Here is a 72089-nt window from a genome sequence, read left to right on the forward strand (position 1 = left end):
TTGGGGGTCAGTGGGAAGAATGTCCCTTACATTGGGGGTCAGTGGGAAGAATGTCCCTTACATTGGGGGTCAGTGGGAAGAATGTCCCTTACATTGGGGGTCAGTGGGAAGAATGTTCCTTACATTGGGGGTCAGTGGGAAGAATGTCCCTTACATTGGGGGTCAGTGGGAAGAATGTCCCTTACATTGGGGGTCAGTGGGAAGAATGTCCCTTACATTGGTGATCAGTGGGAAGAATGCCCCTTACATTGGTGGTCAGTGGGAAGAATGCCCCTTACATTGGTGGTCAGTGGGAAGAATGTCCCTTACATTGGTGGTCAGTGGGAAGAATGTCCCTTACATTGGTGGTCAGTGGGAAGAATGTCCCTTACATTGGGGGTCAGTGGGAAGAATGTCCCTTACATTGGGGTCAGTGGGAAGAATGTCCCCCTTACAATGGTGGTCAATGCGAAGAATGTCCCTTACATTGGAGGTCAGTGGGAAGAATGTCCCTTACATTGGGGGTCAGTGGGAAGAATGTCCCTTACATTGATGGTCAGTGGGAAGAATGTCCCTTACATTGGGGGTCAGTGGGAAGATTGTCCCTCACATTGGGGGTCAGTGGGAAGGATGTCCCTCACATTGGGGGTCAGTGGGAAGAATGCTCCTTACATTGGGGGTCAGTGGGAAGAATGTCCCTTACATTGGAGGTCAGTGGGAAGAATGTCCCTTACATTGGAGGTCAGTGGGAAGAATGTCCCTTACATTGGGGGTCAGTGGGAAGAATGTCCCTTACATTGATGGTCAGTGGGAAGAATGTCCCTTACATTGGGGGTCAGTGGGAAGATTGTCCCTCACATTGGGGGTCAGTGGGAAGAATGTCCCTCACATTGGGGGTCAGTGGGAAGAATGCTCCTTACATTGGGGTCAGTGGGAAGAATGTCCCTTACATTGGTGGTCAGTGGGAAGAATGTCCCTTACATTGGGGGTCAGTGGGAAGAATGTCCCTTACATTGGGGGGTCAGTGGGAAGAATGTCCCTTACATTGGGGGTCAGTGGGAAGAATGTCCCTTACATTGGGGGTCAGTGGGAAGAATGTCCCTTACATTGGTGGTCAGTTGGAAGAATGTCCCTTACATTGGTGATCAGTGGGAAGAATGTCCCTTACATTGGTGATCAGTGGGAAGAATGTCCCTTACATTGGTGATCAGAGGGAAGAATGTCCCTTACATTGGTGGTCAGTTGGAAGAATGTCCCTTACATTGGTGGTCAGTGGGAAGAATGTCTCTTACATTGGTGGTCGGTGGGAAGAATGTCCCTTACATTGGGGGTCAGTGGGAAGAATGTCCCTTACATTGGGGGGGTCAGTGGGAAGAATGTCCCTTACATTGGTGATCAGTGGGAAGAATGTCCCTTACATTGGGGGTCAGTGGGAAGAATGTCCCTTACATTGGTGGTCAGTGGGAAGAATGTCCCTTACATTGGGGGTCAGTGGGAAGAATGTCCCTTACATTGGTGGTCAGTGGGAAGAATGTCCCTTACATTGGGGGGTCAGTGGGAAGAATGCCCCTTACGTTGGTGGTCAGTGGGAGGAATGTCCCTTACATTGGTGATCAGTGGGAAGAATGTCCCTTACATTGGGGGGTCAGTGGGAAGAATGCCCCTTACGTTGGTGGTCAGTGGGAGGAATGTCCCTTACATTGGGGGTCAGTGGGAAGAATGCTCCTTACATTGGTGGTCAGTAGGAAGAATGCCCCTTACATTGGGGGTCAGTGGGAAGAATGTCCCTTACATTGGGGTTCAGTGGGAAGAATGTCCCTTACATTGGGGGTCAGTGGGAAGAATGTCCCTTACATTTGGGTTCAGTGGGAAGAATGTCCCTTACATTGGGGGTCAGTGGGAAGAATGTCCCTTACATTGGGGTTCAGTGGGAAGAATGTCCCTTACATTGGGGGGTCAGTGGGAAGAATGTCCCTTACATTGGGGGTCAGTGGGAAGAATGTTCCTTACATTGGGGGTCAGTGGGAAGAATGCCCCTTACATTGGTGGTCAGTGGGAAGAATGTCCCTTACATTGGGGATCAGTGGGAAGAATGTCCCTTACATTGGGGGTCAGTGGGAAGAATGTTCCTTACATTGGGGGTCAGTGGGAAGAATGTCCCTTACATTGGTGGTCAGTGGGAAGAATGTCCCTTACATTGGTGGTCAGTGGGAAGAATGTCCCTTACATTGGGGGTCAGTGGGAAGAATGTCCCTTACATTGGGGGTCAGTGGGAAGAATGTCCCTTACATTGGGGGTCAGTGGGAAGAATGTCCCTTACATTGGGGGTCAGTGGGAAGAATGTCCCTTACATTGGGGGTCAGTGGGAAGAATGTCCCTTACATTGGTGATCAGTGGGAAGAATGCCCCTTACATTGGTGATCAGTGGGAAGAATGCCCCTTACATTGGTGGTCAGTGGGAAGAATGTCCCTTACATTGGTGGTCAGTGGGAAGAATGTCCCTTACATTGGGGGTCAGTGGGAAGAATGTCCCTTACATTGGGGGTCAGTGGGAAGAATGTCCCCCTTACAATGGTGGTCAATGCGAAGAATGTCCCTTACATTGGAGGTCAGTGGGAAGAATGTCCCTTACATTGGGGATCAGTGGGAAGAATGTCCCTCACATTGGGGGTCAGTGGGAAGATTGTCCCTCACATTGGGGGTCAGTGGGAAGGATGTCCCTCACATTGGGGGTCAGTGGGAAGAATGCTCCTTACATTGGGGGTCAGTGGGAAGAATGTCCCTTACATTGGTGGTCAGTGGGAAGAAGGTCCCTTACATTGGAGGTCAGTGGGAAGAATGTCCCTTACATTGGGGGTCAGTGGGAAGATTGTCCCTCACATTGGGGGTCAGTGGGAAGGATGTCCCTCACATTGGGGGTCAGTGGGAAGAATGCTCCCTACATTGGGGGTCAGTGGGAAGAATGTCCCTTACATTGGAGGTCAGTGGGAAGAATGTCCCTTACATTGGGGTTCAGTGGGAAGAATGTCCCTTACATTGGTGATCAGTGGGAAGAATGTCCCTTACATTGGGGGTCAGTGGGAAGAATGTCCCTTACATTGGGGGTCAGTGGGAAGAATGTCCCTTACATTGGTGGTCAGTGGGAAGAATGTCCCTTACATTGGTGGTCAGTGGGAAGAATGTCCCTTACATTGGTGATCAGTGGGAAGAATGTCCCTTACATTGGGGGTCAGTGGGAAGAATGTCCCTTACATTGGGGGTCAGTGGGAAGAATGTCCCTTACATTGGAGGTCAGTGGGAAGAATGTCCCTTACATTGGGGGTCAGTGGGAAGATTGTCCCTCACATTGGGGGTCAGTGGGAAGGATGTCCCTCACATTGGGGGTCAGTGGGAAGAATGCTCCTTACATTGGGGGTCAGTGGGAAGAATGTCCCTTACATTGGAGGTCAGTGGGAAGAATGTCCCTTACATTGGAGGTCAGTGGGAAGAATGTCCCTTACATTGGGGTTCAGTGGGAAGAATGTCCCTTACATTGGAGGTCAGTGGGAAGAATGTCCCTTACATTGGGGGTCAGTGGGAAGAATGTCCCTTACATTGGGGTTCAGTGGGAAGAATGTCCCTTACATTGGTGATCAGTGGGAAGAATGCCCCTTACATTGGGGGTCAGTGGGAAGAATGTTCCTTACATTGGGGGTCAGTGGGAAGAATGTTCCTTACATTGGGGGTCAGTGGGAAGAATGTCCCTTACATTGGGGGTCAGTGGGAAGAATGTTCCTTACATTGGGGGTCAGTGGGAAGAATGTCCCTTACATTGGGGGTTAGTGGGAAGAATGTCCCTTACATTGGGGGTCAGTGGGAAGAATGTCCCTTACATTGGGGGTCAGTGGGAAGAATGTCCCTTACATTGGGGGTCAGTGGGAAGAATGTCCCTTACATTGGGGGTCAGTGGGAAGAATGTCCCTTACATTGGGGGTCAGTGGGAAGAATGTCCCTTACATTGGTGGTCAGTGGGAAGAATGTCCCCCTTACAATGGTGGTCAATGCGAAGAATGTCCCTTACATTGGAGGTCAGTGGGAAGAATGTCCCTTACATTGGGGATCAGTGGGAAGAATGTCCCTTACATTGGGGGTCAGTGGGAAGATTGTCCCTCACATTGGGGGTCAGTGGGAAGGATGTCCCTCACATTGGGGGTCAGTAGGAAGAATGCTCCTTACATTGGGGGTCAGTGGGAAGAATGTCCCTTACATTGGGGGTCAGTGGGAAGAATGTCCCTTACATTGGGGATCAGTGGGAAGAATGTCCCTTACATTGGGGGTCAGTGGGAAGAATGTCCCTTACATTGGTGGTCAGTGGGAAGAATGTCCCTTACATTGGTGGTCAGTGGGAAGAAGGTCCCTTTCATTGGAGGTCAGTGGGAAGAATGTCCCTTACATTGGGGGTCAGTGGGAAGATTGTCCCTCACATTGGGGGTCAGTGGGAAGATTGTCCCTCACATTGGGGGTCAGTGGGAAGGATGTCCCTCACATTGGGGGTCAGTGGGAAGAATGCTCCTTACATTGGTGATCAGTGGGAAGAATGTCCCTTACATTGGGGGTCAGTGGGAAGAATGTCCCTTACATTGGGGGTCAGTGGGAAGAATGTCCCTTACATTGGTGATCAGTGGGAAGAATGTCCCTTACATTGGGGGGTCAGTGGGAAGAATGTCCCTTACATTGGGGGGTCAGTGGGAAGAATGTCCCTTACATTGGGGGTCAGTGGGAAGAATGTCCCTTACATTGGTGGTCAGTGGGAAGAATGTCCCTTACATTGGGGGTCAGTGGGAAGAATGTCCCTTACATTGGGGGTCAGTGGGAAGAATGTCCCTTACATTGGGGGTCAGTGGGAAGAATGTCCCTTACATTGGGGGTCAGTGGGAAGGACGTCCCTTACATTGGGGGTCAGTGGGAAGGATGTCCCTTACATTGGGGGTCAGTGGGAAGATTGTCCCTCACATTGGGGGTCAGTGGGAAGAATGTCCCTTACATTGGTGGTCAGTGGGAAGAATGTCCCTTACATTGGTGGTCAGTGGGAAGAATGTCCCTTACATTGGGGGTCAGTGGGAAGAACGTCCCTTACATTGGTGGTCAGTGGGAAGAATGTCCCTTACATTGGGGGTCAGTGGGAAGAACGTCCCTTACATTGGGGGTCAGTGGGAAGAATGTCCCTTACATTGGGGGTCAGTGGGAAGAACGTCCCTTACATTGGGGGTCAGTGGGAAGAATGTCCCTTACATTGGGGGTCAGTGGGAAGAATGTCCCTTACATTGGGGGTCAGTGGGAAGAATGTCCCTTACATTTCATTTCGGTGCACCACTAGTTTGTAACACTTTGAATATAGGATGTAATAATGAAAAATGCTGCAAATAAAATATTTACAGAACAAAGGGTGTTACTAAGAAGAGACAATACAATTGGAAATGAAGAATCCTCGCCAAGTCCTCGGTTTTAGCTGAGTTCGGTCAACAAGTGAAGTGTTATAACCTGACCGATGTTCCTGCGGTGATGGAACACGAGAGCGGTCAGACGGTCCTGACATTCCCTATCTCTATGGTAACAAAGGGACCTTGACAGAGACCATGTGACCAATCCAGTTTAGGTGCTGTGAGGTCCCCACGATTATGACCAAGTCCCAAATACAGCTTCTTCTATCAATTCATATTTCGGAATACCTTCCATTTACAGATGCAGATTATGGCAACCCTTTAAAGCGGGGGTCTCCAAACTTTGTAAGCAGAGGGCCAGTTTACAGTCCTTCAGACTTTATGGGGGCCGGATTGTGTCCAATGGGAGTAGAAAATGCCCGGACATGAGTGCCCCATCACTGGGAGGAGCAGTGCCCCATCACTGGGAGGAGCAGTGCCCCATCACTGGGAGGAGCAGTGCCCCATCACTGGGAGGAGCAGTGCCCCATCACTGGGAGGAGCAGTGCCCCATCACTGGGAGGAGCAGGGCCCCATCACTGGGAGGAGCAGGGCCCCATCACTGGGAGGAGCAGGTCCCCATCACTGGGACGAGCAGGTCCCCATCACTGGGACGAGCAGGTCCCCATCACTGGGAGGAGCAGGGCCCCATCACTGGGAGGAGCAGGGCCCCATCACTGGGACGAGCAGGTCCCCATCACTGGGAGGAGCAGGGCCCCATCACTGGGAGGAGCAGGTCCCCATCACTGGGAGGAACAGTGCCCCGTCACTGGGACGAGCAGGTCCCCGTCACTGGGAGGAACAGGTCCCCGTCACTGGGAGGAACAGGTCCCCGTCACTGGGAGGAACAGGTCCCCGTCACTGGGAGGAACAGGTCCCCGTCACTGGGAGGAACAGGTCCCCGTCACTGGGAGGAACAGGTCCCCGTCACTGGGAGGAACAGGTCCCCGTCACTGGGAGGAACAGGTCCCCGTCACTGGGAGGAGCAGTGCCCCGTCACTGGGAGGAAGAGGTCCCCGTCAATGGGAGGAAGAGGTCCCCGTCACTGGGAGGAAGAGGTCCCCGTCACTGGGAGGAAGAGGTCCCCGTCACTGGGAGGAAGAGGTCCCCGTCACTGGGAGGAAGAGGTCCCCATCGCTGATATCAGTGAGAAGAATGGTGCCCCAATGATGGTGTCAGTAGGAGGAGATGGTGCTCCATCATTGGTGACAGCTGGTGAAATAGTGCCCCAAGGGCCACATAAAGGCAAACAAAGGGCCACATCCGGCCCCCGGGCGCAGTTTGGAGACCCCTCCTTTAAAGTAATATTAAAGGTTTCGGGGTTTTTTGGGGTTCTTTTATTTTTTCAAATAACAAACATGTTCTAGTTACCATCTCTGTAATGGTTTTGCACACAGCAGTCCCGATCCTCCTCTTCTCGGGTCCCCCACTTCTGGCTCCTCCCCCTTGATTGGTGCCCCGAGGACACTGGTGCGTGCTCACTCCCAAGGCCCACCCTGTGCGTCCGTAAGAAACATAGAGCTGTGTCTCAGCCCCGCCCGCTGCTTTCTCCTCATTGGCTGTGATTGATAGCAATGGGAGCCAAACGCTCCCACTGCGGTGTCTCAGCCAATGAGAAGAGAGAGACCCGGGACAGCCGAGGCTCTTGTGCACATCACTGGATCGAGAGGGGGTTCAGGTAAGTGTGTGTGTGTGGGGGGGGGGGGGGGGACGCACACAGAAGGTGCACCCACAGCCTTTACAACCACTTTAAATATGACGTATAAAGTATTCCTAAATGAAGCCGGAGACCACCTACGGAGAGTGACCCCAGTGGGGTGTGAACCCAGGAAATCCAACTGTTCTTCCCTGCTGTGGAGTCTCACTTCTGCAGCTGCACTGCCCACAGTAAATGATAGCAGGCAGAGTGAGCCGTCCTCATAATGTATGTGGAAGGCAGACAGAGAAGGGTTGGGTGCAGAGATCTCGGCGATGACGACAATTCAGCATCCAATCATAATGGGAATGTTGGACAAACCCTTTACCGCCGATGTGACGGCCCCGCCCACACCGCGTCCTCTCAGACTGTCCAATCTAATGGCAGATTTCTCCTCCTCAGGTGATTGTGGAGAAAGTGTCCGGCTCACAGATCGTGGATATCGACAAACGGAAATACTTGGTTCCTTCTGACATCACCGTGGCCCAGTTCATGTGGATCATCAGGAAACGCATTCAGCTGCCTTCAGAAAAAGCCATCTTCCTGTTTGTAGACAAGACTGTGCCACAGTCTAGGTGAGCCACGCAGGCCTGCAGAATGTCAGCCACAGCGCTACTGGCCTCAGATAATACACAGAAATGACACAAATCCTCCTACATAAGTTGTACCTGTTTATCTGCAGACTTCTCTTCACTACATCTGTTCAAAGTCCAGGATTTATACAGCTTGTCTGAGCTTTCAGAAAGCAGGGGGGCTGAAGTTACACTCTGCAGAACTCAATGAGAGCTTACTGGAGCTCTTTCTCCCCCTCCTGCTCTCTCTCTGTCTCTCCCTCTCTCTCTCTCCACTCTTCCTCCCCTCTCTCTCCCCCTCCCCTCTCTCCCTCCCCCTCTCTCTCTCCCCCTCCCTCCCCCCTCTCTCTCCCCCTCCCTCCCCCCTCTCTCTCCCCCTCCCTCCCCCCCTCTCTCTCCCCCTCCCCCCCTCTCTCTCTCCCCCTCCCCCCCTCTCTCTCTCCCCCTCCCTCCCCCCTCTCTCCCCCCTCTACTCTCTCTCCCCTCCCTCCCCCTTTTCTCTCCCCCCTTCTCTCTCTCCCCCTCCCTCCCTCCCCCCTCCCCCTCTCTCCCCCGTCTCCCCCCTCTCTCTCCTCCCTCTCTCTCTCCCCCTCCCTCTCTCTCCCCCTCCCTCCCCCCCTCTCTCTCCCCCTCCCCCCCTCTCTCTCTCCCCCTCCCTCCCCCCTCTCTCCCCCCTCTACTCTCTCTCCCCTCCCTCCCCCTTTTCTCTCCCCCCTTCTCTCTCTCCCCCTCCCTCCCTCCCCCCTCCCCCTCTCTCCCCCGTCTCCCCCCTCTCTCTCCTCCCTCTCTCTCTCCCCCTCCCGCTCTCTCTCCCCTCCCTCTCTCGCTCTCCCCCCTCCATCCCTCTCTCGCTCTCCCCCCTCCATCCCTCTCTCGCTCTCCCCCCTCCATCCCTCTCTCCCTTCTCTCCCCCCCTCCCCTTCTCTCCCCCCCCTCCCCTTCTCTCTCCCCCCCCCCCCTCTCTCTCTCCCCCTCTCTCTCCCCCCATCATTGGTGTCAGTGGGGGGAATACTCCCCCAATGTTGGTGTCAATGGGAGGAATAATGACTCATTGTAGGTGTCAGTGGGGGGGAATGGTGCCTTTTATCGGAGGGAAGAATAGTGCCCCAAGGACCGGATAAAGATGAGCAACGGGCCACATCCGGCCCCAGGGCCGCAGTTTGGTGACCCCTATTATAGAGGGATATGGTCTGGTCATAGTTCATATCTGAGGTTTACTTTAAGGGAAATTATACTTTTACCTGAAATTACGCTGCAAGCAAAAAAACGCTCCATTGCTCGCAATTATTTACTTTAACTGGCACTTGCGCGGTCATGCAACGCTGCGCCCAAATGAAATGGCATATCATTTTCCTCACACAAATAGAGCTTTCTGCAGCTGGTCGTTGATCATCGCTGCGGTTTTTATTTCTTATTTGTATAAATGAGGAAAGATTGAAAATCTTGGGGGGAAAAAAACGTTTCTTCTTTCTGTTACAAAAACATCCAATAAAAATATCAAAAAAATTGCTTCATAAAATTTACGCCAAAATGTATTCTGCTGCGTTATTGGTAAAACAAAGTCCCAGTAAGTGCCTATTATATGATGGTCCCTGTAGATTCACTGTAAGCGGTTCGGTGTTGAAAAGGAGATGGGGGCTTATTAACCTCTCGTCGCCCATGTCCACGCCCTACACTCCCAGCACAGGGACTGAGGGGCCCAAGGCTGATTCCCCCGTCACACAATCGAGGGGGGTGGAGGATTCCTCCTCGCTGTGCTCTTGTATTCTGACAGTGGGAACCCCTCCAGATCAGAACACACGGCTCGCAGCTGCTGATCCACAAAAGTTTTCCACCAGTTCTGTTCAGCGGAAGCGGACAGAGATGGATCCCGAAGGAGCCGCATTCCAATCCACCAATGGGCAGCTCAGGACAACTCCTGGTCTCCGCCCAGCAACAGAACTCCCATTGGGGAGATTTCCCTTCACTTCCTGTCCCATAGCCAAAACAGGAAGTCAGAGGAAATCCCTGCAAATTAACTGCTTTCCCCGCCGCCCTGTAGCAGAACTACTGCCACAGGATGGCGCAGAATCACGTATATATATATATACGCCCTACCCGCACCGCCATTGGCAGCTACAGATGTCAATCACTGGGTCCCAGCCGGAGATTCCCCACCGGCACCTGGTGATTGCCGAGGAACAGTGACGGGTGAGACCTGTGTGTAAAAAAACACCGATCTCTCCCCTGTCAGCAAGGACATGCTGCTTTGTATCTCTCTGCGCAGCATGTCTCCCTAGTAAAGCACACACAGAACACAGTTAACCCTTTGATCGCCCCCAGATGTTAACCCCTTCCTGCTCAGTGCCATTAGTACAGTGTCAGTGCTTTTCATTAGCACTGATCACTGTATTGGTGTCACTGGGGATGTCAGTAACACCAAGTCAGTCTGGCCCCCCCCCCCCCCCCGTGTCAGAATGTCCGGCGCAGTCCTGCTATAAGTCGCTGATCGCCGCCATTACTATTATAAAAAAAGAACAATCCCAGTATCTATCCCGCCATTTGTAAACGCTATAACTTTCACATAAACCAATTAATTTACACGTATCGGGATTTTTTTTTTAGCAAAGACACGGAGCAGAATACATTTTGGCCAAAATTTATGAAGAAATTTGATTTTTTAAAGTTTTCTTTGTTTTTAGTAGCAAAAAGTCAAAAAATAGTTTTTTTTCAAAATTGTCATTTTGTTGTTTATAGCGCAAAAAATAAAAACCTCACAGGGGATCAAATAACACCAAAAGAAAGCTCCATTTGTGGGGGAAAGAGGACATAAATTTCATTTGGGTGCAGCGTTGCTCGACCGCGCAATTGTCAGTTAAAGTAACGCAGCGCTAGATCGCAAAAAATGGCCTGGTCAGGAAGGGGGGGAAATCCTCTGGGGGGGCGAGGGGTTAAGAGAATTCCTTGGGGACCCCCCCAGGTCACCGGAGTTTTAGGCCATCAATGGGCAGCTCAAAACAGCTCCTGGTCTCCAGTAATGATCGGGATTGAGCTGCTCCACCTTCCGATCATGTGACCATTGGGACAGCCACTCGTGGTGGTCATGTGATCAGGCAGACCTTCCCTCCTGATGTCCAGTAATGACTGGTAGTGGGCTGCTCCACCTTCCAATCATGTGACCACTGTGACAGCCACTTGTGGTGGTCATGTGATTAGGCAGACCTTCCCTCCTGGGGGTAGTAATAGCCCAGCTCCTGCTCTCTAGTAATGATCGGTAGTGGGCTGCTCCACCTCCCGATCATGTGACCATTAGGACAGCTAATTGCGGTGGTCATGTGATTAGGCAGACCTTCCCTCCTGATGTCCAGTAATGATCGAGAGTGGACTGCTCCACCTTCCAATCATGTGACCACTGTGACAGCCACTCGTGGTGGTCACGTGATCAGGCAGACCTTCCCTCCTGGGGGTAGTAATAGCCCAGCTCCTGGTCTCCAGTAATGATTTGTAGTGGGCTGCTCCACCTTCCGATCATGTGACCATTAGGACAGCCAATCGCGGTGGTCATGTGATCAGGTAGACCTTTCTTCCTGGGGGTAATAATAGCCCAGCTCCTGGTCTCCAGTAATAATCGGGAGTGAGCTGCTCCACCTTCCGATCATGTGACCATTGTGAACGCCACTCGCGGTGGTCATGTGATCAGGCTGACCTTCCCTCCTTGGCGTAGCAGTAGCCCATCTCCTGGTTTCCAGTAATGATCGGTAGTGAGCTGCTCCACCTTCCCATCATGTGACCATTGCGACAGCCACTCGTGGTGGTCATGTGATCAGGTAGACCTTCCCTCCTGGGGGTAGTAATGATCGGTAGTGGGCTGCTCCAACTTCCCATCATGTGACCATTGCGACAGCCACTCGCGGTGGTCATGTGATCAGGCAGACCTTCCCTCCTGAGGGTAGAAATGATCGGTAGTGGGCTGCTCCACCTTCCGATCATGTGACCATTGGGACAGCCACTCGCGATGGTCATGTGATCAGGCAGACCTTCCCTCCTGATGTCCAGTAATGACTGGTAGTGGCCTGCTCCACCTTCCAATCATGTGACCACTGTGACAGTCACTCGTGGTGGTCACGTGATTAGGCAGACCTTCCCTCCTGGGGGTAGTAATGATCAGGAGTGGGCTGCTCCACCTTCCAATCATGTGACCATTGCGGCAGCCAATTGCGGTGGTCATGTGATCAGGCAGATCTTCCCTCCTTGGCATAGCAATAGCCCAGCTCTTGGTCTCCAGTAATGATTGGTAGTGGGCTGCTCCACCTTTCAATCATGTGACCATTGCGGCAGCCACTTGCGGTGGTCATGTGATCAGGCAGATCTTCCCTCCTTGGCATAGCAATAGCCCAGCTCTTGGTCTCCAGTAATGATTGGTAGTGGGCTGCTCCACCTTCCAATCATGTGACCATTGCGGCAGCCACTTGCGGTGGTCATGTGATCAGACAGACCTTCCCTCCTGGGGGTAGTAACAGCCCAGTTGACTCCTTGGTGCTGACGGTAATTGATGCCGAGAGGGCGTATATTTGCGTACCCAAGGTAAGCAAACGTGCTGAGAGTGCGCTCCCGGCACATTTACCGGCACCCCCCCCCGGCTACTTGTGATCAGATTATGTGACCGCTGTGACAGCCAATCACGGAGGTCACATGACCCTAAACCCTGCCCCACCTCCCGCCGTCACAAACCCCTTAAAGGGCCAGGAGGCTCCGGCGCCAAGGGGTTAAAGAGCTGGTGGGGGCTGGGTGACTCCAGCAGAATGGTTGACCATTGTCTTGTTGTCTTCCAGTCTAACCATGGGACAGCTGTACGAGAAGGAGAAGGACGAGGACGGCTTCCTGTACGTGGCGTACAGCGGCGAGAACACGTTCGGCTTTTGAAGGGCGCGCGTCTTGTGAATCTTGTAAATAACGACCGTGGTTTTAGCGCACTGCGCACTGCCCTGTAGCGTAGCGGCTCAGTAACTGGATGTGTTTCTGATCATTTCGTTCTCCGTGTATATCGCTGTCTGTAGATATTTAATTTATTCTTTTTGTGCTTTTTATTTTTTTTTTATTTTCTCGCAGCCCCTCTGCTGTGGATGCCGCAGGCACCATGTACAAAATAAGTGGGTGGGCTGCGCGGCAGCAGAAGGGGCTCATTCTAGCGTGTGTAAGAGGACCTGGCGGCGGCGGCATGCACGGCGCGGAGGTGAAAGGTGCTCGGAATGTTTCTTTTATTAAAATGATGAAGGAAGGGAAACCCGTGCGGAAATGTTAGCATTGTCCTTCCTTAACCCCTTCACGCCGGCGCCTCCCGGCCCTTTAAGAGTTTCAGGGGGCGGGCTTTAGGGTCATGTGACCGCCGTGACACGCCTTCACAGCAGTCACATGATTGGGAAAGGTCCCGCTCGAAAGAGGAGATTGGGACCTTTCTGTGAGCACCGGACATGTGTGCCGGGAGCGGGCAGGGCGCGCGCTCTCGGCACATATGTCCTTTTTTAATAGAACGCAAATGTGCGGCCGCTCGCCGTCTAGGCCCAGACCCCGGGAGGTCGCACATTTGCGTTCGGCCGGCGTGAAGAGGTTAAGTGCAAGGAGCTCCCCCCTCCCCTCCCCCGCCTTAAAGGAAACGAAATCCCAAAAACACAAATGTAATATATTGCAGCTTACCAGTCCTGCTTTGGTTTTCACTCTAGGAACCTTTTTTCAGCAAATAACTGTTGATCCTGCCAGAAAGACAGCATCCGTGGCCCTTCCTGCGGAACTAAACCTTATCTGAGCTCCGCAAACAGAAAACACTAATTCATTCATTTTTCATATTCAAAGTAAACTCCCCGTCCATCCGTGTCTCCCATGATTTATTTTGATGGGAAATCACTTTGAACCCCCCCCCCCCCCCCAGAATTTCTAGCACTAGCCATCTTGAGAAAGGGCAGATGATTCACGTAGCATTTACTTCCTGGACTTCATCTGCCCTTAGCTCAGGCATGCAGGCAAGGGGGTGTGCTTAGCCGAGAAAAGCCCCTCCTCCCATGAAGATTCCTGGGATGTATGACAGCAGTTTGGCCTAGGCCAGAAATCAGGAAGTAACTGCAGAAATGGAATTTGAAAAAATATTAAAACAAGTAAATGTAATGCACCTTCCTATTTATTTACTAATGCCGGCAGCGTAAGGATTACAAATAGTTCCTGTTGGAACACCCCCTTCTATTTCTAGCCCCAGCCATCTTGAGTAAGGGCAGATTGTTCATGTAGCATTTATTTCTGGAATCCATCTGCCCTTAGCTCAGGCATGCAGGCAGGAGGGTGTGCTTAGCTGAAAAAAGCCCCTCCTTTCATGAAGACTCCCAAGATGTATGTCATCATTTTGGCCTAGGCCAGAAATCAGGAAGTAACTGCAGAAATGGAATTTGAAAAAATATTAAAACAAGTAAATGTAATGCACCTTCCTATTTATTTACTAATGCCGGCAGCGTAAGGATTACAAATAGTTTTTGTTAAAACACCCCCTTCTATTTCTAGCCACAGCCAGCTTAAGTAAGGGCAGATGATTTACGTAGTATTTACTTCCTGGAATCCATCTGCCCTTAGCTCAGGCATGAAGACAGGAGGGTGTGCTTAGCTGAGAAAAGCCCCTCCTTCCATGAAGACTCCCAAGATGTATGTCATCATTTTGGCCTAGGCCAGAAACTGGGAAGTAACTGCAGAAATGTAAGCCCCTCCTTCCATGAAGATTCCTGGGATGTATGACAGCATTTTGGCCTAGGCCAGAAACCAGGAAGTAACTGCAGAAATGTAATTTCTGTAGATGATTCACATAGCATTTACTTCCTGGAATCCATCTGCCCTTAGCTCAGGCATGCAGGCAGGAGGGTGTGCTTAGCTGAGAAAAGCCCCTCCTTCCATGAAGATTACTGGGATGTATGTCATCATTTGGGCCTAGGCCAGAAACTGAGAAGTAACTGCAGAAATGTAAGCCCCTCCTTCCATGAATATTCCTGGGATGTATGTCATCATTTTGGCCTAGGCCAGAAACCAGGAAGTAACTGCAGAAATGTAATTTCTGCAGATGATTCATGTAGCATTTTTTACTGGAATCCATCTGCCCTTAGCTCAGGCATGCAGGCAGGAGGGCGTGCTTAGCTGAGAAAAGCCCCACCCCCATGGAGACTCCTGGGATGTATGACAGCATTTTGGCCTAGGCCAGAAACCAGGAAGTAACTGCAGAAATGTAATTTTAAAAAAAAATTAAAACAAGTAAATGTAATGCACCTTCCTATTTATTTACTAATGCCGGCAGCGTAAGGATTACAAATAGTTCCTGTTGGAACACCCCCTTCTATTTCTAGCCACAGCCATCTTAAGTAAGGGCATGTAGCATTTACTTCCTGGAGTCCATATTGCCGGGATCCACCCAGCTGTCTCGGCCTCTCATAGAGCTGCTCCCGCCCCTTTTCGTGCCTGGCGCTCCAGCGTGTGCTGAAGAGGCAGAGCAGAGAGCGGTGATTGGCAGTCACTGCTCTCTGCTCAGAGCGGACCGAAAACTGAGCTCTTAATGGTCATGTGACCACTCAGTTCTCAGAGCCAGCAGGGGAGAGCGGCGGCACGGAAGCGAGCATGAATGTTTTTTTTTTAAACCCCAAACTCCTCCTTCAAAGCAGAATTGCAGCTTTAGTTTGGGTCAGCTTGGCCCGTACAAACGATAAAGTGAACGGAAAGCTGGAATTGTGCTTTAGGATCCGGGAGCTCCTCGGGGGCAGGACGAGCTCCTCGGGGGCAGGACTAGCACCTCTGTACCGGCTTCCCTTCCCTCACTGCACACCCTACGTAGGATGTTAGATTCACTAATCAGCCACCACAGTCGTATCCATAATGATTCTATAAATGAATCCGGTCCTGGGAGAGCGGATGGCCGCCATTGCTGACCTACGTCTGAAAATGCCGGCTTGCCTGGCTGTCATGCAGCCTCGATCCCCTCCCCCCCCATCCGGATCTGCAGATTTGCCCAGAATCCCTCAGTCAGAACATCAGCCTGATATCCAGGCAATTCGCTGGTTTTCGTAGCAATGGCGGCCTCTCGGTTGTCCCGCGACGGCGGCCTCTCGGTTGTCCCGCGACGGCGGCCTCTCTGTTCTCCCGCGACGGCGGCCTCTCGGTTGTCCCGCGACGGCGGCCTCTCTGTTCTCCCGCGACGGCTTGGCTTTCAGTTGTCTTTAGTTGTAGATCTCCATCTCTCGGCCTCTCATTCTGTCCCTCATCTCTGCTATGTAACTCGACATCTTCACAGTCCTGCTAATAAAACAATCTATACATTAGTGGGGTGTTTGTGCTGATTTTGTTGCCTAGGAAGCTGGACTGTGGATCGGGGTCCCAGACTTCTCAGCCCGAGGGCCACAGTCTGGATTTTACAAGTATTCGTGGGCTGAAAAAAATCATTTATAAATGAATAAAATTTCAATCCCATTAGGGCCTGCAAGCACACCCGTGTCCCCACCGGGGAATGATTGCGCACCCGTGTCCCCACCGGGGAATGATTGCGCACCCGTGTCCCCACCGGGGAATGATTGCGCACCCGTGTCCCCACCGGGGAATGATTGCGCACCCGTGTCCCCACCGGGGAATCATTGCGCACCCGTGTCCCCACCGGGGAATCATTGCGCACCCGTGTCCTCATAGGAGAATCATTGCGCACACCCGTGTCCCCATCCGAGACTCATTGCACACCCGTGTCCCCACCGGAGAATCATTGCACACCCGTGTCCCCATCCGAGATTCATTGCACACCCGTGTCCCCATCCGAGACTCATTGCACACCCGTGTCCCCATCAGAGTCTCCTGGATATCTGTGTCCCCATCGGAGAATCATTGCACACCCGTGTCCCCATCGGAGAATCATTGCACACCCGTGTCCCCATCGGAGAATCATTGCACACCCGTGTCCCCATCGGAGAATCATTGCACACCCGTGTCCCCATCGGAGAATCATTGCACACCCGTGTCCCCATCGGAGAATCATTGAACACCCGTGTCCCCATCGGAGAATCATTGAACACCCGTGTCCCCATCGGAGAATCATTGCACACCCGTGTCCCCATCCGAGAATCATTGCACACCCGTGTCCCCATCCGAGAATCATTGCACACCCGTGTCCCCATCGGAGAATCATTGAACACCCGTGTCCCCATCGGAGAATCATTGCACACCCGTGTCCCCATCCGAGAATCATTGCACACCCGTGTCCCCATCAGAGCCTCCTTGTACAACCGTGTCCCCATCAGAGTCTCCTGGATATCTGTGTCCCCATCCGAGAATCATTGCACACCCGTGTCCCCATCCGAGAATCATTGCACACCCGTGTCCCCATCCGAGAATCATTGCACACCCGTGTCCCCATCCAAGAATCATTGCACACCCGTGTCCCCATCGGAGAATCATTGAACACCCGTGTCCCCATCGGAGAATCATTGAACACCCGTGTCCCCATCGGAGCCTCCTGGATATCTGTGTCCCCATCAGAGCCTCCTTGTACATCTGTGTCCCCATCAGAGCCTCCTGGATATCTGTGTCCCCATCAGAGCCTCCTGGATATCTGTGTCCCCATCAGAGTCTCCTGGATATCTGTGTCCCCATCAGAGCCTCCTGGATATCTGTGTCCCCATCAGAGCCTCCTGGATATCTGTGTCCCTATCAGAGTCTCCTTGTACATCTGTGTCCCCTTCAGATTCTCCTGGATATCTGTGTCCCCATCAGAGTCTCCTGGATATCTGTGTCCCCATCAGAGCCTCCTGGATATCTGTGTCCCCATCAGAGCCTCCTGGATATCTGTGTCCCTATCAGAGCCTCCTGCATATCTGTGTCCCCATCAGAGCCTCCTTGTACATCTGTGTCCCCATCAGAGCCTCCTGGATATCTGTGTCCCCATCAGAGTTTCCTGGATCTCTGTGTCCTCAGCATTCGTGTCCAGCACATGCTGTCCCAGGCACAGTACAACTCTGCACCTCCTGCCGGCTGCCACACAAGCAGGCTGAAAGTGGAACAATCACAAATATAAACAACGGGCCGGACCCGGGAGGTGCTGCACTTATGATGTCATTGGTTGCTAGGATGCCGGCGGTCCTAGCAACCAATCCATAGCACAGTGTGGCATAGCGGGAGGGGGAGCGGCTTTCTGTTTGGGGGCGGGATTAGAAGCAAGCAGGCCGACAGTATCCACATCTACCAGACGGTATCAAGTGTTCGGAGCCTAGCTCTGTTTGCCAGAAAGTACTTTATTTCTCTACATCTACACAACATCAGCTTCCATAGTCCCTCACACAGCAATCCAGACCTCCCAGCATCCCTGCCACGTCCCTGCCACTTCTGGAATGAGTCCTGGAAGTCTTCTTTCCGAAGCACCTCCTGCGATTGTCAGAATGAGGTCGCTGGACACCAATGGCCTCCACAGTCACCAGATCTCCATCCAGTAGAGCACCTTTGGGATGTGGTGGAACCAGAGATTCCCATCATGGATGTGCAGCCAACAAATCTGCAGCAACTGCGTGATGCCATCATATCAACATGGACCAAAATCTCTGAGGAACGTTTCCAACACCTTGTGGAATCTATGCCATGAAGAACGAAGGCAAAAGGGGGTCCAACCCGGGACTAGCAAGGTGGACCTCCAATGGGAGCCTATGCTGTTGCAACAAGACCTCTACCTTCACCGGCCACTTTATTAGGTCCACCTTGCTAGTCCCGGGTTGGACCCCCTTTTGCCTTCACTCTTCGTGGCATAGATTCCACAAGGTGTTGGAAACATTCCTCAGAGATTTTGGTCCATAATGACATGATAGCATCACGTAGTTGCTGCAGATTTGTTGGCTGCACATCCATGATGGGAATCTCCCGTTCCACCACATCCCAAAGGTGCTCTACTGGATGGAGATCTGGTGACTGTGGAGGCCATTGGAGTACAGGGACCTCATGGTCATGGAACCAGTTGGAGATGATTGGAGCTTTGTGACATGGAGCATTATCCTACTGGAAGGGGCCATCAGAAGATGGGGATGCTGGAGTCATAAAGGGATGGACATGGTCAGCAACAATACTCAGGTAGGTTGCGGCGTTTAAACAATGCTCAATTGGTACTAACGGGCCCAAAGTGTGCCAAGAAAATCTCCACCTAACCATGACACCACCACCACCACCAGCCTGAACTGTTGATACAAGGCAGGATGGATCCACCACACCATGACACCCCCACCACCAGCCTGAACCATTGATACAAGGCACGATGGATCCACCACACCATGACACCACCACCACCAGCCTGAACCATTGATACAAGGCACGATGGATCCACCACACCATGACACCACCAGCCTGAACTGTTGATACAAAGCAGGATGGATGCACCACACCATGACACCACCACCACCAGCCTAAACCATGGATACAAGGCAGGATGGATCCATGCTTTCATGTTGTTTACACCAAATTCTAACCCCCAGGATGGATCCCCCACACCATCAGCCTGAACCATTGATACAAGGCAGGATGGATCCCCACACCATGACACCACCACCACCAGCCTGAACCATTGATACAAGGCAGGATGGATCCACCACACCATGACACCACCACCAGCCTGAACCATTGATACAAGGCAGGATGGATCCACCACACCATGACACCACCACCACCAGCCTGAACCATTGATACAAGGCAGGATGGATCCATGCTTTCATGTTTACACCAAATTCTAACCCTACCATCTGAACGTTGCAGCTGAAATCGTGACGCAGAAGATTGGAAAGACGTTGCCTGGTCTGATATTGTCCAGTTTTGGTGACCCTGTGTAAATTGTAGCCTCCGTTTCCTGTTCTTAGCTGACAGGAGTGGCACCCGGTGTGGTCTTCTGCTGCTGTAGTCCATCTGCTTCAAGGTTGGACGCGTTGTGCATTCAGAGATGGTATTCTGCATACCTTGATTGTATTGAGTGGTTATTTGAGCTACTGTTGCCTTTCTAACATCTGGACCCAATCTGCCCATTCTCTGACCTCAACAAGGCATTTTCCTCCACACTACTGCCGCTCACTGGATATTTTGTCTTTTCCGGACCATTCTCTCTAAACCCTAGAGATGGTTCTGCGGGAAAATCCTAGCAGATCCGCAATTTATGAAATACTCAGACCAGCCCGTCTGGCCCCAACAACCATGCCACATTCAAAGTCACTTAAATCCCCTTTCTTCCCCATTCTGATGTTCGGTTTGAATGTCATCTTCACCTCGTCTAGATGCCTAAATGCATTGAGTTGCTGCCGTGTGATTGGCGGATTAGCAATTTGTGTTACCGAGCCATTGAACAGGTGGACCTAATAAAGTGGCCGGTGAGTGTATAAAACCAATTTTCGTGGTTTAACTTTCCTCAGCAGCTGGATTGAAACCTTAGATCACGGTGTCCAAAATACAGCCCTCCAGCTGTTGAAGTACTACAAGTCCCATCATGCCTCTGACATTCACAGGCAAGACACCCAAGAGTCTTGCAAGGCCTCATGGGACATGCCGTTCCTCAACACCTGGAGGGCCGTAGTTTGGACACCCCTGCCTCAGATAAATCACAAGTGAGGACACATCTGCATTGGATGATCAGATCTTTGGTGATTGAAAACCGTTCCAACAAACAAAACGTAAAAAAACATTCCATTGTTGTAGGACACATTGTGCCACGTAGAACCGTATGACTGTCTCAGAAATGCTGAACGTCTCAGAAATGCTGGATGTGTCTGAATGATGAACATTTCCATGCTGCGGGCAGGACAGGGCCGGTCTGGTGTACTCGGAGCGCGGCTACAGCTCAGCTGAAGTTCAGGTAATCACGAGGAGTCCGGATCCAGGAGGTAAACGCCCGTTCCCGTAATTGCTTCCAGGCTTCCTGGTAGGACACAGCCGCTTCCTTGTAATCCCGATATGTATTCAGTTCCCCAGATCTGCAGAGAAAGAAAACACACGGATGTAACGCTCCTGAAAAACGCACGCCATCCTACCCTTCGTGCTGCAGCACACTGAGACGCATTCACACTCCAGCGTTTTGTAGCCTGAGCCCGGGTTCACACTGACGCCATGTGGAATTTGCAGCGTTTTCAGTGGGAATTCCTCACCGCATCCAAATCGCACCCCGTTCATGCGAACCGCTGCGGGTGTGTATGTTAAAGGTAACAACACCCCAAAAGCGGTCCGCAAAACGCAGTGCGATGTGCAGAATCGGATCGCATAGGTGTGAATCCCCGTGTGATCTGATTCTAGTGCGGACCAGAAAAAAGGTTTTTGGAGCGTTTAGAGCCATACAAAATGTACGACTCTGATCGCACCGCACACAAATCGCATGTGATCTGCACAGGTTCCTGCGTGAATTACATGCGATATACCGCACCACATGTATGTGAACACGGGCTGAAGCTCCAAAAAGGCTCAAGCTTAAAGTAATTTTAACAAATGTTTTTACATAGATTTGTAAATGCGTTCCAAAAATATAGATTAAACGTATTTTTAAAAATAGTTTTCATATATTTTGGAATATATAAAAAAAAAAGCATTTCAACATGCAGTATATATACACACATACATATACACACATACAGTTGTGTTCAAAATACTAGCCGTAAGACATCACTAACCGGATCAATCACTGTTTTTGGTGGAAATGATATCTTTACATGGCAAATAATTTCCTAGCAGGTGTAGTAGAGTCATAGAAATCCAAGAGACCCAACAGTCATGACATGCATGCTGCTGATTCTGTGTCATTGAATCACTCATTGAAAGGGGCGTGTTCACAATAATAGCCGTGTGGAGTTCTATTAGTGAGGTCATTCATTCTTTGATAAACAGGTGGCAATGATTGCCCTTATTTAAGGAAGGAAGGCAGCAAATGTTGGACATGCTGGTTACAGTGCATTTCTCTCTGAAATTCTGAGGAAAATGGGTCGTTCCAGACATTGTTCAGAAGAACAGCGTACCTTGAATAAAAAGTTGATTGGAGGGGAAAACATATAAAGAAGTGCAGAAAATGATCGGCTGCTCAGCTAAAATGATGGCAAATGCTTTAAAATGGCAACCAAAACCTGAAAGATGTGGAAGAAAGCGAAAAACTACCATTGGAATGGATAGAATAGCCAACATGGGGTGGACTCAGCCAACAATCAGCTCCAGGAAGATGAAAGAAGGTGTGACGTTCCCTGTGAGGACTCAGCCAACAATCAGCTCCAGGAAGATGAAAGAAGGTGTGACGTTCCCTGTGAGGACTGTTACAATTAGAAGACGCCGATGTGAAGCCAAGCTATCTGCAAGAAGTCCCCGCAAAGTCCCACTGTTGGGAAAAAGACGTGCTGAAGAGGTTACAATCTGCCAAAGAGCACATTGACCGGCCTAAAGAGAAATGACGCAACATTTTGTGGGCTGATGAAAGTAAGATTGTTCTTTTTGGGTCTAGTGGGCGGAGACAGTTTGTCAGACGACCCCCAAACACTGAATTCAAGCCACAGTACACTGTGAAGACCGTGAAGCATGGTGGTGCAAGCATCATGATATGGGGATGTTTCTCATACTACGGTGTTGGGCCTATTTATCGCATACCAGGGATCATGGATCAGTTTGAATACATCAGAATACTTGAAGAGGTCATGCTGCCTTATGCTGAAGAGGAAATGCCCTTGAAATGGGTGTTCCAACAAGACAACGACCCCAAACACCCCAGTAAACGTGGAACATCTTGGTTCCAGACCAACAAGATGGACGTTATGGAGTGGCCAGCCCAATCCCCGGATCTTAATCCAATAGAAAACTTGTGGGGTGACATCAAAAATGCAGTTTCTGAGGCCAAACCAAGAAATAGAGAAGAACTGTGGAATGTGGTCCAATCATCCTGGGCTGGAATACCTGATCACAGGGGCCAGAAGTTGGGGGACTCCATGCAACACAGATGTACAGCAGTTCTCAGAAACAGTGCGACTACAACCAAATATTCATGAAGTCATTCAAAGGAAAGCAAAATCTTCAAACATTTCTCAGTTTATATAGTGAATGTTTGAGTTTGTAAAGAAGAATACAAACACGGCCATTTTTTTGAACCGTCTAATATTCACTTTTCTTCAAATTTTTTAGAGGAACAACACAAATTTGATGTATTTTTCTTCATGTTGTGATTTGGAATAGAATGTGTCGTGTTCCCAATGCATTTGTGTGGATGGAAATAAAAGCTATTAGAAGGATTTTCAGCTTTAGTCACTTTTTTTCAACACACTGCTATTATTTTGAACACAACTGTATATATATATACACACACACACACATACATATATATAGAATTATATTGAATACGGCCACCATTGTAGTATTTCAAATATACGTCAATATATTTAGGAAGGATATATTTAAAATATATTTTTCTTCCATGTGGGAATGCTCACCGGAGCGATCCTTTTTCGCATATTTGCATCCCCTTTAAGCAGAGCTACACGGTACAATCCCGATTTGGCCCCCTCTGATAATGCACAATAGGGCCCTGACAGCTGGCAGGGTGTGGGAAGAGTTAGCGGCACCAACAGGCTCCAAAACCGACCCTTCTTCTTGCAGATGGTTCATTCATAAAAAGTCCTCTGTGACACGGGGCCCCGCCGCAGACATGACTCAGCGTTTCCTGGCCGTGCCACCAGCGATGACTTCACACAACTGTTTTGTTTTTTTTTTATTTAACGATGCCAACAGCTGGGGAGTGGCAGTTATGAGTCCCCAAGGCTCCATCCTAGAGAGGCTCAGCCACCCTCCGCTGCCCAGGATAATCCTGTGACATGGGGGATCCTGAGCCGTGGGGATGTATACAACCAATCGTACGTGAAGTCCGCCGTGTCTGTATTCGCAGCAATGCATCGGGGCTTCCAGCCACAGAAGGATAGAAACCCCCTTTAGGTGCCTTTGCAAAGCCAAATACTACTTTCTAAAGGTAGCAGTGACATCATCACTAAGAGCAGAGGTATGGGAGGGACTCAACAGCTCCGCCCACTGCAGGCTGCCTGCAGAATACTGCAAGAAGGGGGGCGGGGCTGAGACCAGTCACCCTGCACAAGGAGAGAGCACAGCACTGACTGGTCTTTCCTACAGGAAGTCCCAGCACAGAAAGAAAAGTGCTGCGGTTGTTTCTGCTGGATGATGCACAGATCGGACATGAAGTACACGTCAGACAATGCGCTCAATTCACGAAGAAGTATTAAGATCGGCAGTAAAATACCTCGAAATTTATTTCACAATTCAATAAAAAACAATATTTCAATACCGCATGCGCTATTTATTGAAGCAAGGGTGCATTTTAGTACTGAAAATGTGTTATTTTAATGCCAGCCCCTGCGGGTGTCCTGAACAATCAAGAAATAACTGGTTGCTAAGGAGCTGGCAGCTGCTGGCCTCCTTAACAACCAGAGAATAGCTAGTTTCTAGGGAGCCAGCAGCCGCATCAACCCAGCATCATTAAGAACCATGACTCACCTGCTGCCAGTGGGATTCCCCCGCTGACAGCAGAATGTGATCAAAAGAAGAACCGGCATAAAAACACCTTCAGGTCTGACATGCATTTTGAGGGGTACCACACGCCAAAAAAAAAAAAAAATTTTTTGCAATTTGCAAGTGATGCGGTATTTTAGTAATGAAAACATGTTATTTTAATGCCAGCCCCTGCTGGCGTCCTTAACAACCATGAAATAGCTGGTTGCTAAGGAGATGGCAGTCACTGTTGTCCTTAACAACCAGAGAACAGCTGGTTGTTAAGGAGCCAGCAGCTGTCAGCGTCCTTAACCAGGGAATAGGTGCTTGCTAAGGAGCTGGCAGCTGCCACCACCTCCTTAACAACCAAGACTCATCTTCTCACAGCAGAATGTAATCAAAAGAAGAACCGGCGTAAAAACCTTTTCAGGTCTGGCATGGATTATGAGGGGGGGACCCCATGCCAAAGTTTAAAAAATACCTCATAGCAGCCAGGAAATGTCACGGATGGACTTATTGCCCAGGTGGCCACCTATCACGGGACCACGCTTGGAGTCACTGAGCTCCTGAGAGCGACCCATTCTTTCACCAATGTTTGTAGAAGCAGTCTGCATGCCTAGGGGATGGATTGTATACACCTGTGTCCATGGAGGGGATTGGAACACCTGAATCACATGATTGGGAGGGGATTGGAACACCTGAATCACATGATTGGAGGAGATTGGAACACCTGAATCACATGATTGGAGGGGATTGGAACACCTGAATCACATGATTGGAGGGGATTGGAACACCTGAATCACATGATTGGAACACCTGAATCACATGATTGGAGGGGATTGGAACACCTGAATCACATGATTGGAGGGGATTGGAACACCTGAATCACATGATTGGAGGGGATTGGAACACCTTTTTGGACGCCATGGACGTTTCTCAGTTTCCAGGCAGAAAGAACAGTAAAAATGCAGGCAGGGCGCCTGACAAAGCACTCGGGACAAAATGTATGTGAAATGGTTTGATACAGGAATGTTATACTATGTGATTTTAGTGAATGGCAGTTTTTGACATTTTCAAATTTCCCGCCAGTTCCGCCCCCCGTACGTCCCGACGTCGCAGGGAACGGAACCCGGAAGACAGATGCCGGCATCGGCCGGAGGACATTACCGGGGACACTTCAGGGGGGACATCGCGGGAGCGCAGGACAAGTTAAGTGAAGGAGGGATCCTGGAGCAGCGATGCAGTGTATTCCTGGGTGTAGCTCGGGGGGGTCACCGCTTGTGGTGCTGAAACTTTACCCCGAGCTACACTCAGGAATACCGCCAGGGGGGTTAATAAAGAACGATATGAAATCTTGAACTTGAAAATCAGCCAGCAGCCCAAAAGGACCTCCACTCAATCGATTATTAGTATCTCGTACTCCGGTCTCCTCCAGGCGGCGGCCCTCGCTGAGCAGAGCCAGTGATTTGTGAATATTTTTTTTACACCGAGTGACGAAGCACACCCCTTCCAGGGCGCGGCGGTACAAAGGATCAGTACCGTGACACGCGTTGCCTTGATGTGTTGGGGTGCCGTGCAAAATGAGCGGTACCCCAATGCAGTAACGCATATCATCTGCGCTGCCCACACGTTACCAAAGGGGCCCCAAATGAACCAGTGCTGGATTCGTCTCGTATCATCATCATCGCGTGTCCCCGTATCAGGCAGAACTCATGTTAGGCGGATCCAACAGATGCTCTCCAGGAGCGATTCCTGCCAGCAGCTGACATAAGGACAAGTTACATGAGGCCTGCGGTGATTTGGGAGCCAATTGAATGCTCCCGGCCCCTTTATATTCTCAGTTCCTATTCCAGCAAAACAAAGAAGGAAAACATCTTTATGATCCGCCCACGGAACCACGGAACTGCGGCCAAGCTGCTGCACCCTCCGAGATTGGGACTGGACAGTGAAACCGCATGATTGGCTGGAGAACAAGAGAGGCGCAGCTGGCGACTCCCCATCAGTAATCTGCGTCTCCTGAGCAGAGTGACCACATCTGTAGGATTTACTGTCTGTGTACAGAAAGGGCCTCTGTAAGGAAGACCCGGCCATCAATGAGGAGGTGCAGGAGGACAGAAAGGCAAATCAATGCAACCTGCAACTTGTACCCCGACATTAACCCTTTCAACCCCAAAGTCAATTTTCTTTTTTTCTCTTTTTTTACACATTTAACCGCTTCCAGTCCGGACGCTTTCCCCCCCTTCCAGTCCGGACACTTTTCCCCCCTTCCAGTCCGGACACTTTTCCCCCCTTCCAGTCCGGACACTTTTCCCCCCTTCCAGTCCGGACACTTTTCCCCCCTTCCAGTCCGGACACTTTCCCCCCCTTCCAGTCCGGACACTTTCCCCCCCCTTCCAGTCTGGACACTTTCCCCCCTCCTGCCCAGGCCAATTTTCAGCTTTCAGCGCTATCACACTTTGAATGACAATTGCGCGGTCATGCAACACTGTACCCAGATGAATTTTTTTGCATTTTTTTAAGACAGATAAAACTTTATTTTGGTGGTATTTATTCACCGCTGGGATTTTTAGTTTTTTTGCTATGTAAATGTCCAAAAATTTTGAAAAAAAGTGTTTCTCTTATAAAATTTTGCAAATAAATAATCTTTCTTCATGAATCTTGGCCAAAATGTATTCAGCTATATTTTTAGTAAAAAAAAAAAAACCCAAATTAGTTTATAACCAAAAATTATCATTTTTAAACATTTTTATTTTATGTTTTTTTTTTACATACTGTCACCCTAGCAGTTCAGTATCACCATGGTGACACTGTATTACTTGTGGGGGGTGATGAAGATTTTTTTTTTACGCCGATTGCTTTTACACCCATAAAGGCTGAAAAGCAATCATTTCTCCTTCTCTCTGGCAGCATTCATGCAACCATTGAGAAATACTGTGTGAGCTGTGATTGGTCACAGCTTGTCACATGGTACAAGGCTGTTGTGAATAGCCCTGTACCATGTGACCTCTGTGATCATTCACAAATTTTACATGTAGTAAGCAATGATGTCAGAAGTGACATCTTGCTTACTACTCTGCATGTGATCACTGATTGGCCAATCAATGATCACATGGTCAGGAGCTCACACAGAGGTCCCATACAATGATCGGTATTCCACTGTGTCCGGAGGACACAGCGGGCACCGGATTGCGGTGCTGCATGCTCCCAGGGAGCGTGCACAAGCAGGGGGCGGGGAGGCCACCCACCCCTGCACTGCCACAGTCCGGCCATTTATATACGGCCGGACGGGAGGTGGTTAAAAAAAATAAATAATTTTAGGCCTGAAGATTAAATAAAACCTCCAAACATTGTAGATTTTCTGAAAGTACAGACCCTGGAGAATAAAATGGAGGTAATGTAATTTTTTTTTCAAATGATAGTAAATTGCAAAAAAAAACCGTACTTACCTGTGCAATGGTTTTGGAAAGAGCAGTCCTGATCCTCCCCTTTGCGGGTCCCCTGCTGGAGCTCCAGGCCCCTCCCCTCCTGCCGAGTGCCCACCCCCACTCTCTCCTCATTGGCTCACTGGCTATGATTGACAGTAGCAGCAACCAATGGCTACAATGAGGGAGAGCCGAGGCACAGCGCTGGATCGGGAGTATTGGGGGGGAGTATTGGGGGGGGGGGGGGGGGACCTGCTCACAGGATTTTTTACCTTCAGTCAAAGAATGCATTCAGACTTTACAACCACCAATATTTGTGTGCCGGCTCATCAAGAACAAAATTTCAGCAAAAAAAAACACATTAATACCCGTTCTTTGGTCATATATAACAGAGGAAGGTTGTGGCTCCCAGCAGACTCCCAGACATCGGATCCTACGGTGAGCACCAGATTCCGATCATCAGCTTCGCGGTCCAGAAATCTCTAAATGTGAATCTACTGAACCTCGCCATCGTTCTCTCCGAAGAAAAACCTAATGCCCCGCCCACACCATGACATCATCGGATGAACGATCGGCCGGTTTGTTTGTTTTTTTGGCATGTTAGTCTCCATAATCGGAAATGAAGACGTTACTAAAGTTTAAAAAATTCTCGTAAGAAAGAAAACAACTTCCCGCGATGATCTAATGCGGGGGGCTCCAAACTTTATAAACGAAGGGTCAGTTTACTGTCCTTCAGACTTTAGGGGGGCCGGACTGTGGGCAGTGAGGGAAAATGTCCTAGAGTCAGTGGGAGTAAAAATACCCCATCATTGTATTAACGGGAGATATATTGCCCCATCATTGGTATCAGTGGGAGGAATAGTGCCCCATCATTGGTATCAGTGGGAGGAATAGTGCCCCATCATTGGTATCAGTGGGAGGAATAGTGCCCCATTATTGGTGTCAGTGGGAGGAATAGTGCCCCATCATTGGTGTCAGTGGGAGGAATAATGCCCCATCATTGGTGTCAGTGGGAGGAATAGTGCCCCATCATTGGTGTCAGTGGGAGGAATAGTGCCCCATCATTGGTGTCAGTGGGAGGAATAGTGCCCCATCATTGGTGTCAGTGGGAGGAATAGTGCCCCATCATTGGTGTCAGTGGGAGGAATAGTGCCCCATCATTGGTGTCAGTGGGAGGAATAGTCCCCCAATGTTGGTGTCAGTGGGAGGAATAGTCCCCCAATGTTGGTGTCAGTGGGAGGAATAGTGCCCCATCATTGGTATCAGTGGGAGGAATAGTGCCCCATCATTGGTGTCAGTAGCGGGAACTATGCCCCACTGTTACTGATGGTGGGGGGAATAATTCCCCAAGGGCCAGATAACATCCAGCCCCCGGGCCGCAGTTTGGAGACCGCTGGTCTAATGTACTGTATTGTAATGTAATGTATTCTTTTGTTCCTGGGCATACGCCATCTTGGTCAGTCGATTTTTTTATGGACAAATATTGTAGTAATTAAACGAAAATCGTTAGTTCTGTTACCATATCAGAATAATTTTCCTGCTGGAGCCTTCAGATATTGTCATGAATGTTGCTGCCAGACTCATCCACCTTACTAACCGTTCTGTATCTGACAATCCCTCCACTGGCCTCCACTCAGTGTCCTCCACCCCTCTCTGCCAATCCCTCCACTGACCTCCACTCAGTGTCCTCCACCCCTTTCTGACAATCTCTCCTCTGGCCTCCACTCAGTGTCCTCCACCCCCCTCTGCCAATCCCTCCGCTGACCTCCACTCAGTGTCCTCCACCCCCCTCTGCCAATCCCTCCACTGGCCTCCATTCACTGTCCTCCACCCCTCTCTGCCAATCCCTCCACTGGCCTCCACTTAGTGTCCTCCATCCCTCTCTGCCAATCCCTCCACTGGCTTCCCATTGCCTAACGGATAAAATTCAAAACATTAACAATAACATATAAAGCCATTTATAACTCCGCCCCAAATTACATCTCTGATCTTGTCTCCAAATATCACCCAAACCGTACTCTCCGCTCCTCGCACAACCTCCTGCTCTCTAGCTCCCTTGTCTCCTCCTCCCATGCTTGTCTCCAGGACTTCTCCAGAGCTTCCCCCATCCTCTGTAACTCTCTACCCCAATTTATCAGACTATCGCCTACTCTGCTCACTTTTAGGCAATCTCTGAAAACCGATCTCTTCAGGGAAGCCTATCCTGCCCTCAGCTAATACTGGAATCTTCTACTCCTCCTACCAGTCCATCCCCCACAGTTATTACCTTTTGTACCACTAGCCCCTCCCTCTTAGACTGTAAGCTCCCAGGATCAGGGTCCTCCTATCCCTCTTGTATTGATCTGTATTGTTGCTGTATTGTCTCCCGTTATATTGTAAAGTGCTGAGCAAACTGTTGGCGCCATAAATCCTGTATAATAATAATGATAATATGGTCACATGATCGCTTGTAATCGGCTCTCGCAGTGATCCAATGGTCAGATTATCGGGCGATCGCTCCCAAGGTGGTATTTTACGTCCAATTTTCTCATCGTGGGTACGCAATTTTTTGCCCGATTTTCATTCAACCACAGAAACCAGCCGGCCTGGACGTATTGGTTGTGCTTCAAGGTCTGCGAGGGTCTCCACTCATGAAGATACAACCATAGAGAGGAATGTCAGGAATTCGGAATGTCTCACCTGAGTGACTCTGGAAGCCGATCCTCGGACAGACCTTCCACTAGAACGCGGAATATGTGAAATAACTCGACTTTACAGATCCGAGACCTGCGAAAACAAAGAGACAACAGAATGAATGGCAAACGATCCTCAGTGACACCAGAGCAGGCCATTAATACATAGAAACCATACCGGCTTTGTCAGGGGCGGACTGACAACTCATGGGGCCCCCGGGCAATAGGGGATCATGGGGCCCCTGTGTCCTTGCCCAAACTCAAAAAAGCCTATGAAAAAGGTACCAGGGGCATCTCATGGGGCCCTCTACTGACCCCGAGCCCTCGGGCAGTGCCCGAGTTTCCAAATGGTCAGTCCGCCCCTGGGCTTTGTACAGATTCATTTAGAATGGTCAGAAAAGATTTTCTCATCTGATTGACCTTGTAACCTTCTACAGAGGTACTTCCACCCGGCAGAACTCGGGTTGTCGGATCGAATCCTAACCACAGCACCACCTGCCTAGAGTTTACATGTTCCCCCTGTGCCTGTGCGTGGGTTTCCTCTAAAAAACATGCTGGTAGGTTAACCCCTCACCCTCCAGAGGATTCCCCCCCCCCCCCCTCCTGTCCAGGCCATTTTTTGCATTACGGCGCTGCGATACTTTAACTGACAATTGCGCGGTCATGCAACGCTGCTCCCAAATGAAATTTACGTCCTTTTTTCCCACGAATAGAGCTTTCTTTCTGTGGTATTTGATCGCCTGGGCGGTTTTTCTTTTTTGCGCTATATAAAAAAAAAAAAGCGACAATTTTGAGAAAAAAACTATTTTTGTTTTTTTTGCTATAAAACATGTCTAGTAAAAAAAAATTTAAAAAATGAAATTTCGTTTATTTTTTGCGCTATACAGGTGAAACTCGAAAAATGAGAATCTGGTGCAAAAGTTCATTGATTTCAGGGCAGCAACTTAAAAGGTGAAACTAATATATGAGACTCATTCCATGCAAAGCAAGATAGTTCAAGCCGTGATTTGTCATCATTGTGATGATTATGGCTTACAGCTCATGAAAACCCCAAATCCACAATCTCAGAAAATGAGAATATTGGGAAAAGGTGGAATAATCTCGGCTCAAAGTCTCCCACTCTAATCAGCTCATTAAGCCATAACACCTGCAAAGGGTTCCCGAGCCTTTGCAAGTATACTAACAATGCAACATATTGTTACTTTTGTATCAATCTGTTTATTCATCTGCAAATCAAAAGGGAAGAAATTATATCAATTATCTTTGTCTGAATAAAAGTGTAAGGATGTAAAGTTGGTCTTTGTTTTACTAGTTGCAGACTTTGGGGCGTGCCACACATGTCCAAAAAAGAGCCATCGTCATTGTACACAGGGCATGTGTAGCATATCCAGTCTGTCTAACCTGCTTATGGTGCAATGGGACACCCCATCTCAGCATACAGTAATTGTTGGTTGGGATTAATTAAAGCCGGCATTACTGCATACTCAGAGAACGTTTCAGCAGCTGTAGCAAATATACAAACAATGCAACATATTGTTACTTTTGTATCATTCTGTTCATTCATCTGCAAATCAAAAAGGGAAGAACTTAGATCTGCAAATGATATCAATTATCCTTGTCTGAAAAAAAAGTGTAAGGCTGTAAAGTCGTTCTTTGATTAACTAGTTGAGGACTTTGGGCGTGCTACACACGCCGCCCCCCCCCCCAAAAAAAAAGAGCCAGCTTCGTTGTACACAGGGCATGTGTAGCACATCCAGTCTGTCTACGCTGCTTATGGTGCAATGGGACCCCCCATCTCAGCATACAGTAATTGTTGGTTGGAATTAATTAAAGCCGTCATTACTGTATACTCAGAGAAGGTTTCAGCAGCTGTAGCAAAAATACAAACAATGCAACATATTGTTACTTTTGTATCAGTCTGTTTATTCATCTGCAAAACAAAAAGGGATGAACTTGGATCTTCAAATGATATCAATTAAATCAACCTGACAAGTGAAAAGAAAAAAGTTTTTTTTTCCCCAATAAAGTGTTCCTGTTTATGTTTCCCGTTCCCTTATTGTACCTGGACTGCGGGGTTCCAATGGCTTTCTTCGTTGTTCCCTGTCTGTATCCGTTAGCAGTGACATCCAGAGGCTGTTGTGGAACTGCACTCCAGCTGATGGCTGTGGACGAGGCATACAAGTATTAGGAGTAACAGTGCAAAAATCCCCAACACAAGTACCCACAGACAGTGTCCAACAGCAAGGATAATAACAACTGATTGACAAAATTCAACCCAATCAAATATGTGAGGTTCTGAGGTCACCTGCCGCTAAGACTCATATTCCTGAACGACCTGCTACAGTCCGGGGGGCTCTGGGTCGTCATGAACCCATCAAAGGGCGAGTTCTACAGGCAGCTGATGACGGGTCAGATCAGAAAAAGCATTGCCTGGAGCCCTCCTAAATATGGATATTCTCAAAGCCAGTAATTTGTATAGCTACCCCCCCCCCCCCTCCCCACACACACACACACCCGGGCCCACAGGCAATGCCTGATAGAAGGTCACTTAGCAAACACTGCAGCGGGGGCTTTGCCCCACCAAGGGCACGCTTCTGGGCGGCTTGGTGGTGCCGCCCCACCCCTCCAGTGACGCGCTTCTGGTTCTCCCGTCCTCCATTCCCATCTCGGGAAAATATGACATGCGTTCCAGCTACTTTGATCTAAATGGAGAGCAGCCTTTCAGAACGGAGAGCAGCTTTTCGGAATGGAGAGCAGTCCTTCAGAACGGGGAGCAGTCCTTCAGAATGGGGAGCAGCCTTTCAGAATGGGGAGCAGTCTTTCAGAACGAGGAGCAGCTTTTCGGAACGGGGAGCAGTCTTTCAGAATGGAGAGCAGTCCTTCAGAACGGGGAGCAGCCTTTCAGAATGGGGAGCAGTCCTTCAGAACGGGGAGCAGCTTTTCAGAACGGGGAGCAGCTTTTCAGAACGGGGAGCAGCTTTTCAGAAAGGGGAACAGTCCTTCAGAAAGGGGAACAGTCCTTCAGAAAGGGGAACAGTCCTTCAGAAAGGGGAACAGTCCTTCAGAATGGGGAGCAGTCCAGTCGAGGTTTGACATTTTGGCATATTTATTATATACGGTACCATTTAGTAGCGGTGCAGTGGGGAACATTCTATGATATATACGTATAAACACAACTAGAGACATATTTTATTACTTTTTTTAGATAGAGAGAGATAGATGGATGGATTTATGGATGGATGGATGGATGGAGTCATAGACAGATTTTGAGTCTTAGGCCATTCTTGAGTTGCTGGGTTGTACTTGTTTTTGGAGGATGACCCCCATGTCCAAGACCATTTAAATGGCCACCTATCACTAGGCTGGTATAGCTCTGAGGAAGGGGATTTGTCCCCCGAAATGCATCAGCCGTCCAATCGTTTTGGTCCTGGGACGGGTTACATTGCGTTCAGCTGAAGCACATCCCCGGCATTTCTGTCAGATAACGCACCACTTAACCCAGAAAATAGTTGCAATGACAAATGTCTTGTGTTTATTTCTGTTGTTTGTATTGGTGACACAAAAAAAAGTGGAGAAACAAAAAGCCAAATCTGACACATTTCATACAAAACCCCCAAAATGGACCGGACAAAATTATTGGCACCCTCCAATGTAATATTTGGTAGCACACCCCTTGTAAAAAATAACTGAAATCAATGGCTTCCTGTAACCATTAATGAGTCTCTCAGATTGACCCAAAGCACACGTCAGCAAGCCACCAGAAATGTTTTCAGACAAAGTGCTGGAGAGGACTGAACTGGCCAGCAATGAGTCCAGATCTCCATCCCATAGAGCTCCTGTGGAGAGATCTCAGGACCCAGGAGGTCCCCACTGTTGACACAGAAACATATTGGAAGCCAGATTGGAGTTTGCCAAAACTTACCTGAGAAAGCCAAAATCCTTCTGGGAAAATGTTCTGTGGACATACGGAATAAAATGGCAGCATTTTGGTAAAGCCCATCATTCTAATGATTTCAGAAAAAGAAATAAAAAAAGAAAAGAATCCATTCCCTCCAGTCACACATGGTGGGGGGTCACAGTCCCTCCAGTCACACATGGTAGGGGGTCACTGATGTTTTGGGGTTGTTTTGCTGCTTCAGGCACTGGATGTCTTGACTGTGTGCATGGCATTATGAAATCTGAAGAATCTACTAAAGAATTCTGGGGTGCAATGTAGGGTCCGGTGTCAGAAAGCTGGGTCTCTGTCAGAGGTCATGGGTCTTCCAGCAGGGCAATGACCCAAAGCACACATCAAAAAGCCCCCAGAAATGGTTTCAGACAAAGCGCTGGAGAGGATTGAACTGGCCAGCAATGAGTCCAGATCTCCATCCCATAGAGCTCCTGTGGAGAGATCTCAGACCAGCAGTTGGGAAAAGGAACCCTTCCAATCTGAGAGACCTGGAGCAGTTGGAGGAAGAAGAGCGATCCAAAATTCCAGAGAGGTGGAAGAAACTCATTGATGGTTCCAGGAAGCCATTGGTTTCAGTTATTTTTTCCAAGGGGTGTGCTACCAAATATTACATGGAGGGTACCAATAATTTTGTCCAGTCTGGGGGGACGACAAGATTTTTCGCCATGACTGTATACATATACGTTAGGTCCTGGAAATAAATAACTGAGGCCCAGTACGGCTCACCTGCCCCACAAGGAACCAGTTTTTTTGAGTGGTCTCCGTTTCTCAGCGCCTCCCTCCCATGGTGGAACTGTACATGTGATTGCCTGATCTCCAATGCATGCGCTGTAAATCCTTCTGGGAGAGCCATCACTTTTGCGCACCTGCCGGTGAGAAGAGATGTCACGCTCTAGGCCATTGGTTACCCACAGCAAAGCACACATACATCATACAAATACCTGCCGTGCAGAGCCCTCTCCATTGCCTCCAAGCTGAGTGGACACTTTCCAACCACAAGCGATGCAAAGTAGATGGGCTGTTGCAGAAAATGCATAAGTAGCGCCCCCTGGCAGCCGAGCACGTTCCATCGGGCCATCTTATCGCTGCAGGACATGGACAGAGTGGGATCGCCTCGGCCTGGCTTGACACGGAGCACCCCCACAGTGTGATAGTCCACCCCGGGGTTGCGACTATCCTGGGCTTCCCCAGGCACACACTTGGCTCCTGTCCTGTAGATATCCGACGCTTTAGGTGCATTGTGACCTTCTTCCTGGTCACGTGACTCATCTCTACTCTCCACTCCTTCTTGTTTCACTCTCTTGGTGCCCCAGGAAGGATCACAGTCCACCATCTTCCTCTTACACCCCGAATTCAAAGAGTTGATGACCGGTGATGTCTTCTGTGAAACAATGGAAGTGGGGCAGAGCTGGTCTTCTGGGGGGACTCATGGGGATGATGGATGCATCACCACCTGGGAAGAAAAGGGTTAACATATCAAATATGGAGAAATTGTAATGGGATCTTGGAGCCCATAGCTGACCTATCAGATCCCTCAAACAACTTTTTCTTTGTTGTGTCTCAGTGAGGCTGATCTCCTGCGGACTCTCTGCAGCCACTTCATGCCTACATGCAGTGGTTGGGGCTTCCTGATGGGGACAACAATGACCCGAGAATACAAGATGAGCATTGAAACGGCCATTCATAGTCTGTCAAAGGCCAGTGTGACAACACAGGACCACAATTGGTAATCAGGGAGAGAGAGTTGTCACCCTATAACAGGAAGTAACTGAATGAGGAGCTTCATGGCAGGATCACCAAGTATTAAAACTGTACACAAAAAAATAAATAAAATAAAACCTGACTTTTAAAATCATATTAAACCCAACTTTTAGAAAACTACTAGCAGGCAGATCTTTAAATAAAAGGTATGCATTCCCTTTAAGTAAATAAAAGCTGTATTTGTGAACGGCGGCCATACTGGGAGACCTCCCGTGAGACACGTACAAGGTGTGTGGCTGGTGAAGAACACAAAGGAGACCCCGGCTCTCATGGTCCACTTTCGGCTCTCACTTCCAGGAACGAGGACGCTGTCTTGACTCTCCAATGCCAGGGCAAGCTGATGGAGGAGGTACCTGGCCCGAGAGAGGATGAGAATCCGGTCAGTTCATTCTCCTGGCGTATAAAACAAACCTTTTAGCTGCCAGTTGAAGAGTTCTTACAGCCAAGAATGGCGCCTGCAGGGGGAGTGAGCGGCTGAGCGCTCTGGGTGATCACATGACTTACTGATGTCGGGCAAAAGCCCACGCCGGCAGCGTTGGGGACCAATAAACATCACACAAGATTTATAAAACATTCCTCATCTGAAACATTTCCATCGTAAGACAACCCGGGGAAGGTGGCATCTGAAGCTCAACTCCGAACACCAAAACCTTCATGTAAAGCGACTCTAAGCGGCTAAAGCCGGATTAACCCAAAAGAAAACGTTTATTATATTGCAGATTACCAACAGAGCATGTAGGGCTCATTCATTACAGGGCCTGAAATCAGATACATTGTTACCTTGCAGGTTGCTAGACACTCCTACCGGGGATCGCATCCCGTGTCCCCCCTACCGGGGATCGCATCCCGTGTCACCCTACCGGGGATCGCATCCCGTGTCACCCTGCCGGGGATCGCATCCCGCGTCCCCCCTGCCGGGGATCGCATCCCGCGTCCCCCCTGCCGGGGATCGCATCCCGCGTCCCCCTACCAGGGATCGCATCCCGTGTCCCCCTATCGTGGATCGCATCCCGTGTCCCCCTATCGTGGATCGCATCCCGTGTCCCCCTATCGTGGATCGCATCCCGTGTCACCCTATCGGGGATCGTATCCCGCGTCCCCCTACCGGGGATCGTATCCCGCGTCCCCCTACCGAGGATCGCATCCCGTGTCACCCTATCAGGGATCGCATCCCGTGTCCTCCTACCAGGGATCACATTCTACGCTCCCTCTACCAGGGATCGCATCCCTTGTCCCCCTACCGGAGACCCTCTGCCGGGGATCGCATCCCGTGTCCCCCTGCCGGGGATCGCATCCCTTGTCCCCCTACCGGAGACCCTCTGCCGGGGATCGCATCCCGCGTCCCCCTGCCGGGGATCGCATCCCGCGTCCCCCTGCCGGGGATCGCATCCCGCGTCCCCCTGCCGGGGATCGCATCCCGCGTCCCCCTGCCGGGGATCGCATCCCGCGTCCCCCTGCCGGGGATCGCATCCCGCGTCCCCCTGCCGGGGATCGCATCCCGCGTCCCCCTACCGGGGATCGCATTCTACTCTCCCTACCGGGGATCGCATCCCGTGTCCCCCGCCAGGGATCGCATCCCGTGTCCCCCGCCAGGGATCGCATCCCGTGTCCCCCGCCAGGGATCGCATCCCGTGTCCCCCGCCAGGGATCGCATCCCGTGTCCCCCGCCAGGGATCGCATCCCGTGTCCCCCGCCAGGGATCGCATCCCGTGTCCCCCTGCCAGGGATCGCATCCCGTGTCCCCCCTGCCAGGGATCGCATCCCGTATCCTCCTGCCAGGGATCGCATCCCGTGTCCCCCTGCCAGGGATCGCATCCCGTATCCTCCTGCCAGGGATCGCATCCCACGTCCCCCCCCAGGGACATCGCAGGGATTTTAAACTTTGTAGCAGATTCCTCCCTTTTGTTACTCTGGAGAAATCTCTGTTTGTTTCTCTGTGTCCTGTGTAGAGTGACTGTGAATGGGAGCGACTTTATAATGATCAATCAGCTGCTGCGCCTGCAGGGCTCTAATGAGGAAAGCGGCAGGGTCTGCATCCCTTTAGACGTGATTTCCTTTTGGGAGTATCTGACCAAAATTACATTTTTGTTGCAGGAGATGCCCAAATCTGACTTGTATCTTAGTGCAGACTTCTGGGGAAATCAGTGAGCCAATCACACAAGCAGGAAATTACATTTACAGGGGGGTTCTCCACACCACGTGTGTGCACGCCGCCTTGTTGCCATGTTGCATTTTTTTTTTTAAATTACAGCAGCTGAAAATTGAGGTTGTTTTTAATGACAGTTATGATTGTAGAAATTGTACACGCCATATATTTTTTAATTTGCTATTTTTCTCCCCACGGAAGTGGAGTTACCCTTTAACTAGTGTTTTCTGTGTGCTTAGCCTCCACTTCCCCGCACCATGCGGTTGTACGATTTCTGCTGTTGTAGCGTTCTGCCACCTGCTGGTGATCGGAGGGTATTACCTTTATAAATATAACCCAAACAGTGACTAAATAAAAAGGAATCAACTATAAAGCGATACTAAACCCAAAATCAAACATCTAACAATATCACAGCCTACCGATTCTGAGATGTCATGGCTGCATTAGTTTTCTTTTGAGACTTACTTTACTTTCATCCAGTGATCCAGCCAGTAAGTCTGCCGTTTTCAACAGTACAATCTCTTTTGCAAATGTTCCAGTTACAGGTATGGGGCAAACCATTAACCACTGACAGGGGTGCTGACAATAATCAGCTTTTATTCATTTAAAACGGAACTTCACTCAAAAAGTGAAGTCCCACAGGTTCGCTCCCATCCCCCAGTCTGTAACTGTTTTTTTTTTCTTTGGGGGGGGGGGGGGCGGTGAGTACGGATTTTTAGCAGTACCTGTTTCCACTTCCTTAATCCTTGCCTAAGCAAGAATGACACCCCTTGCCCCGCCCCCTCCTGCGGCTCCAGTGCAATTTTTTTATTTTTTTTTGCACAGGTGTCAGAATCTTCACTTTTGGCCTTAAAATTACTTAAGCCCCCCCCCCCCCCCCCAAGAACATGATATATTTTCTGAAAGCAGAGGCCCTGTAGAATCCTCGAGAGGGGAGGTGTTAAAGTTCTTGTGTTAGAATGATCGTTTTTACGGCGATATGTCACACGTGTGGTGCGTCCGCGGTTTACATTACAGGTGCACACCCTGGACTTGCGTTTGCACAGGTGTGTGGGGCAACGCAGGATATGGCAAATTTTTTTTTTTTATTTTTTTTATTATAATTTTATTTTTTTTTAACTTTTTTTCTTTATTTTTACTTGATTGCTATCACAAGCGGTTAATAAACCCCTCACGTGATAAATGCGCTCGGGTAGGTGACAGGTACTCTTTATGGAAACATTAGGGGTCTACTAGACCCTCAATGTCTCCGCTGCCCTTCACACCATCTAACCGAACGCAGATCGACTTGGTTATATGTGTCCTCTGGCTGTACTGGCCAGGAAAGGGTGCATCTGAAACCGGAAGTGACATCACTTCCGGTTACGCTGTTTGCATGTGAGATCGCAGCATGGATTCGCCTCAGTCTCACAGCGCTCTCCCTCCCCTAGCCAGCGGGTTCCCGGGCTTTGGTGAGAGCGGGAGAGCCTGGGAACCATGGGAGGGGGGTGCGCCGTCGGGAGGGGGGGGACTGCGCTGTTGGCTCTGTGAAAGGGTCGGCAATATGGAGCTGCCGCACTTTCAAGCCAGCCGTGGAACAAAGTAAAACTACCTGCGGCTCCAATGATCAAGAGCCATTTCCCATAATACAGCTACTTTACTGTCACTAATGCAGGACATAGCATTCTGGCCGCCGAGCGACAAATTACAGGAATGTACAGAATAGAATTCCCCATGTGATAACATTGGGCAGGTGACAGGTACTCTTTATGGAGACATTAGGGGTCTACTAGACCCTCAATGTCTCCCCTGCCCTTCACAGCATCTAACCGAGCGCAGAGCGTGTCCTCTGGCTGTACTGGCCAGGAAAGGGTGCATCTGAAACCGGAAGTGACATCACTTCCTGTTTTGCTGTTTGCATGTGAGATCACGGCATGGATTTGCCTCGGTCTCACAGCGCTCTCCCTCACCTAGCCAGCGGGTTCCCGGGCTCTGGTAAGAGCAGGAGAGCCCGGGAACCACGGGAGGGGGGGGTGCCGGTGGTAGGGGGGGGACTGCGCTGCCGGCTCTGTGAAAGGGTCAGCAATATGGAGCTGCCGCACATTCAAGTCAGCCGTGGAACGACGTAAAACTACCTGCGGCTCCGATGATCAAGAGCCATTTCCCATAATGCAGCTACTTTACTGTCTCTAATGCAGGACATTGCATTCTGGCCGCAGAGCGACAAATTACAGGGATGTACAGAGTAGAATTCCCCATGTGATAACATTGGGCAGGTGACAGGTACTCTTTATGTAAACATTAGGGGTCTACTAGACCCTCAATGTCTCCCCCCCGGCCTTCACACCATCTAACCGAACGCAGATCAATTTGGTTAGATGTGTCCTCTGGCTGTACTGGCCAGGAAAGAGTGCATCTGAAACCGGAAGTGACATCACTTCCTGTTTCGCTGTTTGCATGTGAGTTCACGGCATGGATTCGCGTCGGTCTCACCGCGCTCTCCCTCCCCTAGCCAGCGGGTTCCCGGGCTCTGGTGAGAGCGGAAGAGCCCAGGAACCACGGGAGGGGAGTGCGACGGTGGGAGGGGGGGACTGCACTGCTGGCTCTGTGAAAGGGTCGGCAATATGGAGCTGCCTCACTTTCAAGCCAGCTAAACAAAACTACTGCAGCCATTAGTTTCTGATTAAAGGTGCACTCTTTGTAAGTACGTAGTACGCGGCATGGATTTGCCTCGTTCTCACAGCGCTCTCCCTCCCCTAGCCAGCAAGTTCCCGGGCTCTGGTAAGAACGGGAGAGCCCGGGCACCACGGGAGGGGAGTGCGCCTCACAGCGCTCTCCCTCCCTTGCCAGTGGGTTCTCAGGCTCTGGTGAGAGCGGGAGAGCCTAGGAACCATGGGAGGGGGGTGCGGGGACACTGCGCTGCCGGCTCTGTGAAAGGGTAGGCAATATGGAGCTGCCGCACTTTCAAGCCGGCTAAACGAAACTACTGCAGCCATCCGCACTCTTTGGAAGTACGTAGTACGCCCAAAGAGCTGACCGGGTTAATACCTCCCGGAACTCAACTTTTGGATCCTCGGCGCTTTCGTTGTACAGCCAACTTTAAGAAGCCAGACACAAGAAGAGCGCACTCGTCCCTGTGCCGCGCTGAGATTACTCAATTTAAAGTCTACCATTTTTTTGGAAAAATCACAGAACCTGAGCCAGCCGCAGAACGACGTAAAACTACCCGCGGCTCCGATGATCAAGAGCCATTACCCATAATGCAGCTACTTCACTGTCTCTAATGCAGGACATTGCGTTCCGGCCGGCGAGCGACAAATTACAGGGATGTGCAGAGTAGAATTCCTACCTCTGAAAACTTCGCTTCGCAATTATCTCTGCATGGCTGTCCTGGAGAATATCACCTGAGAAAGATGAGAAAAAAAAAAGGTCATAAGAGGATTTCTGGATTAAAGTGAAATTTCACAGTTTATTTATTTTCAAATAAAAAATAATGAAATGAAAAAAATAATTATTAAAAAAAAAAAAAAAAAAAATTTGAAAAAAGATCCTATCCACTGCTATGGATAAAAAAAAAACAAAACTAATAAAAAAAAAAAAAAACACACAAAACAAAAAAAAACACGTTTCCTTCAAGCCAAGGCAAAGGATCACATGGTCACTGACTACAAGCAGCATCGTGGGTGTTCCATGTCATCAGTTTTTATCAGGCTCGGGGGAAAGCGCCTGAAGACAGGACTGCTTGTGTATCCCACAGCAACACAGATCGGCTCCTGAGGACAATGCACATTGATGACGAAACACGTGGGGTGGGGGCTTTCAAGTGAAGTCACTTCCTGTCCTGGGCGGAACTTCCAGGTGACATCACATCCTGTGTTTGGAACGTATGCCAAATACACTAGCCCAAGGTATAAAATTCTAAATACTAACCACAACATACAAGGCCATCCACAACACCGCCCCCAGCTACATCACCAACCTCGTCTGCAGATGTCGCCCAAACCGTCCACTCCGCTCCTCCCAAGACCTCCTGCTCTCCAGTTCCCTTGTTACCTCCTCCGATGCTCGCCTCCAGGACTTCTCCAGAGCCTCTCCCATCCTCTGGATCTCCCTGCCCCAGTATGTCTGGTTAGCTCCTACAACATCGCCCCCAGCTACATCACCAACCTCATCTGCAGATGTTGCCCAAACCGTCCTCTCCGCTCCTCCCAAGACCTCCTGCTCTCCAGTTCCCTTGTTACCTCCTCCGACGCTCGCCTCCAGGACTTCTCCAGAGCCTCTCCCATCCTCTGGATCTCCCTGCCCCAGTATGTCTGGTTAGCTCCTACAACATCGCCCCCAGCTACATCACCAACCTCGTCTGCAGATGTCGCCCAAACCGTCCACTCCGCTCCTCCCAAGACCTCCTGCTCTCCAGTTCCCTTGTTACCTCCTCCGATGCTCGCCTCCAGGACTTCTCCAGAGCCTCTCCCATCCTCTGGATCTCCCTGCCCCAGTATGTCTGGTTAGCTCCTACAACATCGCCCCCAGCTACATCACCAACCTCATCTGCAGATGTTGCCCAAACCGTCCTCTCCGCTCCTCCCAAGACCTCCTGCTCTCCAGTTCCCTTGTTACCTCCTCCGACGCTCGCCTCCAGGACTTCTCCAGAGCCTCTCCCATCCTCTGGATCTCCCTACCCCAGTATGTCTGGTTAGCTCCTACAACATCGCCCCCAGCTACATCACCAACCTCGTCTGCAGATGTCGCCCAAACCGTCCACTCCGCTCCTCCCAAGACCTCCTGCTCTCCAGTTCCCTTGTTACCTCCTCCGATGCTCGCCTCCAGGACTTCTCCAGAGCCTCTCCCATCCTCTGGATCTCCCTGCCCCAGTATGTCTGGTTAGCTCCTACAACATCGCCCCCAGCTACATCACCAACCTCATCTGCAGATGTTGCCCAAACCGTCCTCTCCGCTCCTCCCAAGACCTCCTGCTCTCCAGTTCCCTTGTTACCTCCTCCGACGCTCGCCTCCAGGACTTCTCCAGAGCCTCTCCAATCCTCTGGATCTCCCTGCCTCAGTGTGTCCAGTTAGCTTCTACAACATCGCCCCCAGCTACATCACCAACCTCATCTGCAGATGTTGCCCAAACCGTCCTCTCCGCTCCTCCCAAGATCTCCTTCTCTCCAGTTTCCTTGTTACCTCCTCCGACGCTTGCTTCCAGGACTTCTTCAGAGCCTATCCCATGCTCTGGATCTCCCTGCCCCAGTATGTCCAGTTACCTCCTACAACATCGCCCCCAGCTACATCACCAACCTCGTCTGCAGATATTGCCCAAACCGTCCTCTCCGCTCCTCCCAAGACTTCCTGCTCTCCAGTTCCCTTGTTACCTCCTCCCACGCTTGCCTCCAGGACTCCTCCAGAGCCTATCTCATCCTCTGGATCTCCCTGCCCCAGAATGTCCAGTTAGCTCCTACAACATCGCCCCCAGCTACATCACCAACCTCATCTGCAAAAGGCGGGAAATCCTCTGGAGGGCGAGGGGTTAAAGGTCGCCTTACTGAGTGCACAGATAACCAAATCTCACCCGCAGTAACCACGTGTTGTCAGGGACACTTACCTGTTTTGCTCAATCTTGATTGGCCGATACATTTTGTCCCGGTTCCCAAGGCAACGACTGTTAACAAAAACCAAACGTTTTACAGTTAGAAGAGCGGATAAAAAGGCAAAAACTTTTGGAGTGTAAAAAGAAGCTGTGCGCCACCTGCTGGACACAGAGAGTAAGTTACAAAAACCAGAGAACCAAAAGCAAAAAGGTAACTCCCAGCGACCAGATCTGCTGCGCCGAGTTCCTCCTTCCAGATTTGTAAATAAGCCGCATTATGACAATCAGTCCAAGGACCTCTAGACACAGGACACGCCCTGCCGATCCACAAACCACTACGTACAAAGCAGACATTATACAGGGTCTCTACATCCACTGTCACCTAGTGTACAGCTTCTGAAATCCTGGTCCATGGCAAGTGCTGGGAAGTCTAACCAATTGACTTAAAGTAGCACTCTTCCCACATACAATCACAGAATGTCTTGTATTCCGTGAAAGAATACAAGATGTTTTCTGAATGGACGAGATGGAGCGATGTGCTATCAGAGATGTACTAAAGCCGAAACCGGGCTAGTTTACACTAGCTTTGCTCTCTGAAGAGCAAGACGCGTTCAAAATGCTCTTCAGAGGGCATTTCACAGGTAATATAATGCCAGCTTGAACCTAATACTAGTTCAGTGGTGTCCAAACTGCGGCCATGGGGCCGGATGTGGCCCTTTGATTGCCTTTATCCAGCCCTTGGGACACTATTTCATTCACTGACACCAACGAAGGGGCGCAATTTCTCCCAATGACACCAACAATGAGGTACAGTTCCTTCTAATGACACCAACAATGGAGCTTAATGACACGGCAAAATCCCTACCCAATGACACCAACATTGGGGCACAGTTCCTCCCAATGAAACTAACAATGGGGCCTAATGACATCAACGATGGGGCAACATTCCTACCCAATGACACAAAAAATGGGGCACAGTTCCTCCCAATGAAACCAACAATGGGGACCAATGACAACAATGATAAGGCTCAATTCCTTCCAATGAAACCAACGATGAGGCACAATTCCTGCCAATGGCACCAACATTGGGGCACAATTCCTGCCAATGACACCAGTTATAGGGCACAGTTCCTCCCAATGACACCAACAATGGGGCACAATTCCTGCCAATGGCACCAACATTGGGGCACAATTCCTGCCAATGACACCAGTTATAGGGCACAGTTCCTCCCAATTACACCAACAATGGGGCCCAATGACACCAATGGTGGGGTACAATTCCTACCAATGAGAATGATGGGGCACAGTTCCTCCTAATGACACCAGCAATGGGGCCCAATGACACCAATGGTGGGGCACAATTCGTACCAATGACATCAATGATGGGGCATTGTTTACTGCAAATGATGCCACAACACTTTCTACTTTTGATGGCCACAGTCCGGCCCCCCTAAAGTCTGAAGGACAGTAAACTGGCCCCTTGTTTGGAAAGTTTGGAGAGCCCTGTACTAGTGCATGAGGTTGGAGGGAGATGCAGGTAATTATGCTGAGTTCAGCAGGAGGTACGGTCCGCTGAAGGCGGCAGCAGGGAGAACTCTTGCCGCGCCATGATACAAAGCACTGCGGCTGCAGCACATACGAGGGGTGTCTAAACATTTGGGTGAATGGTCCGATATCTCAATGACAGCCTGGGCCAGGTTCACACGCATGCACATGACTATCCAGAGACACGCCGAGAAGCGCCACCTAGGGTCACAGTGCAATGGAGTAATCAGTGAACATCGAGTTCTGCTACAAACTGGGGAAAGCGGCGACGGAGACGCAGGAAATGTTGGTGTGAGTGTACGGGACGGAGCGTACTGGGACGGAGCGTACAGGGCAGAGCGTACGGGACGGAGCGTACTGGGGCAGAGCATACGGGGCGGAGTGTACTGGGGCAGAGTGTACGGGATGGAGTGTACTGGGGCAGAGCATACGGGGCGGAGTGTACTGGGGCGGAGCGTACGGGATGGAGTGTACTGGGGCAGAGTGTACGGGACGGAGTGTACTGGGGCAGACTGTACTGGGGCAGAGTGTACTGGGGCAGAGTGTACGGGACGGAGCGTACTGGGGTGGAGCGTACGGGGCGGAGCGTACTGTGGCGGAGTGTACGGGGCGGAGTGTACTGGGGCGGAGTGTACTGGGGTGGAGTGTACTGGGGCGGAGTGTACTGGGGCGGAGTGTACTGGGGCGGAGTGTACTGGGGCGGAGTGTACTGGGGCGGAGCGTACTGGGGCGGAGCGTACTGGGGCGGAGTGTACGGGACGAAGTGTACTAGGGCGAAGTGTACGAGACGGAGTGTACTGGGGCAGAGCGTACGGGACGGAGTGTACTGGGGCGGAGTGTACGGGACGGAGTGTACTAGGACGGAGTGTACAGGACGGAGTGTACTAGGACGGAGTGTACTGGGGCGGAGTGTACGGGACGGAGTGTACGGGACGGAGTGTACTGGGGCAGACCGTATGGGACAGAGCGTACTGGGGCAGAGCGTATGGGACAGAGCGTACTGGGGCAGAGCGTATGGGACAGAGCGTACTGGGGCGGAGTGTACTGGGGCGGAGCGTACGGGATGGAGTGTACTGGGGCAGAGTGTACTGGGACGGAGTGTACTGGGGCAGAGTGTACTGGGGCAGAGTGTACTGGGGCAGAGTGTACTGGGGCAGAGTGTACTGGGGCAGAGTGTACTGGGGCAGAGTGTACGGGACGGAGCGTACGGGACGGAGCGTACGGGACGGAGCGTACGGGACGGAGCGTACGGGACGGAGCGTACGGGACGGAGAGTACGGGACGGAGAGTACGGGACGGAGTGTACGGGACGGAGCGTACGGGACGGAGCGTACTGGGGTGGAGCGTACTGGGGTGGAGCGTACTGGGGTGGAGCGTACTGGGGTGGAGCGTACTGGGGTGGAGCGTACGGGACGGAGTGTACTGGGGTGGAGCGTATGGGACAGAGCGTACTGGGGCAGAGCGTATGGGACAGAGCGTACTGGGGCAGAGTGTACTGGGGCAGAGCGTATGGGACAGAGCGTACTGGGGCAGAGCGTACGGGGCGGAGTGTACTGGGGCGGAGCGTACGGGACGGAGTATACTGGGGCGGAGTGTACGGGACGGAGTGTACTGGGGTGGAGTGTACGGGACGGAGGGTACTGGGGTGGAGCGTACGGGGCGGAGTGTACTGGGGCGAAGCGTATGGGACAGAGCGTACTGGGACAGAGCGTACTGGGGCGGAGTGTACTGGGGCGGAGCGTACGGGACGGAGTATACTGGGGCGGAGTGTACGGGACGGAGTGTACTGGGGTGGAGTGTACTGGGGTGGAGCATACGGGACGGAGTGTACTGGGGTGGAGCATACGGGGCGGAGTGTACTGGGGCGGAGTGTACGGGACGGAGTGTACTGGGACGGAGTGTACTGGGGCGGAGCGTACGGGACGGAGTATACTGGGGCGGAGTGTACGGGACGGAGTGTACTGGGGTGGAGTGTACTGGGGTGGAGCATACGGGACGGAGTGTACTGGGGTGGAGCATACGGGACGGAGTGTACTGGGACGGAGTGTACTGGGGCGGAGTGTACTGGGGCGGAGTGTACTGGGGCGGAGTGTACTGGGGCGGAGTGTACTGGGGCGGAGTGTACTGGGGCGGAGCGTATGGGACAGAGCGTACAGGGGTGAAGCATACGGGGTGGAGTGTACCCGCTCCCCCCCCAGGATTGGAGAGGTTGCCACTGTCCCTGTATAATCCATTACAAGCCAAGGCAACCTGGGGCATTGCGTTCTGCCATGCTGGGACTTGTAGTGCTTCTAGATCTGCCAGCTGTCCCAATACAAGCCAGGGGCAACCTGCGGTGCTCATCCTGCCATGCTGGGACTTGTAGTGCCTCTAGTACTGTCATCTGTTCCAATACAAGCCAGGGCATCCTGCAGTGCTCATCCTGCCATGCTGGGACTTGTAGTGCCTTTAGTGCTGTCATCTGTCCCAATACAAGCCAGGGAAAATGCGCTGCTCATTCTGCGACTTGTGAAGATGTCCAACAATTCCTTGCGATTTCTATTATATTCTATGTACGTGAAATCGCAATAAACTGCAGAAAAAGTCACGCAAGAACTACTTTAGAAATCGCTCTGCAGTGTACTGGGGCGGAGTGTACTGGGGCGGAGTGTACTGGGGCGGAGTGTACTGGGGCGGAGCGTACTGGGGCGGAGCGTACTGGGGCGGAGCGTACTGGGGCGGAGTGTACGGGACGAAGTGTACTAGGGCGAAGTGTACGAGACGGAGTGTACTGGGGCAGAGCGTACGAGACGGAGTGTACTGGGGCAGAGCGTACGGGACGGAGTGTACGGGACGGAGTGTACTAGGACGGAGTGTACTGGGGCGGAGTGTACGGGACGGAGTGTACTGGGGCAGACCGTATGGGACAGAGCGTACTGGGGCAGAGCGTATGGGACAGAGCGTACTGGGGCAGAGCGTATGGGACAGAGCGTACTGGGGCGGAGTGTACTGGGGCGGAGCGTACGGGATGGAGTGTACTGGGGCGGAGTGTACTGGGGCGGAGTGTACTGGGGCGGAGTGTACTGGGACGGAGCGTACTGGGGCGGAGCGTACTGGGGCAGAGCGTACGGGACGGAGCGTACGGGACGGAGCGTACGGGACGGAGCGTACGGGACGGAGCGTACGGGACGGAGCGTACGGGACGGAGCGTACGGGACGGAGCGTACGGGACGGAGCGTACGGGACGGAGCGTACTGGGGTGGAGCGTACTGGGGTGGAGCGTACTGGGGTGGAGCGTACGGGACGGAGTGTACTGGGGTGGAGCGTATGGGACAGAGCGTACTGGGGCAGAGCGTATGGGACAGAGCGTACTGGGGCAGAGTGTACTGGGGCAGAGCGTATGGGACAGAGCGTACTGGGGCGGAGCGTACGGGGCGGAGTGTACTGGGGCGGAGCGTACGGGACGGAGTATACTGGGGCGGAGTGTACGGGACAGAGTGTACTGGGGTGGAGTGTACGGGACGGAGGGTACTGGGGTGGAGCGTACGGGGCGGAGTGTACTGGGGCGAAGCGTATGGGACAGAGCGTACTGGGACGGAGCGTACTGGGGCGGAGTGTACTGGGGCGGAGTGTACGGGACGGAGTGTACTGGGACGGAGTGTACTGGGGCGGAGCGTACGGGACGGAGTATACTGGGGCGGAGTGTACGGGACGGAGTGTACTGGGGTGGAGTGTACTGGGGTGGAGCATACGGGACGGAGTGTACTGGGGTGGAGCATACGGGGCGGAGTGTACGGGACGGAGTGTACTGGGACGGAGTGTACTGGGACGGAGTGTACTGGGGTGGAGCATACGGGGCGGAGTGTACGGGACGGAGTGTACTGGGGCGGAGTGTACTGGGGCGGAGCGTATGGGACAGAGCGTACAGGGGTGAAGCATACGGGGTGGAGTGTACCCGCTCCCCCCCCAGGATTGGAGAGGTTGCCACTGTCCCTGTATAATCCATTACAAGCCAAGGCAACCTGGGGCATTGCGTTCTGCCATGCTGGGACTTGTAGTGCTTCTAGATCTGCCAGCTGTCCCAATACAAGCCAGGGGCAACCTGCGGTGCTCATCCTGCCATGCTGGGACTTGTAGTGCCTCTAGTACTGTCATCTGTTCCAATACAAGGCAGGGCATCCTGCGGTGCTCATCCTGCCATGCTGGGACTTGTAGTGCCTTTAGTGCTGTCATCTGTCCCAATACAAGCCAGGGAAAATGCGCTGCTCATTCTGCGACTTGTGAAGATGTCCAACAATTCCTTGCGATTTCTATTATATTCTATGTACGTGAAATCGCAATAAACTGCAGAAAAAGTCCCGCAAGAACTACTTTAGAAATCGCTCTGCAGCAAATCGCACGTGTTAAAGTGGAGTTCCACTCACCTGTCAAAAAGTAAAAGTCAGCATCTACAAAATAGCTGCTGACTATTAAAAAACATCCACTTTCCTGTCCCCCTGTCCCGTGGTGTGTCCCCCGCAGCCAGTTTCACCAGCCGCCCTGTATTCCAGGAGGCCGACATCTTCAGTGTGGGCACCCGGCTGTGAAGCCCAGTGTGCATGTGCGAGTAGCGCTGCGCTTCATGAATGGTCCTGTAGTCTTCTGGGACCTGTCACGTGTCCCAAAAGACTACAGGGAGGGAGGGAGGACACCTTCTGTTTCTGATTGCCTAGGCGATCCGACCGGAATTGGGTGCCGGTACCTGTCAAATTCAGGTACCCGCTTCCCCGCCCCCCAAAGGTGCCAATCCTTAATGGGGAGCAGTCCTTAAAGCAGAACTTCCCCTTTTGGGTGGAGCTCCGCTTTCAGACGCTGACATTCATTAGATGTGATTTCAGTCCTCAAATCGCATCGGTGTGACGGGCACTTAGTTTGATAACACCTACGAGATGCAAACCTTTCTTGGTGCAAGCTGCCCCCTGCGCACCGTCCACTTGTACGACAGCCGCCAGCAGCGTCCATTCTCTGCTCGGGTCCGGCTGGCCTTGTTTGGGTAACCCAGTCCGGTAATGGCGGTAGCACAATGCTGCGATTTCATCTGCTGTCCAGGACCTGCGTCAGAGGGGAGAGGGTCACATGACATGCCAAAGAACGATTCTATTAAAGGCCGACTCCGCCTACAGCGGATATTTCGGTAATCTCGCATACGCCGAGGAGCTCCTCCCACCAGATGAGGTCACACTAATAAATAATGGAAGGATCCAGTGGAAGGATTTGGCAGCAGTTTGCAGGTGTTCAGGTGGCGATAGTGCCGCCTCCCAAACGCCATTTTTTTTTTCCTTTTACGATCTCAAAAGGGATTTTACATTGAAATAACATGACTGGCCCCTCACACTCCAGGGTCCTGACACCACCAAGATCAGCGCAGGGTCCATAGCCCCGCACTGGGTGTGAAGATGCCCAGGGGGGGACAGCCCACTGCTGGATCATGGAGAAGCGCCCCCCTGCCGAGGGAGCGGAAGATCAGTAAAGTAAACTGGATTCTACTCCCCCCACCTTCCTGGACTAAACCAGCTATTAACCCTCGCAGTGCCCCCCCCTCCCCCAGGAACAGTCCCTGATTTGTCCGGATTGGGCTTTGACCTACGTGGTCAACTAAGACCGGGCAAACTGGGACTTGTAGTGCATCCAGAACTGGAGAGGTTGCCACTGTCCCTGTATAATCCATTATAAGCCAAGGCAACCTGGGGGGCGTTAGGTTCTGCCATGCTGGGACTTGTAGTGCTTCTAGAGCTGCCAGCTGTCCCAAAACAAGCCAGGGCATCCTGTGGTGCTCATCCTGCCATGCTGGGACTTGTAGTACCGCTAGTGCTGTCATCTGTCCCAATACAAGCCAAAGCATCATACGGTGCTCATCCTGCCATGCTGGGACGTGTAGTGCTTCTAGTGCTGCCAGCTGTCCCAATACAAACCAGGACATCCTGCGGTGCTCATCCTACCATGCTGGGACTTGTAGTGCCTCAAGTGCTGTCATCTGTCCCAATACAAGCCAGGGGCATCCTGTGGTGCTCATCCTGCTATGCTGGGACTTGTAGTACCGCTAGTGCTGTAATTTGTCCTAATACAAGCCAGGACATCCTGCGGTGCTCATCCTGCTATGCTGGGACTTGTAGTACCTCTATAGCTGTCCTTGTATGGCTTGTTACATGCAAAGGACACCCTGCAGTGACAGCTCCTGCCATGCTGGGACGTGCAGTGCCTCCAGAACTGTCAGTTGTCCCAGTGCAGTGGTGACCCTCTAGCCACGCTGGGACTTGTAGTGCTCCTGGAGCTGGCAGCTGCCCTTCTATGGCCCAATACAAGCCAGTGCACCCTTCTGGTGATTATTCTGGGACTTTTAGTGCCTCCAGAGCAGACAGCTGCCCCAATACAAGCCAGGGCAGCCTACAGTGACAGCTTCTGCCATGCTGGGACTTGTGGTGCTCCTGGAGCTGCCTCTCTTTCTATAGTCCAGCCAACCTGAGGCCCTCCAGCTGCTCTCAGACAGGCTGGAGGTTGTGGTTCCCCCCAGGTCATGGTTGTTTATTTCTGTCCATTACCCAGCCATGCTGCTCCCAGGGTTGTCGCCTCCCGATGACGTCACACCCAGGGGTTCCTAATGAGGAGGTATTACGGGGGTCTGGGAGGGCCAGGTGTCGGTTCCCCTAACACAGGGGGAGCTCATGAGGGTCCACCCCCATCACACCGTGCCCGCCTCACCGACCCAACAAACAGAAAGAAAAAGCGAGGGGAGCGGGGCATTCTGGGTAATGTAGTTACGGCGGGGCTCTGAGGCCTAGAAGGAAGGCAGCGCTGGACTACAACTCCCATAATACACCACGTAGCCAGACTTACAGAGGCAGAGGGGGTCTGGCTGCAGACTGGAGCTCCACTTTCGATAGGAAACATGTGACCTCAAGTCCCCTTTTTTTTTTTAATGAACTTCAATGTAACAAAAAACAACCAATAGCTGCAGACTGGAGCTCCACTCGACAGGAAACATGTGACCTTCACTTCCTGGAGTGTCTTTTGACAGAGTAGAGGTCACCTGCTTCCTGTCGAGTGGAGCTCCAGTCTGCAGCCATTGGTTGTTTGTTGCATTGAACTTTTTTAATGGTGGTGTGGAGGTCACATGTTTCCTGTCAAAAGTGGAGCTGCAGTCTGCAGCCAGACCCTCATGTAAAGATGTGACAGCGGCGTCCAGATGATTGCTGATATTAACCACTCCCCTCCCCCCACCATACTGCTCCTCCCCCCAGGGCGGGGCTGATATTTCCCAAAACCATTATTTTATATGTTAAAGTCAGCTTTTTTTTTTTTTTTTTTATTTCTACAAAATGACTTCATACAGCAAATATGATATATTTTCCCAAAGCCGAGGCCCCGCGGAATAAAATGGCGGCTTCTGCGATTTGTATGATCACGCGGCATTTCTGCAGAAAATTATCAAATGTAAAATGAAACCCTTCAGTGAGTTGGAGTGCGACGGACCCAACAGACGACCCCCAACTGTGTACATAGATCCCTCCCCCCCATGAGGGGCGCACGGCGGGAAATGGCAGTCCGTTCAGATTAGCTGATCGTTTTGTTTCGTCAGATTCGTTCTGTTAGAATAATTTCAGAATTCATTTCGCATCTTCGTTATTTTCAGATCAAATTGACATTCAGAATTTGAAAGACGGCTGTATTGGTTGTAGTCTGTTCAAATCTATTCTATTCTGTTTTATTCTTTTTATATTCTATTCCTTTATTTTTATTCTATTCCTTTATTTTCTGTTTTATTCTATTCCTTTATTCTCTATTCGTTTTATTCTATTCCTTTATTTTCTGTTTTATTCTATTCTATTCCTTTATTCTCTATTCGTTTTATTCTATTCCTTTATTTTCTGTTTTATTCTATTCTATTCCTTTATTCTCTATTTGTTTTATTCTAGTCCTTTATTTTCTAGTCTTTTCTATTCCTTAATTTTCAATTTGTTTTATTCTGTTCCTTTATTTTCTGTTTTATTTTTTCTTTAATTTTTTTATTCTATTGTATTCCATCCCTTTCTATTCTATTGCTTTATTTTCTATTCTTTTCTATTGTTTTATGCTAGTACTTTATTTTCCATTGTTTTATTCTATTTTCTATTCCTTTATTATCTGTTTTATTCTAATTTTCTATTCTATTCTTTTATTTTCTATTTGATTTATTCTATTCTTTTATTTTACATTCTGTTTTATTCTAGTCCTTTATTTTCTGTTCTTTTAATTTTCAAATCTATTCTGTTGTATTCTATCCCTTTATTTTCTATTAATTTTATTCTATTCTAGTCCTTTATTTCCTATTCTTTTATTCTAGTCCTTTCTATTCCTTATTTTTCAATTTGTTTTATTCTATTCCTTTATTTTCTGTTTTATTTTATTCTTTTATTCTATCCCTTTCTTTTCCATTGCTTTATTTTCTATTCTTTTCTATTGTTTTATGCTAGTCTTTTATTTTCCATTGTTCTATTACTTTCTATTCCTTTATTATCTGTTTTATTCTAATTTTCTATTCTATTCCTTTATTTTCTATTTGATTTATTCTATTCTTTTATTTTTCATTCTATTGTTTTATTCTATGCTTTTATTTTCGGTTTTATTCTATTCTTTTATTGTCAAATCTATTCTGTTGTATTCTATCCCTTTATTTTCTATTTGTTTTATTCTTTTCTGTTGTAACCTATTCCTTTACTTTCTATTATATCCTTTTATTCTAATTTATTTTCTATTCTATTAGTCTATTCCTTCATTTCCTTTTCTATTATTTTTTTTCCATTTCATTCTAGTCCTTTATTCTATTCCTTTATTTTCTATTTGATTTATTCTATTCTTTTATTTTTCATTCTATTGTTTTATTCTATTCTTTTATTTTCTATTCTATAAAAGTAGCCTCAGGCTGGCCATACATTATACAACTTTCTGTACAATTTCCTTTCCTGATCTACGGTCACCTATGTAGTGCAAGAGCCGGCCTAATTACACGATTGAAACCGTTTAGGTTTTTCAAAAGAAAATTGTATAACGTACGGCCGGCTCTCGCAGAACTCGTCTTATTTTACTGCATTTATTACATGTTTTTATTTCGAAAAAAAAAATTCATTTTCAAATTTGAATCCTAAAAAAATCATTTTTGTTATAACTTATGGGGGGGGGGGGGGTAAATCTTCCGGAGGTCAGGTGGTTAATGAACGTAAATGTAGCTTATGCCCTGGAAACATCTAAGAATATTTCTGTGCGATTCGGTCACAATTACCTTCGCTTGATCAATGATCTTCGATCAGCTCCCTCTGTCGGATCGGGTCGTTCATCTCAGTGTAGGCGTTGCAAATCTCTGTTTACAGTAATCTATTACCATTGAGAAGCTCTAATCCTCCTTTTCTGGGGTACCCTGCTGGTCCTCTTCTCTGTGTGCCTCCATAAGGAATCCACTTCCTATGGGGGCGCACTTGTGGCTTCACTCCCGAGAAGGCTGTGCGAGTCCATAGACAAACAGTGATGCTTGGCCCTGCCCCCTCATATGATTTGATTGACAGCCGCAGGAGCCAATGGGCCTCTGTCCAAAGAATGCAGGGAGAGAGCTGCCATAGAAGGCACAGCGCAGGGACTCAGGTAGGTTGTTGGGGGGGTTTGTTGTTTTGGAGGGACATTTTTACCTTAACCACTTCCAGTCCGGATGCTTCCACCCCCCCTTCCAGTCCGGACGCTTTCACACCCCCCCCCCCCTTCCAGTCCGGACGCTTTCACACACCCCCCCCCCTTCCAGTCCGGACGCTTTCACACCCTCCCCACCCCCCTTCCAGTCCGGACGCTTTCACCCCCCCCTTCCAGTCCGGACGCTTTCACCCCCCCCCTTCCAGTCCGGACGCTTTCACCCCCCCCCCTTCCAGTCCGGACGCTTTCACCCCCCCCCCCCCTTCCAGTCCGGACGCTTTCACCCCCCCCCCCCTTCCAGTCCGGACGCTTTCACCCCCCCCTCCCTTCCAGTCCGGACGCTTTAACCCCCTTCCTGTCCAGGCCAATTTTCAGCTTTCAGCGCTATCACACTTTGAATGACAATTGCGCGGTCATGCAACACTGTACCCATATGAATTTTTTAGCATTTTTTTGAGACAGATAAAGCTTTATTTTAGTGGTATTTATTCACCGCTGGGATTTTTATTTTTTTTTGCTGTATAAATGAAAAAGTCCAAAAAATTTTTAAGAAAAAGTGTTTTTCTTATAAAATTTTGCAAATAAATAAGATTTCATCAAATCTCGGCCAAAACTTATTCAGTTATCTTTTTAGTAAAAAAAATAAATAAATAAAATAACCCAAATTAGTTTATAACTAGAGATGAGCGAATCGAACTTGGCGAAGTGGAATTCGTTTCGAATATTAGGAAAATTTCGATTCGCGACGAATCCGAAAATTAGCAGACTTCGGATGCGCGAATCGAAATTTTTCCTAAAATGGCGGCGACATGTGCGGCGACGGAGCGGGGATCTCTGTGAAGGCGCGCAGACAAGGCGCGCTGACCCATAATGCATTCATTCATGACATGTGATCGCATTAGCCAATCAGCAGCCAGCCAGCACTGTGTAATGGTCGAGCTATAAATTGCGGCCATTTTAGAATTCTCCATTTGCCTCCAGTCATTCAAGAGAGGCAGACCTGTCTGTATTGAGGGAGAGAGTTAGGGCCACAGAACCGTTACTCAGGGCCACAGAACCGTTACTCAGGGCCACAGAACCGTTACTCAGGGACAGACACAGAATTGTTACTGAGGGACACAGAATTGTTACTGAGGGACACACACAGAATTGTTCCTGAGGGACACACACAGAATTGTTCCTGAGGGACACAGAATTGTTCCTGAGGGACAGACACAGACTTGTTACTGAGGGACACAGAATTGTTCCTGAGGGACACAGAATTGTTCCTGAGGGACAGACACAGAATTGTTCCTGAGGGACAGACACAGAATTGTTCCTGAGGGACACAGAATTGTTACTCAGGGACACAGAATTGTTACTCAGGGCCACAGAATTGTTACTCAGGGACACAGAATTGTTACTCAGGGACACAGAATTGTTACTCAGGGACACAGAATCGTTGAATTAAAGAGTATGTCAGACAACATGCAGAGGAGTGGCAGAGGAGGCAATGTTTTAGGAGCGAGCAGACGTGGCAGCAGAGGAAGGGGTCGAGGCAGCACTAGTTGCAGCCAGAGGACAGTGCTCCCGGTGTCATCCAGCGGTCATGTCTCCACCGACAACCCTGCCGTCATCGATTGGTTGGCTCGGTCGTCTTCCTCTTCCCAGGTCACCTCTGACACCTACAGCCAACGGTCGGTGGGTACGTCAGACACAACCGTTAGTTGGCATGGCCCGGGACCAAGCCCACTGAAATCACGTGTCCTCTACCTGCCCCTGTCCTTTGGTGTTCCCTCACCAAGCGAAGTATCGCATGCTGTGGGCTCAGCCCCACTGTACAGTGAGGAAGAGCTAACAGAGGGCGGTCAGGAACGGGGGGAGACATCCGCCTCTTCAGCAGCCAGGCGAAGAAGTACTGGCGAGGAGAGTGGCTCGGTAGCCGGTCTAGAGACAGGTCTGTCTCCTGACCCACACGCAGCCGAGGGGGCTAGTAGTGAGGCGGAGACCCTAATTGATGATGAGGAGGTTGATCGCACTTGGCAGCCTCGTCGTCATCAGGCTATTTCTTCCGCATCATCAGGAGAAGAGGGTGCCAGCTTGGCAGCGAGCAAAACAGTCGGTGGGTTGCCCAGGAGGCAGCAGGGTTGCAGCAGTGTCAGTGGAGGCAAACGGCCACGGAGTACAGCACCAGCTCCACTGCAGCCTACCACCACGGCCAGTAGTGGTGCCGGTGTGCACGGCGGAAGCAGCAGTCAGCCAGTGAGGAGTAGCGGGGGCAAAGTTTCCTACTCGGCGGTGTGGCAATTTACGCCCCGGAAATACGCCCCGTAGCGCTACGCCCGTACCGCGTAGCGCGGTGACGTATTTCCGGCGTGGCGGCCATCTTGGTACACCTGTGTATTCAACTGTACACCCAACAGATATATCCTCATCTGAAAGCATGAGGTTCTAGTGTGGACTGGCTGCTACGTAAGTTCGTTTTTATAAGATATTACATGTTCCTATGGTATAATAAATATACTACACTATGGGAGGATTCCTTTGTCTCATTCTGAGAGATTGATATTTCAACTTTTCCTGGAGAAGAGCCTGAGTGGGAATATTATATCCTGAAAAGCGGTTTTGGAGTGCTTTGGTGCCTGGAGGATCTGTGAGAGGGATCCATTACTGCTCTTTGATCCGCAAGGGTCGAAGGGATGAGGTGAGAGGCTAATCCAGAAGGTGGTTGGATTCATAAGATCTATATACACCCAGATACCTGCACGAATTTTCTTCACCTGTGGTCACTAACAGTATTATTTGGAAGCACCGTTTACTGTTTTGTTCACCTACAACATTCTATTTTTGGACTTTGAGTTTGCGTGTACCATTATTATGGTTATTTTTTCACTTCACAATATGCACGTGTGATTTAATTATATGTATGTATATTCCTTTGTTCATGCACATACGTATAGATACAGCTTTGTGTTTCTCATCTTTTGGGTGATTTATTTGATATTTGATTATCAGCAAGCACGTATAGATTTATATTGTTATTATTATTGTCACATTTTTGATTTGAGATGTTGGATCCCACATTCACATAATTGTTTTGAATGTAGCGCAGCATTCTTTATGGTTTATATTCACTTGATCACTGGTATATGATTTAATGCTAGCAGCTCTTTTGGGGTTTATACATTTACTTTGGTTTAATAATTTTAAACACATACTTGGAGCGCAGGAGGGTTACACCACTATAACGGAAAGAACATGGTGTCTGCTCTGCGTCAAGGAAGGTTGTGCCATGCGCCATGCATGGCTCACGTGTTCAATCTGGTTGTCAAGCGGTTCCTAAAATCCACCATCCCACTGCAAGACATCCTTAAAATGTCACGTAAACTTTGCATGCATTTCAGCCATTCCTACACCGCAAAGCACACCCTCCTTGAGCTGCAGCGGCAGAACGGAATTCCACAGCATCGCCTGATCTGAGACGTTGCAACAAGGTGGAATTCAACCCTACACATGTTAGACCGCCTTTACGAACAGCGAAAGGCCATCACCGATTTCCTGATGTTACAAGCGGATAAAGGTACTCCCCTGTGTAACTTCGATGTCAGCCATTGGCAGCTCATGCGTGACACCTGCCGCTTGCTCAGGCCCTTTGAGGAGGCCACGCTATTCGTGAGTCGGCAGGACTATGGGATGAACGACGTCATTCCTCTGTTGCACGTCCTGGAACAAATGCTGTTAACAATGGCTGGTCAGGGTGCGGTAGACGTGGCGCACAGATCTCAACGCCACATGACCCCTGTGGGGGCAGGACAGGAAGAAGAGGAGGAGGTAGAGGAGGACATTTGTGCTCAGGAATTATTGAGTGAAATGGGTGGTTTTTCCACTCAGCGGACAGGAGTGGAGGAGCAGGAGCATCTGGTAGAGGAGGAGGAGGAGACAGAGGACCCAGACGCACCGTGGCAGTATGCTGTGGAGATGGAGGCAGGGAGTCCCTCGCATTCCTTGGCACAAATGGCCCATAGCATGCTCGGTTGCTTGCGTAGCGACAGCCGAATAATAACCATCAGACAGAGGGATGACTTTTGGCTGTCCACCTTGTTGGACCCTCGCTACCGTTCAAAAATGGTGGCCTTTTTCACACCTGCTGAGAGGGAGGCCAAAATAACGTACTATAAAAACCACCTATGTAGTCAGCTGGTCTCTGCCTGTCTGCGCCAACGTCCATCCTCAGACACTGTGGGCCCTGTGCGCTCGCGTTCCGCTGCCATGGCAGCAGGGGAGGGGTGGGGTGGTAGGAGCAGTGGCAGCTCCACCAGCAGCGGCTGCCTCAGTCTGCAGTCGATGATGAGTAGCTTTCTTCACCAGCGCAGTGAGGAAACTACTAACCAGCCGCAGCAGCATCAGGTGGACCTGGAGCAGGACCTCAAACAACAGGCTTGGGCCTACTTGGACAGCACCCTGCCAACCGAGGTAGACAATCCCCTTGACTACTGGGCAACGAAACTTGACCTTTGGCCCCAACTAGCATAATTTGCCCTTGAAAGGCTGTCATGCCCGGCCAGTAGCGTGGCATCGGAGCGCGTGTTTAGTGCGGCAGGAGGTATTGTAACTCCGCGGAGGACACGACTGTCCACCCAAAGTGTGGAGAGACTCACGTTTGTGAAAATGAATCAGGCGTGGATTAGTCTGGATTTCAAACCACCAGTTCCTGACACAACTGACTAAATCCACCATGAATCATGCCCCAAACATGTGCCACTTGTCTCCTCACACTGCTGGTGGGTTCCATTTTGTCATAGGGTGCTGGCAGATTACGGGCCTCCCATAGCTGCTGCCAGGCCCCTAATCTGCCATGGGCCCCTGTACCACCTCCTCATGCTGCTGCCAGGCCCGTAATCTGTCATGGGTCCCTGTACGGCCTCCCATTGCTGCTGTCTCCATCGCCACACTCTGCCATGTGCCACTTTCAGGTCTCCTCACACTGCTGGTGGGTTCCATTTTGTCATAGGGTGCTGTATGGCCTCCCATTGCTGCTGCCTCCACCGCCACACTGTGGCTCCACACTCTGGTTTTGGCCCCGTGACTGCCCAAATGAGTGAAGTGTGCGGTGATTCTAAGATCGACGGCACTCATCTGCATGTCATACTGACTGACAGTATTATTTCTCTTCCCCAGCAGACTCCAAGGGCATTTAAATTAAAGGTACAGTGTTCTGCACTAATATAAAGGCTCTCTGAAGCCTAGAAACACCCTTTTATAAGTTAAATTCGCTGCGAATATATTCGACTCAAATCGAATTTATTCCTCGAATTCGCCGAATCAGTCGAATCGAATTTTTGAATACTTCGCTCATCTCTATTTATAACCAAAAATTATAATTGTAAAAAATATTTTTTTTACATTATTTCTTTTTTTACATACTGTCACCCTAGCAGTACAGGTCACCATGGTGACACTGTACTACTTGTGGGGGGTGATGAAGATTTTGTTTTTTTACACCCATAAAGGCTGTAAAAGCAATAATTTCCGAGGGAGTGCACACAAGCAGGGGGCGGGGAGGCCGTTTATAAACAGCCACCAGACTCTGCAGTGCCACCATCCGGTTGTTTATATACAACGGCTGGACGGGAAGTGGTTAAAGCAAAAATGTACTAAGGTAAAAAAGGGTCTCACCTTTACAACCACTTCTCAAAAAAATATGCCAGCTTTCATTTACCGCCCCCCACCTTCATGCGTGTCATTGTCACCGCTCCGGCCACTCTGCACTGCTGGCAGCGGTAGGGGGCAGTGTGGGGCGTGATTCAGCACATCACACGGCTCCCTTTTTTTCCTTTGTATAAACTTTATGCGAAGTGTGCAAAACGTACATTTCATGCACCGCAATGCAGGGCAGTGAGCTGCGCTGCGATTAAATGCAGATTTGTTTGCATTTTACAGCACCACGATGCAGCGTACCGCAGGATAGCATTGTGTCCCTGCAGTACAAAGCCGTAAAACGTCTGTCACTGCATAGAGTGTGGATTGACCCTAACAAGAGCATTCTCACTGGACAAGGAAATGGCAGTTGAGCAAGGCAGCCTTTTAATTGTGGATCTACAGAGAAAGGAAAAAAAAAAAAAAAAAAAAAAAAAAAAAGGGACTACTCCAGGCACGGTAGTTTTATAATTTATTTTCAGTATAAAGCAGAATGAGCCGTATCTGGGTGCAGACCGGGCCCCGGACAAACCTCATTAAACACCATAAAAGCCGACAGGTCAGCGAGGTCACACGGACGTTCCAGAGCCCTGGCTGGGTGCAGACTCCTTCTTATTGTCTTCAGGTTTCATGGCGGGAAACAGCAGCACCTCCTGGAAGAATAGACAGGCGGGTATTAGGTACCTGGGAGAAGAACAAGCCCACATGAAGGCCGGATCTCCTCCCCAACCCCGACATACCTTGATGTTGTTTGAGTCGGTTAAAAACATGGTAAGGCGGTCAATGCCCATTCCCCATCCAGCTGTAGGGGGCAGCGCATACTCCAGGGCAGTGCAGAAGTTTTCATCGATGAACATGGCCTCGTCGTCACCCTCTGCCTTGGCCTGTGGAAGCCCAAGAAAATAATTTATATCACATTTGTAGAGGATCAATCTACCCCTACTGTCCCCTTCCCCCAACCCTACCCTACCCCCCCCCAACCCTACCCACCCAACCGGATAGAGAGAACGCGGGGTCCGGGGAGAGCGGACACAGCGAGCGCGGGGTCCGGGGAGAGCGGACACAGCGAGCGCGGGGTCCGGGGAGAGCGGACACAGCGAGCGCGGGGTCCGGGGAGAGCGGACACAGCGAGCGCGGGGTCCGGGGAGAGCGGACACAGCGAGCGCGGGGTCCGGGGAGAGCGGACACAGCGAGCGCGGGGTCCGGGGAGAGCGGACACAGCGAGCGCGGGGTCCGGGGAGAGCGGACACAGCGAGCGCGGGGTCCGGGGAGAGCGGACACAGCGAACGCGGGGTCCGGGGAGAGCGGACACAGCGAACGCGGGGTCCGGGGAGAGCGGACACAGCGAACGCGGGGTCCGGGGAGAGCGGACACAGCGAACGCGGGGTCCGGGGAGAGCGGACACAGCGAACGCGGGGTCCGGGGAGAGCGGACACAGCGAACGCGGGGTCCGGGGAGAGCGGACACAGCGAACGCGGGGTACGGGGAGAGCGGACACAGCGAACGCGGGGTCCGGGGAGAGCGGACACAGCGAACGCGGGGTCCGGGGAGAGCGGACACAGCGAACGCGGGGTCATCGAAGAAAGTTTCTGTGCGATTCGGTCGCAATTACTTTTGCTTGATCTTCGAACAGCTCTCTCTGTCGGATCGGGTCGTTCATCTCAGTGTAGGCGTTGCAAATCTCTTTCTTCATGACAAAGAGCTCAAATCTTTCCGTCAGTCCCTTCTCTGACCGATGCCTGACACACAAACAACGTCACATCAATGTCGCCAACAAGGAAAGCAAGCAAATAAAAAGAAAAAGTTTCTGAAGAGATCAGGAAAGATTCCTACCACTTGGCCAGCGGGCTCATGATCTGAGGATGGTCAATAATAAAAGTTGGATTGATACATGTTACCTCCAGGAATTCACCGACCAACTGGAAAACACAAAAAAACAAAAGGTATTGCTTAGGAATGACGACATTTTCACAGATTTAAGGACTCAAACCTTTCTTAACTTTACGTTTATTACATTTACTGATGTGAAAGTACTTTTTTTTTTTTTTTTTCAAGCTTTAAGCAACTTTATTCATCCAGGACTGGACAGTGTTACTCCCTCTAGGGACCTTTTCAAGTTAACAAAATGGTTTACCAAGGATCCTCAACATTCAAACACACTGCTATGTATGAGGTAAACACCTTTGGACCAATACCGAGGCCGAGCCACACTCGGAGTGTCTTATGGACATAGAGGGCCAGCTCTGGGGCAAGTTGCTTGCTCTGGGTCCACTGGAAGGGAGGGGCCAGGAGTGCCGGCGCAGGACCCGAGAAGAGGAGGGAGGGGCCAGGAGTGCCGGGGCGGGACCCGAGAAGAGGAGGGAGGGGCCAGGAGTGCCGGGGCGGGACCCGAGAAGAGGAGGGAGGGGCCAGGAGTGCCGGGGCGGGACCCGAGAAGAGGAGGGAGGGGCCAGGAGTGTCGGGGCGGGACCCGAGAAGAGGAGGGAGGGGCCAGGAGTGTCGGGGCGGGACCCGAGAAGAGGAGGGAGGGGCCAGGAGTGTCGGGGCGGGACCCGAGAAGAGGAGGGAGGGGCCAGGAGTGTCGGGGCGGGACCCGAGAAGAGGAGGGAGGGGCCAGGAGTGTCGGGGCGGGACCCGAGAAGAGGAGGGAGGGGCCAGGAGTGTCGGGGCGGGACCCGAGAAGAGGAGGGAGGGGCCAGGAGTGTCGGGGCGGGACCCGAGAAGAGGAGGGAGGGGCCAGGAGTGTCGGGGCGGGACCCGAGAAGAGGAGGGAGGGGCCAGGAGTGTCGGGGCGGGACCCGAGAAGAGGAGGGAGGGGCCAGGAGTGTCGGGGCGGGACCCGAGAAGAGGCGGGAGGGGCCAGGAGTGTCGGGGCGGGACCCGAGAAGAGGCGGGAGGGGCCAGGAGTGCCGGCGCGGGACCCGAGAAGAGGAGGGAGGGGCCAGGAGTGCCGGCGCGGGACCCGAGAAGAGGAGGGAGGGGCCAGGAGTGCCGGCGCGGGACCCGAGAAGAGGAGGGAGGGGCCAGGAGTGCCGGCGCGGGACCCGAGAAGAGGAGGGAGGGGCCAGGAGTGCCGGCGCGGGACCCGAGAAGAGGAGGGAGGGGCCAGGAGTGCCGGCGCGGGACCCGAGAAGAGGAGGGAGGGGCCAGGAGTGCCGGCGCGGGACCCGAGAAGAGGAGGGAGGGGCCAGGAGTGCCGGCGCGGGACCCGAGAAGAGGAAGGAGGGGCCAGGAGTGTCGGCATGGGACCCGACAAGAGGAGGGAGGGGCCAGGAGTGCCCGCGTGGGACCCGACAAGAGGAGGGAGGGGCCAGGAGTGCCCGCGTCGGACCCGACAAGAGGAGGGAGGGGCCAGGAGTGCCCGCGTGGGACCCGACAAGAGGAGGGAGGATCGGAGCTGCTCTGTGCAAAACTCGAGCAGGTAAGTAGAACATGTTTGTTATTTTAATTGAAACAAAAAAAAAACCCCAAAAGCTTCACAACCATTTTAACCCCTAGATGCTGAGTGCACACAAATATGCAGCCTCTTGGCGCCTTGACTTGAGAAGTCCGACGTCACATTCCTGTATCAATCCATTTCACCTCAGTTGTGTCCCGATTGCTTTGTCCTGCGCCCTGCCTCCATTTTTACCGTTCTTTCTGCCTGGAAACTGAGAAACGTCCATGGCGTCCAAAAAGCGTCCCTTTAGGTCAGACGCGGTTTTAGACCGGCTAGAGAACAGCGATAGTAAATCAGAACCACTTGCAGAATTGAGTGATAATGATTGGTGGGGGAAATTCCTCATCAGACACTGAAAACGATTCTGCGACTGAGCTCAGCGATGGGCCAACTTGGCGCTCTATTTCACATTTCAGTGTTTTTGGTTTGATTATATTATTGAATTAAATGTATTATTATATTATAATTTATGGTTTCGTGTTTCAAACGTTATCCTCCCCGGGATGTTTACTAGACTCTTGTTCGGACAGATTTCAGTGAGTTATTCCTAAGAATTACAGGCCTACAATATAAAACAACATATTTCCATGCAAAACAATGTAACGCTTTGACATTCAAAATTATTGGTTAGACCGCCGGGGAGGTTAAGGATGTTTTTTGGATTATATATATATTTGATGTACACATGCTTTTGGTTGAGTGTTCACAGCGCCACCGAGAAAGGCGGTTTTTTTCACACGAGGTATTACGGTAGGAAGCCTACCTTGTCCAGCAGTCTTGCAGTCGTCCTCGGAGGTGAGCATTCAACATCCTTCTCTGCGCAGATGTTAAGGATGTTTTTTGGATTATATATATATTTGATGTACACATGCTTTTGGTTGAGTGTTCACAGCGCCACCGAGAAAGGCGGTTTTTTTCACACGAGGTATTACGGTAGGAAGCCTACCTTGTCCAGCAGTCTTGCAGTCGTCCTCGGAGGTGAGCATTCAACATCCTTCTCTGCGCAGATGTTATCCAGCAGCTTGCGTGTCTCTGGAAGAACAAACAATAACTGATTAATACCGAAGTCCAATAAAAAGAAAAAAAAAAAATTGTATTGATAGAGGTTTTTTTTGGGGGAGGATACATGTGATCAGCACAGGCCAATCAGCGGATACAGTGAATGCGGGGTCCGGGGAGAGCGGATACAGCGAATGCGGGGTCCGGGGAGAGCGGATACAGCGAATGCGGGGTCTGGGGAGAGCGGATACAGCAAATGCGGGGTCCGGGGAGAGCGGATACAGCGAATGCGGGGTCCGGGGAGAGCGGATACAGCAAATGCGGGGTCCGGGGAGAGCGGATACAGCAAATGCGGGGTCCGGGGAGAGCGGATACAGCAAATGCGGGGTCCGGGGAGAGCGGATACAGCAAATGCGGGGTCCGGGGAGAGCGGATACAGCAAATGCGGGGTCCGGGGAGAGCGGATACAGCGAATGCGGGGTCCGGGGAGAGCGGACACAGCGAATGCGGGGTCCGGGGAGAGCGGACACAGCGAATGCGGGGTCCGGGGAGAGCGGATATAGCGAATGCGGGGTCCGGGGAGAGCGGATATAGCGAATGCGGGGTCCGGGGAGAGCGGATATAGCGAATGCGGGGTCCGGGGAGAGCGGATATAGCGAATGCGGGGTCCGGTAAGGGCGGATATAGCGAATGCGGGGTCCGGTAAGGGCGGATACAGTGAATGCGGGGTCCGGAGAGAGCGGACACAGTGATTGCGGGGTCCGGGGAGAGCAGATATAGTGAATGCGGGGTCCGGGGAGAGCGGATATAGTGAATGCGGGGGTCCGGGGAGAGCGGATATAGTGAATGCGGGGGTCCGGTAAGGGCGGATACAGTGAATGCGGGGTCCGGGGAGAGCGGACACAGTGATTGCGGGGTCCAGGGAGAGCAGATATAGTGAATGCGGGGTCCGGGGAGAGCGGATATAGCGAATGCGGGGTCCGGGGAGAGCAGATATAGTGAATGCGGGGTCCGGAATTTAGTAACACGAAGGACCAAATGTGATGGCAGCATTGTGTTTCAGCTTGCTGTATGTAACAATGAGATTGTGGACCCCAAGGGCCCTAAGAGAGGAATGATTTATATAATTATTAGTTATAAAAGATTCCTAACTTGAGCTTTCTCTTGGCAAATGAGCTAGCTAGCGTCTGAGCTTTTTGGGGTTTTTGTGTAATTGTCATATGACACGTTATTCATGCCTCCATGGTGTGTTGCGTTGTAGCGCAGCGACATGCTTTACATTCCAAAGCAGAAATATGCACATCACATCACCATTGCAGTGTGAATAAGGCACAGAGAAAATGTCCTGTTTCACATGACTGTCATATGCCTTTAAGTGTTCTCTATATCTTGTCTCTGCTCCTCCCTTTCCTTTGGTTTAGTTAATGCTGTATAGATATCCTCCCCCTTCCCAGTAATGCATTGCAGCTTCTAGCCTCATGTCATGAAGCAGAGCACATTATGATCTTTTGACCTATCAGATGTTCATTGTTGTAAGATTCTCTCAGTTTATGGAATAAGCATCACAAGAACTACAAGATATCTCATTGAGTCACTGACTGTGGTATCCAACTGAGGTTGAAGTTATCGCTATCTCATCACAACTGTAAGTTACAGAGATCACACTATCAATGCTTAGATTGGAGAGACAGAACAGAAAAAATAAAAATGGTTTTCCATGTGAATTTTTTTTTTTATGCAGAAAAAACGCAAGTCATGCATACAGTGTAAATATAACCGGAGAATTTGTTTCAGCGGCCATTACCTTCAGTATCAAACTGGTCTGTTGCAGGGAGTTTCTTTCCCAGGACTTTCTCCAGCTCATGCACCATGCTGATTCTTCTGAATGGAGGGGTGAAATCTATTTCCTGGCTCGGTCCTTCAGGTCCGTCCGGGTGATATGTGATTTTGTAACCGCCATGTATGTGCTTAACCATCCCTGCAAGACAAACAGAAGATTAACATGAAAATCATCTTCACGGCTTGTGGTTCAATATACCCTCACCGGCCACTATTAGTTTTGCCTTTAATTACACTTTAGGAGCTTTTAAAAAAAGAACACTTTACATAGCTACACAGAAGATATAAAGGCTATGAAGGGCTCCAAAAAGGTATGAAAAGCTTGGGGCTTAAATTTGAGTTTAACCCTTTCACGCCGTCGTCACACAAATATCGCAGAACTGGGCTTTTTTCCATGGGGGCCCCATATTTGCGTACTTGTCTTTGTGCCATACGGCGTGCTCCCAGCACAAAGACCGCGGTGTCACAGAGCACCAGGTCCCGTTCTAGCGATCAGGACCCAGGACTCCTGATTCCAGGTCACATGATCGCTGTGATAGCCTCTCTGTATGGCTATCACGGTGATCAGTCACTGTACAGCCCGGCCCCCTTGGGGTTTTTTTTCTCCCTATGAATGGAGAAGAGAGATACATTGTATCATTATATACATCCCATTATACATTGTATCATTCTATACATTCCATTATACATTGTATCATTATATGCATCCTATTATACATTGTATCATTATATACATCCCATTATACATTGTATCATTCTATACATTCCATTATACATTGTATCATTATATGCATCCTATTATACATTGTATCATTATATGCATCCTATTATACATTGTATCATTATATGCATCCTATTATACATTGTATCATTATATGCATCCTATTATACATTGTATCATTATATACATCCTATTATACATTGTATCATTATATACATCCTATTATACATTGTATCATTATATGCATCCTATTATACATTGTATCATTATATGCATCCTATTATACATTGTATCATTATATGCATCCTATTATACATTGTATCATTATATGCATCCTATTATACATTGTATCATTATATGCATCCTATTATACATTGTATCATTATATGCATCCTATTATACATTGTATCATTATATGCATCCTATTATACATTGTATCATTATATACATCCTATTATACATTGTATCATTATATGCATCCTATTATACATTGTATCATTATATACATCCTATTATACATTGTATCATTATATGCATCCTATTATACATTGTATCATTATATGCATCCTATTATACATTGTATCATTATATGCATCCTATTATACATTGTATCATTATATGCATCCTATTATACATTGTATCATTATATGCATCCTATTATACATTGTATCATTGTATGCATCCTATTATACATTGTATCATTATATACATCCTATTATACATTGTATCATTATATACATCCTATTATACATTGTATCATTATATACATCCTATTATACATTGTATCATTATATACAGTCAGGTCCATAAATATTGGGACATCGACACAATTCTAACATTTGTGGCTCTATATACCAAGACAATGGATTTGAAATGAAACGAACAAGATGTGCTTTAACTGCAGACTGTCAGCTTTAATTTGAGGGTATTTACATCCAAATCAGGTGAACGGTGTAGGAATTACAACAGTTTGCATATGTGCCTCCCACTTGTTAAGGGACCAAAAGTAATGGGACAGAATAATAATCATAAATCAAACTTTCACTTTTTAATACTTGGTTGCAAATCCTTTGCAGTCAATTACAGCCTGAAGTGTGGAACGCATAGACATCCCCAGACGCTGGGTTTCATCCCTGGTGATGCTCTGCCAGGCCTTTACTGCAACTGTCTTCAGTTCCTGCTTGTTCTTGGGGCATTTTCCCTTCAGTTTTGTCTTCAGCAAGTGAAATGCTCAATCGGATTCAGGTCAGGTGATGGACTTGGCCATTGCAGAACATTCCACTTCTTTGGTGTCTTTTGCAGTCTGCTTTGGGTCATTGTCCATCTGCACTGTGAAGCGTTCAATGAGTTGTGAAGCATTTGGCTGAATATGAGCAGATAATATTCCCGAAACACTTCACAATTCATCCGGCTGCTTCTGTCAGCAGTCACATCATCAATAAATACAAGAGAAGCAGTTCCATTGGCAGCCATACATGCCCACGCCATGACACTACCACCACCATGATCACTGATGAGGTGGTCTGCTTAGGATCATGAGCAGTTCCTTCTCCATACTCTTCTCTTCCCATCACTCTGGTACAAGTTGATGTCGGTCTCATCTGTCCATAGGATGTTGTTCCAGAACTGTGAAGGCTTTTTTACATGTCGTTTGGCAAACTCTAATCTGGCCTTCCTGTTTTTGAGGCTCACCAATGGTTTCCATCTTGTGGTGAACCCTCTGTATTCACTCTGGTGAAGTCTTCTCCTGATTGGTGACTTTGACACACATACACCTACCTCCTGGAGAGTGTTCTTGATCTGGCCAACTGTTGTGAAGGGTGTTTTCTTCACCAGGGAAAGAATTCTTCGGTCATCCACCACAGTTGTTTTCCGTGGTCTTCCGGGTCTTTTGGTGTTGCTGAGCTCACCGGTGCGTTCCTTCTTTTTAAGAATGTTCCAAACAGTTGTTTTGGCCACGCCTAATGTTTTTGCTATCTCTCTGATGGGTTTGTTTTGTTTTTTTCAGCCTAATGATGGCTTCACTGATAGTGACAGCTCTTTGGATCTCATATTGAGAGTTGACAGCAACAGATTCCAAATGCAAATAGCACACTTGAAATGAACTCTGGACCTTTTATCTGCTCATCGTAATTGAGATAATGAGGGAATAACACACACCTGGCCATGGAACAGCTGAGAAGCCAATTGTCCCATTACTTTTGGTCCCTTAACAAGTGGAAGGCACATATGCAAACTGTTGTAATTCCTACACTGTTCACCTGATTTGGATGTAAATACCCTCAAATTAAAGCTGACAGTCTGCAGTTAAAGCACATCTTGTTCGTTTCATTTCAAATCCATTGTGGTGGTGTATAGAGCCAAAAATGTTATAAATGTGTCGATGTCCCAATATTTATGGACCCGACTGTACATCCCATTATACATTGTATCATTATATGCATTCCATTATACATTGTATCATTATATACATCCTATTATACATTGTATCATTATATACATCCCATTATACATTGTATCATTATATACATCCCATTATACATTGAATCATTATATACATCCTATTATACATTGAATCATTATATACATCCTATTATACATTGTATCATTATATACATCCCATTATACATTGTATCATTATATACATCCTATTATACATTGTATCATTATATACATCCTATTATACATTGTATCATTATATACATTCCATTATACATTTTATCATTATATACATCCTATTGTACATTGTATCTAACTCCTGGCATAGAGGGAAAAAAATGTTAAAAAAAGATAAAATATTAAAAAAATAAAAGGAAAAATATAGAAAAATATCTAGATCAAGGTTTGATCTAGGTCAGTGACAGGGTAAGTGTTTGGGTAAAGGTCCCCTGTCCTGCCCTGACCTGGCCACTGCTGTCTACAACAATTCGCTTTCAGACACTTTAGACTCGCTTGCTCCTCCAACAACATGAAGCATCAGGCCCCGACCGGTACAACCTTGGCAGACTGACCACACCCGAAACCTCAAACGACATAGTCGTGTGCTGGAGTGATTATGGCGTAAAACCAAATCCCACCAAGCGTTCACCCGATATAAATCTGCCTTCTTAACATACACTTCCTCCCTTCGCGCTGCCAAACAAGCCTACTTTGTTACTCTCATTAATACCTTCTCCTCCAGTCCTCAGCGGCTCTTCTCTACTTTTAACTCTCTACTTTTTACGCCTCCACCCAGTACCTCACTCACTGCCCACGAGATTGCAAACCACTTAAAAAACAAGATTGATGCAATTCCTAGGGACTTTGCCACTGCTCAGACTTCCAACCCACCTAGCATCCCTCACACTAAACCTCCCTCAACACTTTCCTCTTTTGACCTTGCTACTACCGAAGAGGTCACTAAGGTTTTCTCAGAAGCCCGCCTCACCACCTGCCCCCTGGACCCTGTCCCCTCACAACTACTACTGTCACCCTCTTCTTCCATCCTATGCTCCCTCACTCACATCTTCAATCTTTCCCTCTCTACTGGCACATTCCCCTCCCCCTAAAGCACGCGCACATCACTCCCATACTTAAAAAACCCTCCCTGGACCCCACCAACCTGAACAACCTAAGAGCCATCTCCCTGCTGCCATTTACCTCTAAACTCCTAGAACGCTTAGTCTACAATCACCTGAGTTCCCACCTCACCAACAACAATCTTCCTGACCCCCTACAGTCTGGCTTCCGCCCTCTACACTCCACTGAAACTGCCCTACTAAGACTCACTAATGATCTAACTGCTAAAACCAATGGCCACTATTCAATACTCCTACTACTCGACCTCTCCGCGGCGGCTTTTGACACGGTTGACCATCCCCTCCTCCTCAAAAAACTCTACTCTCTTGGTCCTCAGAGATTCTGCTCTCTCCTGGTTCTCCTCCTACCTATCACAACGCTCCTTCAGTGTTACCTATAATGCTGCCACCTCCCCTTCACTCCCTCTCTCTGTTGGGGTCCCTGAAGGCTCTGTCCTCGGACCACTTCTCTTCTCCATCTACACCTCCTCCCTTGGCCAACTCATACACTCTCACGGCTTCAATTACCACCTCTATGCTGATGACACACAAATCTATCTTTCTACCCCTCACCTCACCCCTTCAGTCTCCTCTCGCATTACTAGCCTACTAAGTGACATCGGCATGGATGTCACTCCACTTCCTCAAACTCAATCTTTCCAATACAGAGCTCTTAGTATTCACCCCAGCCCGTGCCCCCCCCCCCCCCCCGACTTCTCCATCAAGATCAACAACACTATCAGTCCCTCCCCTCATGCCAGGGTACTGGGTGTAATCCTAGACTCTCATCTGTCCTTTCAGCCCCAAATCCAATCACTGTCCAAATCTTGTAGACTTCACCTCCACAACATCTCCAACCTCCGCAACACCTCCAGGATACGCCCGTTCCTAACCCCGGAAACCACTA

General features: G+C 49.9%; 3 protein-coding genes across 3 annotated transcripts in view; 1 reads left to right on the forward strand and 2 right to left on the reverse strand.

Annotated features, from left to right (window-relative positions):
- Nucleotides 1-16024, forward strand: part of GABARAPL2 (GABA type A receptor associated protein like 2) — a 22658-nt gene extending 6634 nt beyond the window's left edge. Inside the window, exons 3-4 of the mRNA XM_089667131.1 lie at nucleotides 7537-7709; nucleotides 12518-16024. Coding sequence (XP_089523257.1) covers nucleotides 7537-7709; nucleotides 12518-12608 — 264 coding nt within the window. The 3' untranslated portion in view covers nucleotides 12609-16024. The remainder of the gene's footprint in view (nucleotides 1-7536; nucleotides 7710-12517) is intronic.
- A 4300-nt stretch (nucleotides 16025-20324) lies between these two features.
- On the reverse strand, nucleotides 20325-52010 carry ADAT1 (adenosine deaminase tRNA specific 1). The gene is given in 11 exon segments (XM_089667134.1): nucleotides 20325-20677; nucleotides 30323-30409; nucleotides 32378-32477; nucleotides 34991-35130; nucleotides 35206-35687; nucleotides 35689-35717; nucleotides 36251-36378; nucleotides 41500-41554; nucleotides 43750-43806; nucleotides 50195-50349; nucleotides 51837-52010. Coding segments are annotated over 11 exon segments (1374 nt in total). The 5' UTR covers nucleotides 51845-52010; the 3' UTR covers nucleotides 20325-20544.
- Nucleotides 52011-61086: 9076 nt separating this feature from the next.
- KARS1 (lysyl-tRNA synthetase 1) overlaps nucleotides 61087-72089 on the reverse strand; it is a gene marked incomplete at its 5' end in the record, with an annotated part of 16809 nt that continues 5806 nt past the window's right edge. Inside the window, 6 exons of the mRNA XM_089667133.1 lie at nucleotides 61087-61280; nucleotides 61368-61511; nucleotides 62240-62366; nucleotides 62461-62546; nucleotides 65013-65098; nucleotides 66870-67043. Of these exons, the coding sequence (XP_089523259.1) occupies nucleotides 61197-61280; nucleotides 61368-61511; nucleotides 62240-62366; nucleotides 62461-62546; nucleotides 65013-65098; nucleotides 66870-67043 (701 nt within the window). The remainder of the gene's footprint in view (nucleotides 61281-61367; nucleotides 61512-62239; nucleotides 62367-62460; nucleotides 62547-65012; nucleotides 65099-66869; nucleotides 67044-72089) is intronic.

This window comes from Staurois parvus, unplaced genomic scaffold (genome assembly GCF_062004578.1).
Source record: "Staurois parvus isolate SC_StPar_1 unplaced genomic scaffold, SC_StPar_1.0 ptg003050l, whole genome shotgun sequence".
In the NCBI taxonomy this organism is placed as follows: Eukaryota; Metazoa; Chordata; class Amphibia; order Anura; family Ranidae; genus Staurois; species Staurois parvus.